This window comes from Pyrus communis, chromosome 8, assembly GCF_041283825.1.
Source record: "Pyrus communis isolate YQ-2024b chromosome 8, ASM4128382v1, whole genome shotgun sequence".
Lineage (NCBI taxonomy): Eukaryota > Viridiplantae > Streptophyta > Magnoliopsida > Rosales > Rosaceae > Pyrus > Pyrus communis.
The window spans coordinates 16574933-16634505 of record NC_142572.1 but is presented as its reverse complement, the minus strand read 5'-3'; the positions used below and the strand labels follow the sequence as shown (position 1 = coordinate 16634505).

General features: G+C 35.8%; 2 protein-coding genes and 3 long non-coding RNA genes across 5 annotated transcripts; 3 read left to right on the top strand and 2 right to left on the bottom strand.

Annotated features, from left to right (window-relative positions):
* The first annotated feature begins 4879 nt into the window (after nt 1-4879).
* On the top strand, nt 4880-6002 carry LOC148695208 (uncharacterized). Its single transcript, XR_015965241.1, has 3 exons — nt 4880-4955; nt 5775-5859; nt 5962-6002. It is a non-coding gene; the product is annotated as an uncharacterized LOC148695208 (long non-coding RNA).
* Nucleotides 6003-21170: 15168 nt separating this feature from the next.
* On the top strand, nt 21171-23428 carry LOC137716966 (uncharacterized). The gene is made up of 6 exons (XM_088698328.1): nt 21171-21233; nt 21619-21875; nt 21979-22237; nt 22328-22507; nt 22823-22978; nt 23169-23428. The coding sequence occupies exons 1-6, from the start codon at nt 21171-21173 to the stop codon at nt 23364-23366; spliced, it is 1113 nt and encodes a 370-aa protein (XP_088554454.1). The 3' UTR covers nt 23367-23428.
* A 1202-nt stretch (nt 23429-24630) lies between these two features.
* LOC137717671 (uncharacterized) lies at nt 24631-32006 on the bottom strand. The gene is made up of 16 exons (XM_068457108.2): nt 31567-32006; nt 30598-30986; nt 30243-30468; nt 29857-30099; nt 29620-29735; nt 29366-29464; nt 29170-29257; nt 28693-28922; nt 27522-27706; nt 27231-27430; nt 26320-26652; nt 26118-26219; nt 25682-25979; nt 25390-25538; nt 25033-25317; nt 24631-24946 (listed from the first exon to the last, which is right to left on the bottom strand). Exons 2-16 carry the CDS (start codon nt 30894-30896, stop codon nt 24737-24739), a joined length of 3063 nt encoding a protein of 1020 aa, XP_068313209.1. The 5' UTR covers nt 30897-30986; nt 31567-32006; the 3' UTR covers nt 24631-24736.
* A 10448-nt stretch (nt 32007-42454) lies between these two features.
* On the top strand, nt 42455-50572 carry LOC148695206 (uncharacterized). The gene is made up of 3 exons (XR_015965172.1): nt 42455-42683; nt 45284-45367; nt 50410-50572. It is a non-coding gene; the product is annotated as an uncharacterized LOC148695206 (long non-coding RNA).
* On the bottom strand, nt 43299-44714 carry LOC148695207 (uncharacterized). Its single transcript, XR_015965171.1, has 4 exons — nt 44407-44714; nt 44222-44327; nt 43885-44121; nt 43299-43802 (listed from the first exon to the last, which is right to left on the bottom strand). It is a non-coding gene; the product is annotated as an uncharacterized LOC148695207 (long non-coding RNA).
* Nucleotides 50573-59573: the final 9001 nt, after the last annotated feature.

Below are 59573 nucleotides of genomic sequence, written 5' to 3'. Positions count from 1 at the left end.
GCATTATGATTTTTACTTGTGTTTCAGTGCAGTTAAGCTTTTTTTTTTTTTTTTGTTATATTAAAATTTTTTTATTTTTTTATTTTTTTTAACCTTTATAACAAGAGTGAAGCGTGAGGGTTAAAAAGTCAGAACATTGGTACTTTTCAGGTTATTGGTTTTCAATTTCTGGATTTAAAGCGCACCGACTTTTATATTTTTAGGTTTACTTTATGAAGAAAATAAAAATGAACGTTGCCTTTTCAAGTATTTCATCAGAACTAACTTGATATGTTTGCATGTGATTAAATATTCTAGCGAGTAAGTTTTTTTTTCTTTCAATAGTGAGTAGGTGTTTCACTTATGTGGCCTCTATTTGAAACTTCTCATCTCTTAAGTTATTGTAATAGTTTCGAACTCTCTCATTTTTTTCTAACAATAGGAAAATGTTAAAAATAAATAAATAACCTGATGCGCCTGCTATGAGGTGTAAATATAGTTCCTTGAGAAACTTTGCTTATTTTTTCAAATATTTAACTGATCATGGATGTATATGTGGCTGCAACAAGATTTTGTCTCGACCGCTGCCAAGGTCTATTAATTATCAAAAGGTTTATGGTGTCGCGTCAAACAATCTTGTTCGTTTTCAACTCGTTATGCTGATCATAGATTTTTAGTTGGTAGAGTTTTATTTTGACTGATGCAAAGGTCTTTTCATTTGCGTGCTTAATCACGCCTTTCGGATTATGGTCCATATTTTGATCTTTATCTCTATCTGTTGGGTGATACAACATTGCAGAATTCTTCAAGTTTTGACAGAATTTTATGAGTTTTTCTCATAATTATATATTGGATTTATTCAATGTCATGCTGCCGTACTTTATTAATTCAGTTCAAAAAACAGAAAAATCGATCGAATTTATTCGATGTCAACCAATTGGTCTTATATATGGCAGTAGCCAATTCAACAATATGAGGTTGACAGATAGGATAATATGTAACTTTATCCAATCGTACTTCAAATTCTTCTTTTTAAAAACTGAGATGAATAGTCATCTCTTAGTTTGCAAATAATTAGACTCTTAAAACGTGCCTTGAAAAAACAAACCAAAACAGCCAGATGTTGGATTAAATCAAATTGTTGAAATAATCCAAACCCTAAGGAATAATCAACCTTTCAATTTGGGGTTTGGAATAAAAGGAACAAACGAATTAATCTGTCGCAGTTGAAGGATACTTTCATCCTTATTTAATTGTTTGGGTTTGATTATTCAAAAAGACAGGTCAAAACTTAGTTTTGGTCTAAATCAATTAGGGTAGACATGAAGGTGCTTCTTAGGGTGGGGACAAATTCTTTCTTCCACACAAGAAGAACTTCGAGTTGCGTCATCTGTCTAAAAATGGTGCGTTTGTTACACCGGATAATTTCAGACTGGATTAACTTCAAAAACTAAGCTAGACTGATTTAGACTAAACTAAATTAGATTGACATAGTAAAGTGTTTGATATAGTATCAAACTAAAAGGCAGGGCAATAAAAATCAATGAAAAAAGGACCCAATTTGAACAATCACAACAAATTAATTCCATACAACATCATAAATTATCTAGCCCACAGTGAAATCCTAAATTGAAAAATACCAGAAGGGGAAATCACTAAGTAGAATATATCAATGAAAATCAAAATCGCGTTTTACTGGGATGCAAATTAGCCGTACCTAGTGCGTGGTTAGGCGCCTCCTGATTAGGAATGGACAAAGGTTATGACAAGTAGGTAACTGTAGTTGTTCACCTATAACTGTTTATGCTCATACCTGCATAACCGTTTACCCGTTGGGTAATTGCCTAAACGGTTATACTCATACCCATAACCGTTTATGAACGGTTAACCATACCCATAACCGCATATCTATTTAACCCTAACCGTTTATCCGTTTACCCATTTGTTAACCCATTTACCCCATTTTCTCCTATTTACATGTTTTTTTGAACCGTAACCATATACAACTCCAATAATTGAAATAATAATTCACGAACGATATTTTTAACTGTTATCAATCAAGGTAATATGATATATTTGCTAAGAATTAATTTGTTACTAACAAAATACCTCTCATTACTTGAGCAAGCATATTGGAAAGAAAATTCATGTATTTCAGACATATTTTTCTTCTATACCCAAGCAAGTCTTCAATTATAACATCCATACGATTACAAAGTAAAGCTTCTAAAACTCAAGGTAGTCATTATCTTAGGTTGAGGATATTATAATCAATATGCACTAGGACTGGATGTTATAAGCACCAACACTAGAATCAATAAGCATTAGCACTGGATGTTATAATTGAAATGGATGTTATAATCAACATGCAATTTCTATAGAAAGTGAATGTTGTGATTTAGATTCGCTTATGTTTTTTGTTTTTTAATTTTATGTATATATTAAAATAAACGGTAAATGGGTACTCGTTTATAACTGTAGTTAATACCCATAACCGCCCATATAAATTTCACGGGTAAACGGTTGCCTGTAACCATAACCAAGAAATTCGGACGGGTAACTACGGTTACCCATTGTTAACAGAAATGCAAACAAACACAGAAATGCAGAAAGAGCATGTATCGAATAAGAAAAGAGAGAAAAGAATGAGAGAGAGAGAGAGAGAGAAAGTAATTGATTCCATTGATACTGAATTGATGTATACAACTATGAGAATACAGTTTATATATCCATCATGACTAGCTTGCAGCCTAAGCTGTTTAACTAACTAATTTGATAACAACTCTAACAACCTTTCGGCACGTGGATATTGTCAACATCCCCCTCAATCTCAACTAGGATTTCCCAATTTGAGATTGAAGCAGACCATTCATCAATCAACTACCCAAAGAATTTCAGCCCCTCAAACTGATTTCTACACCGCTGTAGCTACTGTTTTCTTTGTGATAAGGTTTCCAATATTTTACAATCAACATTCCTATAAGATCTTCAATTTTCACATATTCCACTTTGTTTTCAGACATTTTGATTACTCTGACCAAATCATTCTTCATTCACAATTGAGAATGATCAAACAACAAGCTTTACAATCAAAGAAATCAAGAAACACAACCTTCTTCGGCAATTGGCCTTCAATGAAGAAAGGGAACAAGAACTGCACTCCTGCAATCAGCCTTAATGGAGTTGCACACAATGACAACAAACAAAACTTGTCAAGAATGTTACTCTGGCTATCGGCCTTTAAGGAGTAACACACAATTTCTGAGACAGAACTTTTCACTCCGGCTATCGGCCTTATGGAGGAAACAAATTGCATTCAACACTCTTGGCAATCGGCCTTACGGAGTGCAAAAATCTCAAACAACCAAGAACTAATCACGCAACAGAAAGGAATGGTTATCGTCCTTTGTATTCCTTCAACAATCTCGCAGAAAATGGCTATCGGCCTTAATAGCTAAACTTGCATACAAGAAACCGTATTGAAGAAAACAAATTTTCACTGCGGCATTTAAGCAAACATATAGAGTGCAGAATTTAGTAGCAAAACCTAAGACTCGAGCTCGTGATCGGAAAACCCAATGGGAGAACCTCCACCAAACCACCAGCTACCAAAAAACCCCGACGAACAAAAAGAAATCCTCAACGATCACAGCGGAAGAACAGCCCTGAAGATCGGAACAATTATTCAAACCCAGAAAACATTATCAAAAGTGAAGATTTCGTGCCTTCTTCATTGAGACAATCAAACAAACAGATGGAGTGCATAAAGAAAGATGAAACCTAAAACTGCAGTACGTCATTTGAGCAGCAATCCAAACTGAACAAATTGAATCCCCAAGACCATCTTCAAGAATCAGAATTACCAACTAAGTAATTAAACCCAATTCACAACCCACTGTGTACAAAGAAACAAATCGAGTACAAAGCAAGTAATTGAACCCAATTCACAGTCCACTGTGCTGATCAAAGATCTCTAAGAACCCTCCAACAATCAACAAATCGAGTTACCCAGTAATGAAATTAAGCAATTGAATTGGAAAAGCAACATTACCAGGCAAGTAATGCAAAAGCCAAGAGTTGCCCAACCACCATGATCAAACAAAGAATGGCAATCGGCCTTAGAAATAAGCAATACATCTAATCAGAAAGAAATACTCACTGAGACAACCCATCAAATAGCTGGAGTGCACATATCTTTTCCCTGTTGAAATACCCAGATTCGAGCACCAAGAACCTTCACCAAGAATAGCAAATCGTCCCACATAAACAAAGCAACAACAAACTATGCGACGGAAGAACGAAGACGGAAAAATCACCAAGGATCGACCTTCGGTGATGATACCATGTTAATAGAAATGCAGACAAACACATAAATGCAGAAAGAGCATGTATTGAAGAAGAAAAGAGAAAAGAGAATAAGAGAGAGAGAGAGAGAGAGAGAGAAAGTAATTGATTACATTGATACTGAATTGATGTATACAACTATGAGAATACAGATTATATAGCCATCATGACTAACTTGCAGCCTAAGCTATTTAACTAACTAATTTGATAACAACTCTAACAACCTTTCAGCACGTGGATATTGTCAACACCCATAACCAATGAGTATTTGCCCATCCCTGCTCCTGTTGTCCCTGGTCTTCTTGGGGAGTCGCCTCCTGACGGCCCTAGTCTTCTTGGTGAGTTGCCTTATGCCTTTGGCACATCACTGTCAACACAACATCTCAATGAAAAGCCTCCAGACTGACCCAAAGAGATTCAGAAGAAATTAGATCGACCCAAAGAGATTTTAGAAGAAATTAGACCGACAACTCATGTTTGTGCCTGTAACTGATCCAGATGTTTTTTAGCTCCTTGTAGTTTCCAATTGTCTTCCTTTGTTTTTGGATCGTGCAGGAAGTTAGCTCGATGCTGTTAGAGAAGCTTCTTTCTGCAGGTATTGGGAATCGACCTGTTGTTTTCGTGACTCACAGGTCTGTACAGTGTTGCTTGTGTGTTCAAATCTATCCCACTGGTGTGCCATTTTCTGTTTAATCATACAATAGCCATAACATATATATATTTTTTTCAGTCATCACATACACATACACACACACACACATATATAAAATGCACTCTTTCTCTTAATTTTTTTCAATTTCGAGTTCTAACTTTGACGGATTTAAGGATGTCCTTGAGGTCTCGTGTGTTGTCAGAGTTTTTTGTATCCCCGTTAAAAACAAAACAGAAGTAAAATAAGCAGGTGCTGCAGACGTTTTTATTCTCAATGAACTTTCTGGTAAACACCAAATGTGGTACACAGTCTCACAACCAAAGGATATAGTCTTTTATTGTGTCTTCCTTTTCTCACCCTCAATTTTAGTGCAGTAAATAATGTAACCAATCTTTCTCTTTATTTTGGTTCACAGCATCCTTTGTTTTCTGGGAGAACTAATAAAAAGTCCCTCACAAAACTCTTTTTATCGAAAAACACTTAGCCAACTTTTCTTATTATTAAGAACATGTATTGTATTATAAGGATGAAAAACATAATGAGTCGCACTTCATGAAATCCTTAATAATAAAGAAAGTGTGCTTAATAATACAAAAAGGTATCCTTAATGATAAAGAAAGTTGTCTAAGAGTTTTTTTTTTAATAAAAAAAGGTTTTGCTAGGGGCATTTTATTGATTTTCTAATTTTTTTTTGGTAAACAGTTCATAGCATCCTTTTATTACTAAGTTTTTATACAATATAATTTATAGATGATTATATTTTTAATGCAATAATTTACTGGCTTTCTCTTGTTTGCAGCATGGGAGGTCTGGTTGTCAAGCAGATACTGCATAAAGCAAGAGCAGATAATATCAATAACCTCGTGAAAAACACCATTGGAGTTGTACGCACCTTTCCATAATTGACCAATTCACTTATAATGCTGTTCTTCACTGTTTATTATCGTTTTCTATATGAGAACTCTGGTGTTTTATGCTCGCTTCAGGTTTTCTATAGCTGCCCGCATTTTGGAAGCAAACTTGCTGATGTTGTAAGATTATGAGTATGAAACATATACAAGAACTAGTTATAGTGCTTGAGATTGATACGGAAAAGTCTTGGTTAAAACTGTTTAGGTTGTCCTTATTGTTTTAGGATAATAGAGTTGAGAGAAGTTCCAATTGGTTTTGGAAAAGAACTTAGTGTTGGAACTTCATGAGGTCTCGTAATTCTTTATGGTTTGTATGAACTTGAATCTCAGTCCAATTCTGATAGGGAATGGATAGAGGAGCACTATATATTTATGGTTCAAACCACTGCTCTTGCGATACCAGCTTATGTTATTCTAAGTCTTATTGATTAGAGAAGCTATTGTGATTGTAAAAGAGGATAAGGTTTCGAACACAGAGGCTACAATGGCTTCTTCATCAGGATCGAACAATGCAGGTATGTTATAAAAGGTTTTGGTTCTTAAGTCTGTTAAATGAAAAATTTAGACTAGTTGTGATTCAATTGGATGAATTCTTGTTTCTTGGATAAGTTGCTGCAATTTAATTCTTACAGACTGTTAGACCAAGTAAGTGTTTGCTTCCTGTGTTGGAATTAACCCTAAAACTAATAGTAAACTCTAGAATACAACGCAGCAAGATTAGTGAAACCTTACCTGCAGAATACAAAAGATCACCAATTCGTTCCTGCAGAGGTCATGAACATGATGCAAAAGGCTCTTCTACTCACTTGGAGACCTGTATGTCCTTATGGTGATAGTCCCAAAAACGAAGAACATTTTCTCTGTGAGCAGGGAATCCTTTTTAAATAAAGCAAGGTTACCCAACTTCCATCTATCGTGGAGGTTGGTTATAGAGCCGTTGCTTTCAGTTCCAGTAGTGGAGGAAGTAGTTCTAGTACGTGCTTCAAAATGCAAAGCATGATGGATGTAACTCCTCAATTATAGGACATGGTTTTACACGTATATAAAACCCTAACTGATTTATAATTTCAAACATGTTGACACACCTTTATCACTACTAGTTGAGTCCAATTAGGATTCTTACATTCTCCCACTTGGATGTTAACTAGTTGTGGTTTGAAACAACATGTTCATTATAAATCATTCCTTAGTGATCACCGTGAGTTTCATTCAATCCATATCCTATGCATATCTACCAGTAACCATTTGAAAATCGAACTCCAGAAAACAATGCATGTATCAATACTGCATGCACCCTGAAATCACGATATTCAAAATCGCACTGTATGATGTCAATGACATATGCATATATGTGCAATCCATACTTCAGTAATCACTACAATTCTCACACCTTTTCCTTCCACACTCACCTGTCCAGTGCACTTTAATCAGACTTATCCTTAGAGCTTTTCATCCTTAAACACTGGACTTCGAGTTGATTTCTAGCTTCCTGCACAAAACAAACTTATCCAATATGTTCTTTGGAACAATCATTGGCCACATTAAGTGCTTTAAATAAGTCTGAATCAATAACCATAGTGTCAATTGAATATAAGCTTGAATGAAACAACAAAACACAAACTTGCAGCAACACTAGTAAATAGTTAAAATTCATGCGGTAGCATGTTTTACTCCCACATTCCTACAGAATCAAAACTATCATGCACACCCATGTTTGCTACATGTTTATTGAACACTCCCACTAATCTCGCATATCGAAACTAATAATAAAGCTTCACAATAGTGGTACGTTTCTAGAAAACTGTATGCAACAAATCTTTTCAGAGACATATCAACTATTCCTTATGTGAATATGCAATAGCCGTATGGATCCTTATTTGAATAGTCATAATCTCCATCCTTATATTCACAAGTTGATCTCCTGTATCACCGTATAACAGTCTTCCTTTTTACTTCAAAAATTGAAGTCACAAGTCCAAAATACTTGCACAAAGTAGTACAATTAACCATTATTCTAACTAGTTGGCCACCAAGTTTATTTATTGCACATAATCTTTTAATCAAACTAGAAAGAACCCTTATGGCGAAAGAGTACAATACATAATAATTTGCAAGATGTAAGGCATAACAAATATAAAGTCATCACTCCCACTAATTTAATTAATCATAACTTAATTACAGAACAACACTTTTGATAAAGTTCTGAAATATGCATGCTTTGGGAGCAATCTTACTACGATAATTAGTTAACAAAAAGCATCTTACCACATAATTTTATTTATTTTTTTATTTTCTTTTATGTTTCTTTAACATGCAAGAAATCACATTATCAATGAAAAAGTCACAAAAGTATCACAATCTTTCATGCACAAGATATTCCAATCTTTCCTTGATATTCATATAAGCATGTATGATGGATACACAAAACCATACCACAGACAATCAAACGGTATGAAACAACTGGACCACAATTGTATCGATATCAAACATTAGTTCGTATTAGCTTCACACTCCTTATAACGACCAACACGTAACCATCCAATGTAACCATATGCAATAGAAAAAGACGATAGACAACGCATATAAACATCTTATATACATTATATATAGTCACGCAATTTAACCATGTTGTCATCTTTAAGATTATAATTCAACTTGAGTCATGCTAGCTTGAATCAGGGTGAGCTTCCTTACACTACATTTTAGCAAATTCTGGTGCAAAATTATGAAACCCTTGCTCTACAGCATGAAACTGCTGAAACTTGCTTTACAGCCTGAAACTGATTGCGTTGGAAATAATGACTTTCCATTTGATTCATGTTGTGGTGGTATATGCCATATGCCATATGCATGCGTACACTAGTTATTGTTCCAAGACTTGGATGGTAGAGCATGCTAATAGTACGGTTGGCATCATTGATTTGTTCTCTCACATATGGATGTTGAATATTAAACATGCATTCATCATACAAGGAAACTTAATACGTATGTTTTCAAAAACTTTACCTTACTTTCAATTTGATTTGGACAACACAAAGAACAACTCTCATAATCTTTTAGAACTCAATAACTTTAGAATGAGTTAATGAGTGTGAATCTCACGATTTCGTCACTTATGCTCTCACTTGAGCAAAACACTCATTAATTTATTGCTTCACCAAAATTCGGCATATTAGTTGCTTAAAATTTTAAACACAATAGAATAGAAATCCAAAACAAGATTCCATGAGTGAGTTCCAATTACTCTAGGATTTACTATAATTAATTTACACACACACACACATAAAATGACTAATCCTCAAGTTATGTAAAATAAACCAGAGACACTTATTATTCATATAACAAGTTAAGAAGTCATGTTTGTCCTATTAATAACCAAGAGACAAGCAAAGTGGACTAATCAGAACCTGCCAGCATAGATTTCTTTATGAGCATAGATTACTTATAAATTTATAACAAACAAAATACATAATCAATGACCACGAAAATGTGAATTGTAGGAGAAGACACATATACGTACAACATATCAAAATGTCAAGCATTTTCATGGTCCATATATGTGCCATTGATTAAGCTTTATTCAAGACATAATTTGCCAAGCAATTTCTGTGCATCAACATCTCTCATGAAGAGAAATATATATAACAATATTTTCTATCTCATGCTTTCATTAAAATTGGTCCTTACATACCTATAATGAGGCTCATAGCAGAAGCATTCGTAAATAAAAAATAAAGAACTTTATCTCTTGATCACACATTACATGGGTTACCTCATGAAAACTTTCAACACCTTTGGGCAAGGCTTTCACAAACTTTTATGAAATAAATTCATACTATGCCACCTAATTGAACAAAAAATAATGATCTACACCTTTGGGGTAAGAAGATCATCAATCCATTTGTTATAATTAAGATGCAAGTTTGATCAAAGAACCTTAAAATCACTGGTCCTAATGTCAACTAAGCCGTTGCGTTTTGCTTAGTTGATGCAAGTATGTGATAACTTTGTCGTTGTTATATATAGTTGATATGTTTCATTACTTTGCTTTCTAAGTTCATCAATAATTGTTTATGCAAAACCTATTATCAATTGGAACCCGACTCAAAGCAAAAGGAGTGTTACAATTAAACAAATGGGAAAGCAGAGACCCACTTTGAAATTGATCGAATAAAATATCATGTGGGCAACGATTCAATTATTAAGCTACAATTGCATTACACCAATGTCTATGTGCCAATATATATATATTTATATATCAATATGTATTATAGTGTAATTAAGAAGACATTACCTATATGCAAAAAGTGCAGCAGCGAACAACATATTGGAAGTGTAAAGAGATGAATGATTACCTACCTGAAGAAGTCATGGATGAAACCAAAGAATAGCTTCTACTCTGCAACCTCGGATGAGAAACAACTTTAAATATTAAACACAGATTTATGTTACACCTTTGGGCAAGAAACATAAACTGCCAAATATGCATTACGCATCCTTATTTGTATAGCTATTTCACAAAATTCACATTCCAACTTGAATCACATCTTTGGACAGGAGACTAAAGTTGCCTTACGGAATCATGAAATACTATACACTGAGTCACAGTTTGAACCAATCATTATTTCTTTCTTTGGAAAGATTAGTATCATGTTATAAACTGTTAGTCACAATTTCATGTAAAAATTACCTTGAACAGAACTTCCTAATAATTCTCACTTTGGTGAAAAATTATATAACCATTTGTTCAAGAATACTTTATCATGGTTGTTGCTCCTGCAAAAGCCGTTAGTTTCAATAACCTTTGAGATGAGTTATCTTTATCATCATGCCTTCCAACATGTGTCTGAAAAACTTTATACACATGAACCATTAATAATGACAACCATAAACCACAATTAAGTTTTTGTCAAATACTGATAATCCCACTTTTTCGTGAAGATTATTTTAATTGGAGTCTTTAACAAGATGAATCATTAGATGCCCAAAAAAATAGCTGTTAGCGACATAACACTATATACATAGCTCTGCAATTGTCTAAATCATTAGCAAGCCATTAATTACCGATATATATACGTATATGTCGTTTTGGAGTGAGACTTTAATAACAAGATTACTTGTATATGAAACCTGTCAGCAACACCACAAGATAAAAGTGTAATACTACCTGTAGAACCTAAGGATGACTGCACAAGAGAGAACTTGTACTCCCACTAATTAACCCAGTTTACTTTTATTGATCAAGATTGAATGATCTATTTTCAGTCACGGAACTCCAATATTTCAAGCTACCTACATGTCAGACTTAACCAATATATTCTTAGAAGACAAGAATTAATCAGTCATTTAAATCAATCAAATGCATATAACAAGTCTGAACAAGTTTTAATGCTACCAGTTAACAACCTCAAATGGCAAGAAACGCAGGCTTGAAATAGCGTACATGTATATAAATATACACACCAGTTTCGTTAAGTTAGGAAAATAAAGAATTATATATATCAAGTTTTCTCAACAAATATGAATCTAATCATTCTCAGAGTGATTGGAAATAATTCATTGGATCTAGGGCCTGTTAGATGACTCTGATACGAAATGTTGGAATTAACCCTAAAACTAACAGTAAACTCTAGAACACAACGCAGCAAGATTAGTGAAACCTTACCTGCATAATACAAAAGATCACCAATTCGTTCCTGTAGAGGCCATGAACACGATGCAAAAGGCTCTTTTACTCACTTGGAGACCTGTATGTCCTTATGGTGATAGTCCCAAAAACGAAGAACATTTTCTCTGTGAGCAGGGAATCCTTTTTAAATAAAGCAAGGTTACCCAACTTCCATCTATTGTGGAGGTTGGTTATAGAGCTGTTGCTTTCAGTTCCAGTAGTGGAGGAAGTAGTTCTAGTACGTGCTTCAAAATGCAAAGCATGATGAATGTAACTCCTCAATTATAGGACATGGTTTTACACGTATATAAAACCCTAACTGATTTATAATTTCAAACATGTTGACACACCTTTATCACTACTAGTTGAGTCCAATTAGGATTCTTACATCCTACTCCCTCGTCTTCAAGAGGTTGTGATCAACCTAAATTCTTATCCTTGAAGAGTTAGCTTAGGTTACAACTCTTTTAAATGTTTGTTGTTTCTCTGATATGTTTCTTTTGTATAGGTTGTTGTATTATTTGAATTTTCCTCTCATGATACATGGGAGGCTCTCGAGCAACAATATGCTTCCTCGTCCCAAAATCGCATTTTGTTTCTTCGGAATGAACTGATGCAAACGAAGAAAGGAGATATGTCTATTGCTGATTATCTTGATCGAATGAACTCGATTTCTGACAACCTTGCCCTAGCTAGGCAACCAATGAATGATGATGAGCTTTTCCAAATTATTTTGAACAATCTGGGTCCTGCCTATGAAATGACTGTGAGTTATACACAGGAACGTGACACTCTAATCATGTACCCTACACTTGAAGCTCTCCTACTGACAACGAAAAGGAGGATGGCTGAGCAAACTGCTTCTATTATAGAGGTTGCTCCTATGTGACTGCAAGAGATCGTGGTGGACAACTTCGAGGCAATAGACGCAGTGTGTCTCCGTCTGCACATGGTGGTGGTGCTACCAACCAGCGAGGGTTTCTTCCTTGCAGCAATAATCAGAGGCTCAACTTTGCCTGCAATGGTGAGAAGTTCACGTCTACAAGTGAACGACTCACTTGTTAAATTTGTGGAAAACAAGGGCACCCTGCCTTAGATTGTTTCCAAAGAATAAATGTAGCATATGAAGGGCGAATTCCAGCAAAGAGACTTACTGTTATGGCCACATCACCCGTCACAATCAACAAGCAACCTAATAGACAGTGGTTGCTTGACACGGGTGCTAATGCACATGTGACTCCAGATCTTCAGAATTTGATCAACCCAAAATAGCATAATGGTAATGAGAATGTTGGTGGTGTAGGTAATGATATTGGTTTCTCTATATCTCATCTCGGTTCAAATAAAATTCAAACGAAGTCGTGCTCATTTGAATTGAAAAACATTCAAAGATGTCCCACTGCCTCAACCAATATTATTTCTGCCTACAGGTTTACCCTAGATAACAATTGTTATTTACTTATCTTTCCTCATTTTTTTTCTTGTTAAGGACCTCAAGATCCAGAAGACGCTTTTCCAGGGAGATGTGAGAATGGCTTATACCCATTTTTTGGTGGCGGTGGACAATTCAATTACCCTATTTCAGTGTGTGTAGGCATTCGAGTCTTGGCTCAAAAATGGCATTCACATTTTGGTATCCTGCGTCATTTATTATCAAGTTTTTAATTTCAAATAAACGAGTACCAATTCATGGTACTTCTGATGTACTGTTATGTTTGTCGTGTCCATTAAGAAAGAGTACGAAACTACCATTTAGTGCTTCCGAGTTTGTTTCCCAATTTCCTTTGCAAATTTTACATTTGGATGTTTGGTGTTCTCTAGTTGTTTCAATTGAAGGTTTTAAATATTATGTCTTGTTTGTGGATGATTATTCTAGATATTCTTGGATTTTTCCAATGAAAAATATGTCTAAAGTGTTTCAAATATTTATTACATTTAAATCTAAAGTGGAAAATATGTTCAATACTTAAAATGGTATTGCAGAAAGAAAACATCGACATATTGTCGAAACTGGTATTGTCATGATTTCCCATTCTCAAATTCCAAACAAATACTGGTTTGATGCTTGTTTAACGGCAACTTATTTAATCAATAGACTGCCAACTCGGGTTTTGTCATATAAGTCACCATATGAAAAATTGTTTGCCAAAATTCCAAAATATAAGACGTTGAAGGTATTTGGTTGTAGGTGTTTTCCATGGCTTGTGCCTTATGCACAAAATAAACTTCAACCCAAGTTATAACCGTGTGTGCTTTTAGGTTACACACTAAATCATCAAGGGTACTAATGTCTGGACTTGTACACGAGACGAATTTATTTGTCTCACCATGCCCTATTCGATGAGGACTCATTTCCATTTAAGGAACTCACATCTCCACTGGAAAACGTTGATCCAACAGGTAGTGCTACATCTCCTGATCTTTTGTTTACTTTTCCTATATTAATGTCAACCTCATCCACCAACTCCCTAACTTCACCTCAACCCTTAGTGTCTTTGCCTCCTTCAAATCCCACTCCTTCATATTTGATAAATCCTCCCTCAAATCCCATCGTACCACAACCCTTAAATCAACCACCCACTATATCTTTACCTAACCCTATCTCCACCGATCTCAATTTAAATGAGCAAGCAGTACCTCATAAGTCAGATATAGATCAGCCTATGTCATCATCAGATCATGCCAATACATAGATGAGTCAGCCCTCGGTGCCCTCTGTACCACTGCAGCGAATGACAACTCGTTTGCTGTTTGGAATACTCAAACCTAACCCTAAATATGAGTTGCATGTTTCTACTGATCTTTCTTCTGTTGAACCAACGTGTTCTAGTCAGGCAATTAAAAATCAAGCATGGAGGGATGCCATGGTTCAAGAATTCAATGCTTTGCAACGTTGTGGTACTTGGAAACTTGTTCCTTATCATCCTAAAATGAATTTGTTGCCAAACAAATGGGTATTCAAGATCAGAAAATGGGCAGATGGCTCGATGGAGAGGCACAAGGCCAGGTTGGTCACCAATTGGTTTTATCAACAACCTGGAATTGATTACACAAAGACCTTCAATCCTATGATCAAGCACAGCACCATCATACTTGTCCTCAGTTTAGCAGTTTCAAAAAGATGGCATGTAAGGCAACTGGATGTATAGAACGCATTCTCAATTTAGCAGTTTCAAAAAGATGGCATGTAAGGCAACTAGATGTACAGAACGCATTATTGCATGGATTTCTAAAAGAGGATGTATATATACGACAACCTGCTGGCTTTGTTGATCAGCAATATCCAAATCATGTGTGTAAATTGCAATGAAGCATATATGGCTTGAAATAAGCCCCTTGAGCGTGGTTCCAACGTTTTTCAGAGTTTCTTCTTTAACTAGGGTTTCACGCTTCGACTTGTGATTAAACTTTATTCGTTTTCAATCACAGTGTGATCTATTTGGTTTTATTGATTTATATGGATGACATCATGTTGATAGGAAATAGTCCTCGTCAAATGTTGAGCTTAATCAAGAAATTGGGTACTTTATTCTCGATGAAGGACTTGGGTCATCTACATTACTTTCTGGGGGTTGAAGTTAAGTATTTTCAGCAACAAATGCATCTTAATCAAGCCAAGTATGCTTGGATTTGTTGAAACGTACAAAGTTTTTGGATGCCAAACCTATTTTTACTCATGTTCCTAGCGGTCACAAGCTTAGTGCTTATGATGGTGAACCACACGACAATCCAGAGATGTACTGTAGTGTTGTGGGTGCATTACAGTATTTGACAATAACGAGACCGAATCTTTCCTATGCTGTGAACCAGGTGTATCAGTTCATGCATTCTCCAAAAAGTGCACATTGGCAGGCAGTCAAGAGAATTCTTCGTTATGTGAAGGCCACATACAATCATGGCCTTGTCTATAAATCTGGTACTACACATTTCACGACTTATTCTGATGCTGACTATGTTGGCAATCTTGATACAAGACATTCAATTGGTGGTTTCTGTGTTTATTTTGGGTCCAATCTCGTGTCATGGAGTTCTAAGAAGCAAAAGACAGTTAGTAGGTCAAGTTCAGAAGCTGAATATAGGCAACTTGCTTATACAGTTGTAGAACTTTCATGGCTCAGGTCTCTTTTTCGAGACTTACACTTGCACCTTGACGGTGCAACAATATTTCCTCCATTGCCCTTGCTTCTAATCCCATGTTTCACTCACGGACAAAGCACTTGGAGGTTGATTATCATTATGTTCGAGATAAGGTGGTTCGACGTGAATTACTTGTCAATTTCATCTGTGCTCAAGATCAGGTTGCTAATTTGTTCACAAAAGGTTTGTCATCGACAAGGTTCAAGCTTCTTGTTTCCAAGCTTCCTGTTGTTCCTCCATTTGTCAGCTTGCGAGGGGATGTTAGACCAAGTTAGTGTTTGTTTCCTGCTCCCGCAACTTTAGGAGGTTGTGATCAACCTAAATTCTTATCCTTGAAGAGTTAGCTTAGGTTACAACTCTTTTAAATGTTTGTTGTTTCTCTGATATGTTTCTTTTGTATAGGTTGTTGTAATATTTGAATTTTGAATAGCCTTGTAAATAGGGATTTCTTTCCGTGACGTAATCTAAAATGGAATATAAATACATGCAGCCTCTCTTTGAAAAGGCATGCAATTGAAGTGAACTCTTGAGCAATCCTACGTTTTACACAGACATGCCTTGGAGAATGGGATTGTGTTTCGCCCAGCACCGACAGTACAACCTAAACGTTTTCCTCCCTTTAGTATCAGATTGCTGGTTCTGAATGTTCGGACCAGCAAATCTTGTTGTATTGATGTTGATAGAATTACTTTTTGATGTTTCATAGATAGGAGAGCTAAGAACTAGATCTCCAAGCTTGGAAGGGTTTATCAAGTACTTGGTGGACAGCAAGCTCGTATTAGACACCGTCGAGCGCATTGTCAATGAATCAAATGACGTCGCTTGAGAGTTTATGGCTGATTTCATTTCATCAATTCTTTAATCTTGCCTATAGCATGTCATTGCAAGACATGTACTTTTTGAGTTTTCAGGATTCTTTAATCTTACCTAAATGATTCAAAGTCTTGAAATTTAAGTTAATTATTCTGAATTCTGAGGCGGTGTTGCTGAAGTTGCGTAAATTCTAGAGTACATCAACGTACGGCATACATGTTAGAGTTCATAGCTTCTGGTATTTAGTTTTATGAAGGTTTTGAGTGTTTGGGTAGAAGGAAAGTTGCAGAGAAAATGCAGTTATGGTGTTGCGAGAGTGATGAAGGTTCTAATTGTATTTCACACTCCACTAACCAATATAACTGTTAGAGGAGACAGAGAAGTGAGATTCTTCTCTAACAAAGTTACACCAAGATTAAATCCTAACCTTCTATCACCCTATGTTACACTTGTCATAATCTATCACTTTGATCTCTATCACTTAGATCTTAGGTTAGAGAAGGGACCACTTGGACTATGATCCAATGGCTCAAATTACATTAGAAAATAAACATATAAAAATGAAATTCAAAACTTGTGACTTTGCCTCCAAGATATCAGCTCAAGGGTTATTTTCTGAGGTGATTACATCAGAAAAAAAATTATTCAAAGTCTTGAAATTTATGTTAATTGTTCTGAATTCTGAGGCGGTGTTGCTGAAGTTGCGTAAATTCTACGTATGACATACATTGCTGAATTTGCGAGGAGAAATGTAATGGAATTTAGTGCTAAGCCACTTAAAATACAATGCATTGATGTAGAGTAGAAGGTCTCCAACTTTCAGCCCGTTTCGTTGAAGCATGAAAGTTTTGATCTTTGTGTGGAAAGATGAGGTTCTTTCCAGTGCTTTTTTACAGGACGGGATCAACTGACTAGTAGCTACTTTTGCATTCTGCAAACTGGGATTGGTGAATTTCAGGTATCTAGGAAGTTGCTGGAAGGAAGGGAGTTGGGGTTTTACACATGGGAAGGGGACGTGCAGGAGTTGTTGAAAGGTGTTCGTGAGAAGGTCAACAAGCTCGGAGAGGTTAATGCCTGAAAAACTATTTGTATTTGGTTGCATTTGGTTGAGTTTCTAATTGTGTTTACTTCTTAGTACTTAGAAGTTGGAAATTTTTGTTTTGTGAGTGCAGCATTGGACTCAAGATGACAAAAACAAATGCTTAAAAGAAACAACAAAATCATTTCGGTATTTGGGGCTGATAGTTCGTTTGATCATCCTAGAGCCCAAGTAATCTGATTCAAACTGCTCGGGAGATGACTTATCGGTAAGGCTGTCTAAATTTATATTCTCCCTTCGTTTTTTGAATTTCTCAGATATTAATAGCTCTGCTTTCAAACATTGGTTGCTAAATTCATCCTTGCATTTTCTGGTGCATTTCTGTCACAGCAGCGATCGCTAACAATGGTTCTCTGTTCTGTTATCAGGTAGCACTGGTCTAGGGTGGACTCATTTTTGTGTAGAAGGTGATTTTTCAACAGGCTTAACTCTACGAGCTGGAGATGAACACCATTGCATCACTTATCTAGAGAGAAGACGAGGATGTCTTGTATACTTTTCTGCCGTAAGGCTGCGCTGAGCACAAGAAGCAGCTTCTTTTGCTGAGCCTTGCGGCGCAAGAATCGTTGATTTTCATACTCTTTCAGATTTGGGAAGCCCTTGTAGTAGTATCGTAGCCTTAGGATGATGTATAAGGGGATTGAGAAAGCACCCAACTGCAACTAGATAGTTTTAAGGGAAGAATATTGCTACTGAATTATTACCGAGTTAACTCAGAGATGGCAACTTTAAAACTTTTGATTTGTATGGGTGGATGACACTTTATGGATTTAAACATAGTATCGATACATACATAAATACATTGTGTTATGTTACGAGTAGAATAATAATGCCACATAAGAATTTGATGATTACACAGAAAAAAAATCACTCCAAATTATTCCAATTGCATTACTGTATCTGTATTATCGTTTTTTTTTTTTTTTTCATTTGATATAATTGTTTAGATAAATGCTCTGGTATGTGGTTCAATATTTTAGTGGATATAGTGTTAGGTTTTTACATATGCGTCTAGTTTGAAATTTCCTCTTTCTCCTAAATTATTTTGATTGCTTTGAACTCTCTCCATTCCCGTCAATAAGAATGAGGATCCTTTCCAGATCCTCTTTGTGAGGATCCTGGAGATCCTCTAATCACATCCGTTCATTGTACATCGTGCGGTTAGAAATCATTGTAAATTTTTTTATTTAAAATTGAATATAAATAGTACCTAACGAAAACTGACCGTACAATGTACGATAAACGGACATGATTGGAGGATTCCCAGGATCTTCATAAATAGGATTCAGAGACGATCCTCATTCCCTTAATAATAGTAATAGTAAATTAAAAAAACAAACAAAAAGATAAAACCCTTTATGGGGTGGCTCAGTAAGTAGGAATGAATTTCAAATTCGTATTCCCTACGACACCTTCTGGATTCGATTTTCTGGCACTCCTGAATCATACTATGATCTAGTGACTAGAGAGATGCTAAAATGACTCTGTAAGTATTTTCGACTTCCAAAAAGATGAACTATTATGGCAAAATAACCAGCTCCTCTCCTTTAATGAAAAAACAATAAGATATATAAATGCTCTACTACGACGGTGAGTTTAGGAGCACGTGCTGCTTAAGGCCAATTCAGATTCCCAGTCGGATCAAGTGGGGAAGTCAAACATGGTAATGCAAAATATAAATTAGACTAATTAGTATGATAATCCAACAAAAGATAAGGAGAGATTTAGTTTATAATTGGATATGCTATTCATACATACTTTTTAATTTTTACATATATTTTGTTAATTTATATATTTTGATATTCTTTAATTCATCTAATCGGCGATTGAAAATTAAAAAAAATCTGTGAAAAGGAAAAAAAGAATGTATGATGCGTAACAGCGAAATTGAAAGCCTTCGTAAAAGAAGCGATGCAACGTGGGAGGTCAACTTATCAAAGAATATGAATCCCTTGCTTCTTTGACCTCCTGCCCCCCTTATATTATTATCATATAACATCTGCATTAATTGTAATAATTAAGTAACAAATGGGTTCAAAAATTCATGAGCCACACATGCCACGATAAACATTGCAACCGGTCGATAAATTTGCGTTCCTTAAAAACCAGAGATTTTTCAATGGGATCATCACACGAGATGGAAAATTTCGTGTTATTATATAAAGAGAGATGTGTTATCCACACACTTCAAATTACTCCTCACACACCTCTTGTTAATTTATGTATGTTGATCTTCTTCAATTCATCCGATCCGACTGTCGAAAATTAGAAGGGTATGTGAAAAGTAAAATAGGATGTGTGGATATCACACCCCTATAAATAGTGGGTTACGTGTGTTAAAAAATTAATAACTTAAAAATTAAAATTTTTCACCACTTGCATAAAAACATATAGTGTATCATCTATGTTCCCGTTACAACTAAAAAATTCTCCTAAAAAACGCGAACCGACAACTGAAAAAACTCTTGTTAATTTAGATACAATTCTTAAGTACTGATCGATGAATACTTCTTATACTAGATCACTGATCATAAGACGTAGTAAACTTTTGGCCGAAACCTTAATAATTTGTGGTCAAGTTATGGAGCAAGTTGTACATATCGATTAGGGGCTTCCTGTCCTTTCGTGGCTTATGGTTTGGTTATGGCAGCTCACTTCAAGTCTTGAGGTCTGTGCTTTTGAAACTTCCAGCAATGGCTTCAAGTCTAAACCAAATATATAACAAATAATATTTTTAAGAAATTATAATAGTATTATTATCAAAGTAATATTTTTCTTTTGAAAATTTTACTCGTAAATAGTTGAAAAAATTCTATAAATTATTTTGTTACAGTAATCGAACCTAGTTTTGATTTCGATCCATGAAGTCAGTAAACATTTGAGTATTAGAATCATTTCAATTCCTAACTTTTATGTGTTTACTAACACATAAACATGAGCATTTCTAATTTATGACTTCTCTTTGTGTTTGCAAACACATCAAAATTAACGAGTTATATAAATTTCATGTTATACTTTGTACTTGTAGTTCAATACATGAAAAATTAAGAATTAAATTGATTAGAAAAATAGTTTATAACATTTTATTTATTCTCTCCATATTGCCCTAGGCAACGTTTCTAAATTCAGCCTGTCCAAAACCCTAGGCAACATTTCTAAATTACAAAGTCTAGATCCAAGTAATAAATTTAGTGTGGCCGCGAGTCAGCTGTCTCTGATTTTATGTCTCTTTTGTATTTCCTTTCTAATTTTTTTTACATTCACCCTTCAACTTAAATTCACAATTAACAATATATAACATAATATTATAATGACACTATAATAAAATACATACAGAATCTAAAACAGTAAAACTTGCTTAGAAGCCAAAGAAGGAGAAGAAATGGTATCGTTTTTCACGAGGTGAAGCAGCAGCTTAATTAAAAACAGGACATAACGTAACAGCCACTGCTCTCTTTCTGTTCTTCTATTGTCACCACCTCAATCCCGACTCCCAACTCACTCATAAAGTTGAAACAAAAACACAGTGTTGGAGGGAAGGGAGAAGACGACGACGAAGACGAAGAAATGCCGATTTATCTTTCTTCTGCTCACAGAATGGACGATGAAGAAATCATTTTATTCGATAAGGTTGGTTTTCAGTAATTTAGCGCTCGTTCGATAACCATTTTGTTTTTAGTTATTATTTTTGTCGTTTTGATCACCTTAGTTAGTGCAAGTACTGTATAACCTGATTATGCTTTAGTAATAATTCGATCTGATTTTTTCAAGCTCTGACCACTTCATTCGCCTTTTTTTTCTCAATATGTTCCAATCAGAAAAAATAATAAATAAAAATAAAACAGCAAAATCCTATTTAAGCAGCTTTTTGTTCTTCTGTTATTTTTCTTCTTTAATGGAGGATCTTAGATGGAAGCCACAGTATGCTCAGCTCTTTCTGTCACTCTTAATTTCGTCAACTAATGTACATTCTAACTTTTAAGTTTCATCCGTTTCGGGCTACTTTTAATTGCAGGATACAATCGTTACTAAAGCTCCCAAGAAATCTCCATTAATACTGAGGATGGTGGTGCTGCTTTTTGCAATGGTTTGTGGAGTTTTTATTTGCTTAGTCTGTTTGAAGCAAATAAACACTCAGACTAAGACCAAATTATTGAACATCGTAGCGATTAATCACCGCGACCAAATTAATCAACCGTGCCAAGTTCCCGATGATCATGAGCAATCGGAAATCAGCTATCTGCATTACCCTAAACCTCAAACCTTCAAAAGGTACCTGTGAAGTCAAGATTCCATTTTGTTAATCAACTTTATTTGATATATGCATGCATGTTTTTTTAGTTTGATTAACGGGAAGTGATTTTCACACTCTCAGGAGGGAATGCGTCTGCAATCCCGTCCGCTACTTTGCCATATTGTCAAAGCAAAGATCTGGGAGTGGATGGTTTGAAACATTGTTGAATAGTCACATTAATGTAAGCTCAAATGGGGAGATATTTTCGGTTCAAGATCGGAGGGTTAATGTTTCTTCGATTTTGAAGAACATGGATAAAGTATATAATCTTGACTGGTTTAGTAGTGCCTCCAAGAATGAGTGTTCAGCTGCCGTTGGATTCAAGTGGATGCTTAACCAGGTTAGTAGTTAAAATGTTTAATTGATTAATCAGGAGTTCAAGATGATTAATGTGGTTAATTAATTAAATATGTAAATGGTAATGGTTCAGGGTTTGATGGAGAATCACCAAGAGATAGTGAAGTACTTCAAGGAAAAAGGAGTGTCTGCAATATTCCTCTTCAGAAAAAACTTACTCCGCAGAAAGATTTCTGTACTTGCAAATTCATATGATAAAGATGCTAAGCAACTCAATGGCACCCACAAGTCACATACCCATTCTCCATTGGAGGTAATTATAAAAATCTCTCGTCTTATAACTCAAAGCGTTTAAAATTTCTAACCCTGCATCGAGATTCTATGTTCGACTTCTTATTCTCACTATCGCTAGTATAAAAGAGAAAGTTGTAACAGTTAAATTAGACCCCTATATTGAAATTCTAGGTTCGAACCCTGTCGGTTTCCTAATCTAACATCTAATCTAACAAATCTATCATTTGATCAAAAAATAATTAATACAAAAAACAAAAATTCTGTGTTCGATTTCCAGTCTCGCTATTGCTTGTATAAAAGAGATCATTGTTACAGTTTATGAAATTAATTGCAGGCTCAAATACTTGCAAAGTACAAGCCCAAGATTAATGCCACATTGCTAATTCCCGATCTTAAACAAGATGAGGAGGAAGCTGCCAAAGCCATTGAATATTTCAAGACTACTCGCCATATTGTTGTTTACTACGAGGAGGTTATCAACAACCGTACTGTAAGTCAGTCCGAAAAAATCATTATGCACTCGTCTTTTATCAAACAAATGAGAGATTTGCACATAAGAAAGTGCGAGATGAGATCCTTAGAGAGCAATAACAGTTTCCGTTTATCATATAATGATATAAGTAGTTCTAACTAATTCTTTATTATTCGACATCTTATGAACTACAAATTTGGTTTTGCAGAAACTTGATGAGGTTCAAGATTTCCTAAGGTTGCCACACAGGGAGCTCAAGAGCCGTCAGGTTAAGATACATACGACGTCATTGTCGAAACAAGTCGAGAACTGGGAAGATGTAGAGAAAGCACTCAGAGGGACGTCGTACGAGAGTTTCATGCATGCAGACTATCAACAGCATTCTTCAGTTCACCCACTAATTTGAGTTGATCAGACTCTCATCAGATTGAAATGTACATAATTAACCACTTCAGTTCAGAAAATCAATTTTTTCGATTGAAATTTTGTAGGTTTATATTTTTTTTTTTTTTTTTTATCGTCCATCTTTTTAGTAAGTTTATTAGAGCTTGTTTGGTATCCTTTTTGAAATTTTTTATAATTTCTATAAACATTTCTTAAGAAGTTTTCTTAAAAACAATTTTCTTTAAAACTCAAAAACTTGTTTGGTATGTGATTTAAAAAATTTAAATTTTACAACTTAAACTGGACAAAGAGATCTAAAAAAAGAGGGTTGAGAGAGAAAGAGGGGAGAGGAGGAAAGAAAGTAAAAGATGATTGAAGAAAAGAGAAAGAAGTGAGAGGATCGGAGGAGATATAGAGGAAGAGGAATAGAAGTGATAGAAAAAAAAACCGAGAAAATAATGAGAGGATTGGAGGAGAAATGAAAAAAGTAAAAAATAAATAAATAAATAAAGAGAATGGGGAGAGAGAGAGAGAGAGAGAGAGAGAGAGAGCTTTGGAGTGAGAGGGGAGGAGGGAGAGAAAAAAAATGGAATTTTAACGAAAGTTCACGATACTGTTCACTTTAACGAAAAACCACATTTTTACACTAAAAAGTCAATTCTGGTACTATTCACTTTACCCTTTATTTTGTCCTTATCATTAAAACTCAAAGTTTTCAAGTCATTTTCATTAGTTTTCCTAATAAAAATGAGTGAGTTTAAGTTTAAAAACTCTAAAAACTCATTTTTTATGTTTTTAGAGAATATACTATATTTTTGAGTTAGTCTTGAATTCAGTTTTTAAAAATAGTTATACCAAACAAGTTTTTAAAGCCTAAAACTTAAAAATTATTTTTGAATTTAAAAAGTTAAATTCAAGTAAAATACCATACATGCTCTTAAGTTTTTTTCTGTGTATTTTTCAGCTGAATTTTTTTGTTACTAAATTCCATTGTATCTAATTGATTGGATCTTGGAAATGCACTTCCTTTGCCGTGCCTGGCCTTCAAAAGAGGAGAATTTGAACCCTAACTCTCCATTGTAGACGAGATACTTTGTTGTATAACTGGTAATATATCTTTTTGCATCCATATCTCTCATCTCGTGTACATAAAGGGGATGTATTGCCGTTCGTTTTACCTAAGAATCTGTGTTCACGGTGCGGACGACAAGATTCAATCCGGAACCGATGCGCACGACCAAGTTTCTGTACAAATCGGGCGGGTAAAAAGTTCAGGATGCAAAATATTATAACACAAGCTTCTTTTTCTTTTTTTTTTTCGTATTGCTTTTCCGTCATTGCTATCTAAACGAAGGGAGCTACAATAATATTACAACTAGAGCAAAGCGCATATCAGCTAATTACTGATCCATCACTTGCTCCAACATCAGTTTTATCTGTTTGTCGAATAACAAACTGATCAACGATTTTAACGGTATGTAACGGATCTTGTTGACCGGCTGCTGCACTCCATTTACTGGGAAATTTTCTAAGGTGGCTCATTTGTTCCGGCTGTTTTGGCTCCCGATCCCATTCAGGGTCTAGCTTCCATGCTTTCGGGACCTGCACGTTTTAGTTCAGATGTTAATTTTCGAAAGGCCTGAATATGTTATCGGAAAGTGAACCAGCATTGAACATTGCTTTCTTACCCTATCAACTGCGAGAGTGTAAACTTCAAGATCACCGTCACTGTTGATGTGAAATCGGGTGAAAGACTTGTAATTAGCAATTCGGAGAGAGGAGAAGGCTTCATCGAAGTGTATGTGAAGCCAATTAATGCAGATGTATAAGTAACTTCCGAACACCAAAGAAACCACTGGGGTCGAGAAGACCCAGAAATAAAGGAAGACGGAAGCATAATATATAACAGCACCCGCTCTAGATAGCGATTCCATCCCATTCTTGCATATATTGTTTCGGGTGACAGCCATAACCTGATGATGTTACTCCATCGTCAATATGTAACAAAGAAAAGGACTAACGAGTTTGGAAAGAGTTTTCCATACCTCTGGAACATCAAATGCAGACATGAAATACTTGATGCATGCTGGATAAAGGCCAAAAGTCCATTGTTCTATACGAGCTCGAAGGCCAGTTGGATCTGGAAAGTGCTCACTCTCCACCGATCGGTACCACTGATATAAAGTATGATAGCCTGAAAAGTAAAAATTACATCATATAACACAAAATCAAGAACATAATTTCCGTAATGGTAAAAATTATCGGATAATCAATATGATCAGACGAACAAATACAACAGAGAATGACAGAAACCCATAACAGATAATAAAAACTCACCTGAAGTTCCCAGTAGTTTATGCTGGACACACATCTCAACACCCAGTTCCAACAGTAGCATAAGTATTAGAGCTGCAGCCAGGTGCGCAGACACATGAAGAACTCCAATCATCAATCGTTTCTTCCGAGACACTTTAGAGGGGACAAATATAACTGCCACAATTAACAGCAGAACAGCACCTGCTAAAGACACATAAGAGCGTCCCAGCATGTACATAAAAGCATTCCACACTGTTTGAAAGAAAGACCCCACGTGACCAGAAAATGAATCTTCTCGTAGGATATGACCAAGCTTACACTACAAAACAAAAACAGGAAAAATTAGAATTTTCAAAATAACAGAGTATAATCGCATCACTGGATAAGCAAATATGAAACAATTTTGCAAGTTCTCTAAGGAAGCAAAAACACAGCAACGAAGTAATCAAAGACTCACCTGTGGGAACATAGAAAAGACCAATATGAAGTATATAATGCCACCGATAAAATCAAATTGCCAGTTCTTCTTTCGAAATTTTAGAATATTTCCCAGAGCAATCTGGAAAAAGAAAAACTACTAGTTAGCACCAATAAATAAATAAATGTGAATTTAGTATTGACAGCCTTGGTCTCATAAAAAGTTAAAAACCGATACTAACCCTGCTTGAATCTTCAAATGAAGGATAAGCAGCCTTGGTCTCATATGAAACTCCACAAAATTTCTTAAAATTACTAAAGGTGTGAGTGGGATGTAGAAAAGCCCCACCACACCCATTTACGATTAAATGTTGCACGGGAACTGGACCATCTGTTTTAATAAATGAATGACGCATATAATGATGCAAATCTCCAGCCACTCGAAGCTTACATCTCCCTTTTAAATAATCGCATATCAGGTGCGCAACATTCTTTCCAGAAACATCGTTCCAGTACCAATCAAGAAGCCAATTTGGTTCATGTGTCATAATGATTACAGAGTCACCATCTCCGACCTGGAAGAAACATGAAGAGATGAGAACGTTAACTGCAGTAAAAATCAAAATTCGAAACTTGGAAAATCAGAAGTAAGCAAAGTAAAAAGCTCAATGGTGTCCCTGGCAAGCATATACATAGTTTATGTAGGTTTAACATGCATCAAGAACAGAAACAATTAAGAGATGAAGAGATGTGATAGTTTATGTAGCTATCACATTGGTGAAACCCTCAATTCTAGAGACATAATATACGACATTTCTACATTTATAAATGGGGGGAAAATATATATGAATTCATAACAAGTCTAGTGTCAATCCTCCCCAGTTCACTATTAGATAAAGAAAAAAAAAAAAAAAAAAAAACCGCCTGTTTCATCCCCTACCAATACTTTGCTTGTGTAATGTGAACCACAGAAACAATTAAAAGGACCGTATTTGCAAAAACTGGACCCTGTTATGCGTATCTCCAAAAAGTTAAAAGAAAAAGCGAAGGACAAAAGTAACAACTCACAAAATGTAAAAACAACTTGATAAACCATGGGTACCACTTTAAGTGGACCATATTGAAATTAAAAAGAAAAAGAAAAAAGAAATACCTTGTTCTTAATAAGTTCTGTAAAGAATTTGAATTGGTACACATCAATATCACCGTGGAGTGCGAGATCAAAACCAAATACCCACCATCTTTTAGGGAGTTGCAGAGCGAAATAACTCTTCTTTTGAGGCATAAACCACCCACCCAACCAGCTCTTATGGCATATATACCTCATGAATGTATGAAGTCCATCAAACCAATCTGTAATTGCAAAAAGAAACAAAGAATATTTACTACACCATATTAACATTATAGCTTTTATGAAGATGTTCAGGCTAAGAGTAAGGCGAACCATGGTTTCCAGGAATGACAAAACACTGAGGTCCATCATAGTTCTTCAGCTCAGACACACCACGAGGTAGTTCAGGCTTATCTACAGCTATATGCTCTTGTTTAGACCATGGAGGAGGCTGGAGAGCATACTCAAAAGGACAAAAAAGGCGCCTTTCATAGGTGAACGCTGATGGATTAGGATACCTAAACATATCAAATTAGCAGATTAATAGATATTTAACATGATAAACTATCATTATCAGAGATATACATGCCTAAACAAAACAAAAAAAAAAAAAAAAAAAAAAAAAAAACAATGAAATGAATTAGAGGTTGAAGTGCTCATGACAAACAAAGGTCAGAAAGGATGAAAAACATCGACAAAAACTTTACTGGAATCTTCAAATCAAACATCATGGGCATATTCAGGTATTTAGCCAATTAACATTATCTTAACCAAGGTTCCAACACGGTCTTTCTTTCAACTAGGGAATAAAGTAGACAGCACCAGCTGAGCAGCTAACCAATGTCCAACTGGTCAGAGAAATGGTGTAAGCAGAGAAAATGGTGGCAAAGAAAAGTCAAATTGGACCAGGACAGAGCAATACGGTTGGTGGTGGTGGTTTCGTCATAGTGCTTACTTATTAAAGTTTCTGATGAAATTTACATTACCCACCTCAAACATCAGTTTACATAGTCCACAAAACTCTACTTACACAGGAATATTCAATCTCAGATCAATCCGGTTCCAGGAGTAGTCATTATGGAATCCAAATTACGACTATTCTAATTTAAGGAGTAGTCATTATGGAATCCAAATTACGACTATTCTAATTTAAGTACTCCTTGTCATGCTTAGCATTGAAGAGAACTACTTCCTGCAAAAATCTATAACAAAAACAAATAGCCACCAAATGTGAAATCTGAACTATTACTATCACTAAATTACAGTCAAACAAAATTTGGAATTTTTCTACCCTTCAAGTGTAAACAGAAATTTGCGACTCAAAGTTTAATTTATTTCGTTTCATACCATGTCTACACAACTGATGAACTACTTTAGAGTAATAATTTAAATCAGAGAAGGGACCATAAAAATCATCACTTATAATTTAGGATGAAACAAAAATGTACATAATATTAATCACTGATCACCCATGCCATATGCTCAAATAAGAATGTCAACTTACGCAAGATCCCCTCCAATAAGTAGCAAGTCTCCACGTGGTAACTTCAGCATGGAACCATCTCTGTTAATATTAATGGAAGGTTGTGCAAGAAGCCGAGCCACGGAATAAGAGGAGTTTCCACCATCGCCTGTATCAGCCATGAAGTCAAACCATAGATCATCCTTCTCAACAAAGTTATCATATAAAAGATCCTTTTGTTCAGCTCCATCATGGACCTTGTCCATTGCTGCCTGATCAGTGGAGAGGGAAACATAAATATGTCAATATATCATGGCATAAAAATTTCAGTAGTAAATGGTAAAAGTGGTTTCTTTGGAAAAACAAATTAATGAAAAAAAAAAAACTTGAATGGTAACATGTATATTGGAAAAGGAGAAATGATTCAAGTGCATATTTGATAGGCTTTGAAAATTTTGAGAGAATAATCTCAAGGCAAAGGGAGAATACAGTTTACACAGCATGAAGCTATGAGATTACCTGCATCATACGCATGTCAAAGCGGCCAACAAAGACAGTTACTGATACCAAGAGGTCAAAGACAGTCTTGAATAAATCAGCTGATGTTCTGCAATACAAACATCAACAAAGTGAGTACAGCTCCCCGGCGCACAAGAACAGAAAGAAAGGGAAGGAGGAGAGAGAAGAGACAAAGAGACATAGATAGAGCTTATACCCCGAATACCAAGGAACCATATCCAAAAAATGTGGCTTCATTTGCTTCTCCTTTGACTTCTGATGTTCTTCAACAGACAGAGGGTGAGTAAGAGCCCACCTATTTATTTGAGAAGCAAATGAGCATGAGGCAATTATAAGAAGAATTGAAAAGGCATAAGGCGATAAATCCTTCACCTAACAAAATTTGTTACATATTTTCCTTAATCTCCATTAGTTTCATTTTTTAAATCTGTTTTACAATTCACCACTTACCCTGTTGATCTCTCCACTACATAATTAGCAATGTAGAGGCCTATGAATGTGGCCCATAATGAATACAATGGGGAGATTTCATCAGATGGACCAGCACAAGCACCATTGCATGCTAACTGAGAAATTAAAACATTAATAAGTATATAATCATAATAATAAATAAATAAATCAAATACGAAGGAAACAGTAAAAGTTTAGGGGGAAGGAAAGAGGATCTGTTTTTTGTTCTGCCTGTACCTCACCATAAATGACCCATTTGGACAAAAGTGGATAATCACTTGCAGACCCAACTGGAGCAAACCAAGATGAGCAGACCTGATCTTTCAACTCATTCATTCGGAGGAATTTTGAAAGCCATGTGTTCCTCTCATCTTTCTTCCAAAAATTAAACCAAGAGTTTCTTCGTACCAGTTGTCTATCTCTAAGAATAGCACGGTTGCCACAATGACTATAAAACACACAGCAGGCTACACTAAGAACCTACATGAACAAAAAATGCATGAATAAAAAATCAATATATTATATATTGATGCATAAGAATTTTAGGTTCTTCTGTACTACATCCCGTAATAATATAAAAACTAGAAACATTATGAGGTAGACAAAGTGTTACTACAACTTACAGCACAATTTTGAAGAATGGTCAAAATTGCTGGCCTCCTTCCAGCAACACGTGACACGAGACCAATGTACCAAAGGCCAATGAATATAATGTGGAAGAAAAGAAGAAACAGAACAGAAGTGACAAATACATTAAAACCCAAAGACAGATTCATCCTCATATCAACTCCCATTGATTGAAAACTAGGAAGATGATAGACAGCCGCCACTAAAATCCAGACTATATACCTACAAATAGTAATTCCCAAACTTAGAACTCTTTCATGCAAACTTAGGAACAATATATGAGTACATGTGTGTGAATGTGAGATAGTGCAAATGCACTCACGTTTATAGGATTCGGAGAAATGTACTTACCACCGACTGAAATTTGAATAACTCGGTTTGATAGTCTTCCCTATAAATGGGGACGAAAAGAAATAGAAGAAACCGAACAAGCATGCATACATAGACCACCACTTAATATTGTTGTCTAACTTTTCTATAAGGGTGTTGATGTTGTCAGAAGAGATAAAAAAGAGGCAGCCCACAACAACAGCAATTACGGCATGACGGGAATGTTCATGCGGATAAGGATATGTATGGGTTAAAATTGTCCTAACCCTCTCCATTTTTAAAGTATCTAGAAAACCAACAGACTGCATATCCGACCCCATCGAATGAACATGCACTCCTTTAAGTTACTACAAATAAACCAAACTACGGTCGTGGTTGCCAGAATCGCCACATAGACCACCTCCGGTATCCTGAGCACAAAGACAGATTATAACAAAAAGTCAGTAAGTAGATCAAAATAAGCAAATTACTAATGTTTCATATTGTTTGAAGTAGAACAAAAAGAAACCCAGATAAGAAACATGTGAAGTGATCTGGGCAAAACAACTTATCCTCGTTTCTACTCAAACATGTTCCGCCCTCACAGCTCATACCAAACCAAGCGAAAAGAACTAGTTCCGAGCTAATAATATCGCCAGCATTGCAAGTTAAAGTCGATACAATAGTATCCCAATACTTGGTCACAAAATTCTATCAACCATACCACCAAATTTAAACTAAAAATCAAAACTTGTGAGAAATGAGAAGTAACCCAACTCGTTAAACCTCCCTACAAAACTAATCACACCGCCCAAAACGCAAAAGAGCTCAAACGACACCAATATGCAAGCAACCCAATTTTGGAGCAGAAAACAGAAATTTTACAGAGTATTCGGCACCAGGGTTTGATTCCGAAATTCCAGAAAACCCAAAACGAAAACCAAACCATTCAAAACGCAGCAGAAAGCACAGAAGCAGACGACAATCAAACTAAATTAATCAGAAATTTACCAGAAACCACCGTGGGACGCCGAAACCACCGAGCAGAAATTGATCCAATAACGCTCGGGGACCTCTCAAGATTGAAAATTTTTTAGAGAGAGAGAAAGAGGAGGAGGTGGAGAGGGAAAAAGGGTACGCAAGTAGTTGGAAATTCCGGGTATCTTTTTCTTTGCGTTCTGTGAGACTCAACCGACTTGGCATTTAAGAATGTCTGCGAGGAGAGAGGAGGACATTACGAAACCAAACCGAACCCAAAAAAGGCATTATATTTACCATCAACGGCATATTCTTTTATTTTTTTTGCGCCGTACAGCACCGGCCACTCTTACGCCAACGACCATTGAATTGAATCCTTGAAAACTTGAAACATTTGGGCTCTCTCTCTCTCCTCTCTCTCTCTCTCTCTCTCTCTCTCTGCGTTTTAAGTTTTCTTTCCACATTTCCCTCGTGCTTTTGCTTTGCTTTTTCAGGGTGGTTTTTCGGACTGTTTTGGGTTTTGGACTGAGTTTATGATAGTGGGTTGGGCTTGTGTTTTTGTTGTTTGGTTTATTATGGACCTTTGAGAATGATGGGCCCTACTTTGGACTGAGCCCAACTTGAACTCTTGTAGTCTTGACCCAATTGGCACTACACCCGTTTCAGATCCCAACCGGCATAAATAAGAAAGGGAGAAGGCAGATTTTCTAACTTGATTAGAAAATAAGTTGATGAATTGTTCTATCATCCAGTTTTTCCACACCTACTAGAGATTTTTGGTCTCAGCATGGAAGATTTATTAACGCATGTCTCAAAATTATAATTGTTGGAAGGTCAGGATTCTGCCATGTGGCAGCTGACCACAAAAAGACAATTTTTTTTTTTTTTTCTGTTGAATACTAACGGTCCAGAATCCAAATTAAAAGACTGTTGAAAATCCAACGGTGCCATTCCACTAGGAAAAACAGTGTATGGCTCATTTGTTCATCACGTCGGTGGAACCCACGGGTATTTGCTGGTGCAATTCTGCCAATTGCCCTCTCATTTTTTCACTGCTGGAGCAAGTTTTTGTGGACAACAAGGCACTTTCACCCAATTGCAAGGGCAGTTGGGAACTGTTGGAGATACATATTCATTTGTAGTAAAGAAAATTGACAAATACAATTTTAAAGTAACATTAATTTTAATACAAATGTCATATAGTTTCAGATATGGTGATTTTTTTGTACACACATAATCTAAAGGAATGCTTAAAAGATAGACGATTTGAATCGTTAAATACATTACGAAGTGACTCCTACAAAGACATGTATAAAAAATAGTGTAAAATACGTAGTAACACCAATCCGGCTTAGCCGTAAAAGCGAATGGATCTCTTAAGCTTCCATATAGTGCTCAATTGCCCTTTATTTAGACAGATTCCTTATCTCGGATACATATCTATTGTTTTCAACGACTTATTGAGGACTTACAATTTGACACCCTCTTATATGCTCTCTGTATTTCAACAAAAGTTATATACTGTTGAATGAAAGCTTACTCCATTTAATTGAAGTAGGCATTTAATCACTCACAGTAATTCTCTCCGACCGAAAGCTTACTCCATTTTCTAGGGTCCAAACATATCGGATGGTGGGACTTCCATGACTTTAGGAACCAACCAAATATGGGTACCATGATCCCAAAAATTTTGGACAACCCTTTTAATTATCTCTTCTGTGGTGGAGAGGAGCTTTTCCTTTCCCATTTAACTCTCGGTTCTCTTTTTAGGTTCAATATGATTCACTACCAACATCATCGTTATTGTTTAAATTTAATCACTTATTAATAAGTAACGTTGTATCTAATAAACTTTTAAGTTGGATATTGTTTTTGTATATTATTTTTCTGATGTGGGACTCTATTCCCCAACAAACTCCCTCACGAGTCACCACACATAGGATCACACGAGAAAGAATTCTCCATCAGGAACTAGCAATTCAGTGTGCCAGATCTTAGGCAACTTTTCTAGAGTCCAGTCAGATATCATTTATTCATCAAATGCAACGCAACTTTTTAAAGACTCAATGGTACCCAAAAGCTGAAGTTAGGGCAAATTTTGAAAGCCCAGCTTAAGGATTTGATCCCATTATTAAATAAGGCTAGAGAAGCATCGGAAGAATAACATGCTCTAATACAATTATGAACTTTTTAGGCTCAGTGTGGTTCACCACCAATAACATCAATATTATCTCATCTTAACTACATATTGATCGATGTTGAATTTTATAACAAAAGACCTTGATGATATTAGATGTAGATCCTACATGTAATTAAATTGTGTATTTTATTTTTTATTATTTCCCCAATATGGAACTCTATTCTCTACCAATATGTTTCACTGCCACCGCCTTCTGATTCTCTTTCCACATTGTCATAAGGGGAGAGATAGAAAGGAGGGACATTACTAAGAGGCCTAAGAACATGACAGATGTCAATTAATTTGGATCCTTGGGGTTGAAAGTCAATAGGACATTATTCCTATACACTATAAGGGGCTGCCGTGGATCTTTGTGGGGTTTCAAACCTTGATGACCTTTCTTTTCCTAGCAAGTAGCAAGACTAGTTTTTGAAAAATGTTAGTGCGCACTGCGCACATGGCATCAATATTGAACACTTGCAGTCGTGCACTTTTAGTTTTGCCTTATGCTTGAACCAAATCTCGATTAATTTTGTATTTGCTAGACTTAAATCATTGATCACCATTAATTTTTTGTTAGCAAAACGACGATTAGAATGACGTTTATACATTTGTATTTGTTTAACTCGTATATTTTATATCTAGTGGCTTCCCATGTTGTTCATCATTTGTAAGTTGCTTCACACCCATGCAAAATCTCTTGTCCATTAATTGAAAGGTGCAACCAGACCACTAAGCACATATGACATTAATGTTAATTATGTGTTCTTATTTGTCACTCACTCGCTAAGTAATGCTCTCATGTTAAATATAACATGTGTATCTATTTGTTAATGATTGAAAATTAACTATTGATGTTGTAACAAAGTCACGACACTTTGGTTCCTAGTGAAAAAGACAAGAGAATTGAGGAGAGTAGAATCATATATAAAGCTACATCTTCTATCTTCACTTGAATAAAAAAAGATAACTTTTTTTTAGAATTTCTCCACTCCTACCTTCACTTCAACAAAATACGTAAATCAGCACTGATATTTTCATTTGCATCAAACTTAATGAGTTATTCAAACTAAGTCAATCCTAGATAATAAACGTAATATAATGTACTTATTTAGATCAACTTGACCAAAGTTGATCTCATAATATTGGATACTCGGAGGGCTTGGAGTTGGCGAGAGAATCATGGCCAGATGCATCAGTGCTTAACTGAAAAAAAATCGCATTACGTGCGTGCAGTTTGAAATATATACTCGATCGTGGAATATTAAAGATTCAAAAAGTGATTTAGTTATAGCCCGTATCCCCACACAATATCCAAGGTTGATACTTATCATGATTCATGATAACCAGCGCACAAAACGGCCCTTTAACTTTCACCCCATTTGTCTGCACACTTTTAAAACTTGGCAAACTCAAATAGTATAGAAAATTCAATTGCGATCCTTAATTTAGATGACTTATTTTTCTTAAACCCTAGTGTTGGATTTGATTTTAATTTTTCTGATGAATTTGATTTTAATTCATTTGTATCCGTTCTGCTTAACAATTGTATTATTCGTAACGGGAGGAAATTTTTTGTAGTACATCGACATCTCTATACTAAGGGGAGGGAGAGTTTGGCTAAACCATATAATGGGCATCCTAATTTAGTGTCGAATTCGTCATTCACGAAATTCGAACCTAAGACCTTTCACTTCTATACAAAGAGGAATACCACCAAATCATAGTACTGAGTGACAATAACCGGTTGGAATTAAGACATATATTGTAGACCTTTTCCTAGATGATAGCAAAAATTGGTTTCTCTTTGGCGCATGTGTAATACTATTTTTTCCTTCAACTAGATTAAAAGATAATAAGGCATACATATATGTATTCGTTCCATCTTTAATGAATACGTTATTTCGAAAAACATACATTTACGAATAAAAAAAAGGTAAAACATATTTAATGTTTGCATCACATTGACAACATGAGATATGAAATGTTCTTTTCGTTATGTTGGCCACATAAAATAGTTGAATATGCATGAATGGTTACAGCAAATTCTAGCTGCGCACGCAACTTTAATTTCCAGCAAGGAAAGATTAGAATCAAGAGGCAACCCAAGCACTACTGGTAGGTCAAAATTCAAATGCTGGATTCATACCAGAAACGTCTCATCAGGCCCCGGCTTGTGGGTCTGGATTGTATGGCACCATTTAAATTATTCCTTAATTTGTTGAAGCATTAGACAGATTTTAATCCCTACAGCTAACCTTAATTAGTCAGGCTATAAAACACATTTGAAAAGCACTGTGCGGCAAGTTGGCAACAGACTATATGGTAATGGATATGCATGGGACGTGCAAACTAAGGGAATTTTGAGGAGGGAAACATGTAATCATTTGACCGTTTAATTTTTAATTAATTTTTAGCACCTCCTTTAATTTGCTCAAATTTCATTTTTCAAGTATTTCACTCCGCTACTCCAACTCCCCAGCTCAAACTCTATAAATACCCTCCATTGCATTCAGTTGGAACCACAGCACACCTCTCTCTCTCTCTCTTCCATCAGTTGTTTTCTATACTAATCTTATTATCATGGCCAATGGCAAGCTCATCGTTCTTCTTCTTTTTCTAATTTTCTCTTATGGGATCATTTCAACTGAAGAAAGGTCGCTAAAAACAGATCATACTAAAGGGGGATCGACATCAATCAGCAGCAACAATTATCTCAACTCGCGCCGAAACATGTTGGAAAGTGAATTATCAGACTCTGTGACACCGGTTCTTGGCTATGAGAGTGCTCCTACTGACAATTTCCGGCCCACGACGCCAGGGTACAGTCCCGGTGCTGGTCATTCTACTGGACCTCAAGTAGCAGAGCCAAACCAGTAAATTAAATAATTGTTAACTTCTTTATTTGTATATGGGTCCAATTAAGTTCATGACTGTCATGAAGTGCAATTGATCATATTATATTAAGAATATTAGTTAATGAAGGGTTTATTAGAATGTACTATATGAATAATTTGGTTGTAAAATATGATTCTGGCTTTCATCTGTAGTTAGACTGTAAAGTATATTATTCTTATCTATGTTCTTACTTGGTGAGATTAACATCCGACTCTTAGTTCTTCTTTTTGTCATAGAGACCGGTTACGCATGCCCAACTACCGTTTCATATAGGTTTTTACAACCTTGTTTGTATTTTTCCTTCGAGGTTTTGGCTACTTTTTTTCCTCGTACGTTTTACTTTTCTATTAAATGTTGGTAGCTTTGGGTGTTTGATGGTCGTCCCCTAGCCCGCGCCTATGCCAGAATAAAATACATAAATTTGGATTTGATTAATTTGTCATGTATTACTTGATTTTAAAGCTTGATCATTTGCATATTTGCAACAATATTTAGATTGTGTGAACGATAATATGATCATGCAACACCATAACTTACGACATGCATGAGCCACCACTTTACGGTCTGATTTAATATTGGAACTTTTGAACCTGTATCTTTTAAAAACTTTTGTCCCAATATTAAAAAATAACATAATAATTGACATCTGCCGCCACACTATGATTTAGTATCACTAAGATTTAGTATTAATTTGTTATCATTTGTAAGTAACAATTCTTGTGTTCGATTCTCACAAATAACAAGTTTGATAACTAATTATTATGTTTATACCTATTGAAGAATGCAATCTCATGTGGAAACTTGACAAAATATATTACCACTTATACATATGTGCATGCGATAATCAATATAAATGTGAGTAGTAGTGGGCTACTAATGGCTAGTTTGGTATTGTTGTGTTTTTTTTTATTTAAAAAAAAAAAAAAAAAAAAAAAAAAAAAAAAACTGTTTCTGTTGTGTTATGAGAATAAATAGCTGTAAAATAAAGTTGTTGAATGATTGACAAACTTTTTTTTTTTTGTAATAGTGTTTTTAATATTAAAAAAAGTGTATGAGTGTTTGGTAAACTTTTATATAAATTACTTTGAATATGATAAATGATTAAAAATGATATGGCATTTAATGTGATCTAATAATTGTCAAAAACAATAATGTAGGGGTAAAGATTGTAATTTTGTGAAACATGTGGGCGTAAATGAGCATTAATTACTATACTTTGAAGAAAAAAACACTTTTTTTAGAAGCATAGTTGACCGTGCTTCTGCTTTTCTACTTTCATTGACTGCAGTTTTTTAAAAAAAATAACATTTTTTTTTGTTTTACCAAACACATTTAATGCTTTAGATTTTTTTAATAAATTTTTTTTTTTTCAAAGCACCACAATCTCAAATCAACCCTAAATCTACTATGAAATCTTAATAGCACCATTATATAACTTAGCTCAATTCCCTATTTGGTTCAACCCGTGGTTTTCGAATTGAAAGGCCTTCGGCCTCTGCCCAGTGCACAATGTGCCAAAAAGAAAGCTACTTGAATCATTTTCTGAGACCATGCACATTCTAAACCACATATTGATTTATTAAACTGAGACTTATGTATATCCATGAGTTTCACTTTTATTAATTAGATATATGATTCAGTATGTGATTCATGTAAATTTAGGACTACTAGTCAATCAGACAGAATCTTTTGCTTCGGACTACTAGTGAAATTTATGCCATGAACGGAACATAACGTATAATCGCACGAGGCAAGAAAAATGTTTAATTTAAATGAAAATAAGTCATTTAGAACCAAGTGGTAATTCTTTTAATTTGTAAGTGAGAGTTTTAGGTTAAATTCTCACCAAAGCAAATTTGAACCATATTATTAGTAGCCAATTATGAAGTTTAGCTCATTACTCATGTCTTAGGGTAGATAATATCGTTTATTAAACAAAAAAAAAAAAAAAAAAAAACAAAAACAAAGAGGCATGTAACTGCTTTGCCAAACCTGAAATTCTGACAGGGCTTTTTCCGGAACCAAGCAATTCTTACCTTATCCATCCATGCAGCGGCAGTTCTGAGTTGCTCTTCCTCGTGAGTCTTAAATATCCATGCATATAACGTTGTGTGAGAGCAGTAAATGTTGCTCGTCTATCCTATATATACCCTTCATAACATTCAGTTGAAAGCACACCTCTCCCTCTCCCTCTCCCTCTCTCTCTCTCTCTCTCTCTCTCTCTCTCTCTCTCTCTCTCATGGCGCTGGTATCCAAAAGATCCAAGCTTCTGTGTGCACATGTGTTTCTTCTTGCATTGATTCTCTCTTATGGAATCATTGCAGCTGAAGCAAGATTGTTGAACACAGCAGAAACAAATTCAGCTGTTCAAGAACCTATGCCGCCGCCCATCCTGCCACCAGAAGTTGAACCTATACCGCCCGCTTTATCCGAACCTATGCCGCCCGCTTTATCCGAACCTACACCGCCCGTTTTATCCGACGCTGATGCTTTATCCGAACCTACACCGCCCGTTTTATCCGAACCTACACCGCCCGTTTTATCCGAACCTATACCGCCCGCTTTATCCGACGCTGATGCTTTATCCGAACCTACACCGCCCGTTTTATCCGAACCTACACCGCCCGTTTTATCCGAACCTATACCGCCCGCTTTATCCGACGCTGATTATGAGGAACCTCCGCCGGATGTAACTATCTTCTAAGTACAACACCAGGATCATGTTAAATGTAATACCCCATGGTGTATCAATAATAAAAAATAATAATAATTCCCTTCTCCCATTATATTTTTCTGCATGGTTATATTTTGCTTAGTTTGAATTTAATTAGGCAGTTCTATTCGTACACTTATTATAACCTCCTGCACACTCCTCTCAATTTTCAGTCATCAAATTATATGATTTGAATAAGATCAAAGGACCAAAAGTATCAAGGAGTGTGCGGAAGCTAAAAATGAGTGTATGGATAATAAGGTTTTAAAAGACAGTAGACACTAGTTGAGCGGCAGGTAGGAGGTTAGCGCTTAGGTTGGGCCTAGATAGTATTTTTAAGTTTAATTAAATTTATTATATGTCATATAAACAAATGTCTACTATGCTAAAAAAAATACATAATTGTATTAAAATACATAAATCGTAAAATAGAATAACATAGTTTATGAAATATTACAACATATTGAAGTCATGGGAAACAAATAAAAAATGGTTGTTTATCCAAGTATTTAACAAGTCTCTTACAATTTATTGAAAAAATAAAATGCAAAATGAAATTTATCTATTTTCTATCTAAGTGGGAATTGTGACCTAGGGGGTGCCTATATAGGTTTAGGCATCATTTCTTAATTTTAAATGCTTAAAAATTAATCAGGACGGTGACCAGATGCCTAGCGTCTACACAGAACCTAGACAAGGCTAGACATAAAATTTTAGAACAGTGATGGTTACACCACTCTTTAATTGTTGTATTTGTTTTTGCCAAGGATGTATGTGTGTGTGTGTGTGTGTGTGTGTGTATTGCATCTTCCGATTAAAAGAGGAATGCACTTATATCACCTTTCCGAATAGTGTTTGTTTATCGTATAAATTTTTTATAATCATTTTAGTAATTTAAATACTATTTTTAAAGAAAAGTGAAGAAAAAATACCACATTTTTAGTTTAGGTAGTAAATAAAAAGTCAACAAAATCATTTAATTAAAAAAATTTACAATTCAGAACAATTACATAATTACCATTTAATCCTACTACCTTTTGCGACGAACGGTCTACAAGATTTTCCTGCGACGATGATCTGCCAATAAGTTGGAGCGGTCTAAATTATCCAAACCCTTGTTATTTTAGTTGAGGTTAAGTCTGATGAGAGTAATATTCTACAACTAGCAATTTATTTATTTTCAAGCTGACCCATTTGCTATTTATTATTTCAATGACGAATCCTTCGTATTGGAATGGGAAAAGAGTTAAATGTTTACGCAACTGATCCTTGCGGCGATATTTTCCGATGAAGGTGACCTACTGACGAGATTTTTCGACGAAGGTGGTCCGGCTGACAAGATTTTTCTGCGACCAATCACTTCATCCTCATATAAATAAAATTACCTTCAGAAATATCTTCTTTCCGGTTGGAACCCCAAAAACTCATGGTGAAGAACAACTTGTACCACTACACACAAAACCATTTGTTAATGATTGAATTATTATTTAAGTATTGATTATGTTCTTATCTTTATGAAAAATTGCCAAAAATGACACATTTTCTTAATCTTAGAACTAAAATAAGACAAACCAGTCATGCACAAGTTATGTACATCATGCACAAAACTGAAATGACGAAAATACCGACATATAAATTGTACAAACTCACAAGTGATGACATCATTTTTCTGATTTAGAAGAGAGAGCTATGAGCTCAGGGTGTTTGGGTTGAATTCTGATATGTGAGCATATCATGTGCATATCGTGTACATACAATGAACGTATCTTGAAAATTCATCAAAAAAAAAAACATCATTTTGTGCCAATTATTAGTAAACACACAAAGAAATATAATATGTTACAAGTCTTGGCGTTGAAAGCCGGGTTCGACACGCTGCAGTACCGGCACGCATGGAACTGCGGACGCACTGGACTGGCTGTCCGACCAGACCCCTCCACTGCCACTCCCGGTTTGCAGGTTCCGATAAGGAATCTGAAGGGGTGGGCCAGGCAACAGGAGAGTGAATTGGGTCGCGGAACTTCGGGTAGTCAAAGTCCTCACCCTGGGTGTTGAATTCGAGGAAGGTGTATGCGTCGTTAGCGGTGTCGGGCCAAAGAGGTTGTTTGGCTGCGTATCCATGTAAGGGTGTGGAATTGAAATCTTTTTAGGGTGGAAAGGATTTTGATGAGATTAGAGAGATACAAGGAGAGTGAAAGGGGGGTTAGGGTTAAAGTTAGGGTTAGTGTTTGGTGAAGGAAATTAATGCGAAGGGAGAAGAAAGAGGTTTGGGAAGAAGAGCGTGTGGGAGGTGCATGGAGAGATAAATAGTAGAGAGGGAGATCAGAAAATGAGAAATTAACTCACTTATATGAAGGGTAATTAGGTCATTTTAAGTTGTAAAAAAATCATATTTCTATCATATTGTTGTGCATGGTGCGTACAATGCTTGTTCATTATCGGTTTGTTCTATTTCAGTATTAGAATTAAGAAAATGAGTTGATTTTTGCAATTTCTCTATTTTTTATTGGTGACATATAATTTGATTTGCAAATTTGTTTTAAAAATTTAATCTCCCTAGCATTATCCTATTAATATATATCACACACATATGATGCATTTTATTTGTTAAATATTATCTACTATTAGATTACTCTCCAACAGTAACTTCTAAAAACACATGTAATATTACTATCTACTAAGACTCATAAGAAAAGCACTGTTCAACATGTGAGAAATACAACTGTTCATTAACAGTGAAATGACAAAAATGCCCTCCAATTCCTTTGATATCAGCCTTGTGTTATCTATTTTTATTGCATGTGGATATGAAAAATCAAGGCTTAATGTTTAATAAGAACAGCTAAAACACTCAGGGTCACGTTTGGTACGTGGGATGGGACGGAACATAGTGGGACGAGACATTCTGTCCCACGTTTGGTGCACCTAAAATGAGTGGAACGCGATGTTCCACGGGACAAGTTTTGGATGATTTTTCATTCCGCATCCCCCCTGGAGCGACTTGTTCCACGTCTGTGGGACACAAATTTATAACATTTTAAGACAAAAATGCCCTTTGCCTTTTTCAAAATTTACATCATCAAAATCATACGACAAACCCTAAAACTATCTCTCTTCTTCTCAACCGCTGAACCTCTTCACCTCTGCATTTCCCCTTCATAACCTTCATCGCCATCTTCTTCCGTGTAGCCTCTTCAGCTCTGCACCTCCCATTCACAACCTTCCTCCTCATCCTTTTCCGCGTAGCAGCTCTGCATCTCTCATTCGCAACCTTCCTCCTCATCCTCTTCCGTGTAGCATCTTGAGCTCTGCATCTCCATTCTAGGTTCGATCTGTTTTTGCAGCTTCTGAAAATTTTCTGTGAGTTTTGTTTTGTCTGTTATGCAAGTTTAGTAAATTACTGATTTTTTTGAGTTATTTAGTTGTTTGTTGATTCTGTGTAAGTGTTTAAGTTGCAAGTAGATCTGTTGTGCGAGCTTGTGGTAGTGAGCAATTTGGGATCAAAACTTTTTGTTTGGTTCCCGAGAAAATTGGAGAAAGAAAGCAAAAGGGAAAATTTGAATGTTGTTGCTATTATTTTGGGTTCTGGGTTTTGAAATTTGAGGCAGTATGTCCGTTGTGCATGTTGAAGTCAGAGTCTTTGTGTTGCTTTTACATGACCCAATTTATCAAGGTTTGGATTCAAAATTATGGGTTTCATTTTGCTCTTTGCTGCGTTTTCTCGGGAACCAAACAAAGGTTAAAGTTTGGGGATTGGAAAGAGGTGGGTGAGAGCTAATTTAACTTGGTTTTGGATATTATGTTGCACTGTAAAATCTAATGATTCACATGTGTTGAGTACACTAAATCCATTGTAGATTTGTAGGAAACAGAGCTTTAGATTGAAACTTATACCAAATATAAAATGGGGACCCAAAACTGAAGATGCAGAACTTGCTGTTATTTGGCAGCTCTGTGACTCAACTTTGGACATGATTTTTATCAATCAAAACTCAACGGAATTTAGTGAAATCAGATGGGTTTAATCATGGACATGCCTACACTACTACAATATAGGCTATCACCAGCGGACCAAAAATGGACAAGAAATCCGATTTCTGTCGGAAATTTGGCAAAAATCCAACATAAAACAACGTAATGTTGAATTGGAATAACGACACCATTGCTAGTGTCACTAAAGGGCTTCAGTGTCGGTTTGTTCGCTTAATCCGCCACTAATTAGTGTCAGTTAAAAGCAACACTGATGTTGATGTCAGTTTAAAGCGACGTATACTTCAACATTACATCGGTTTAAAGCGACATTAGATAACAATTAAATAAATAAAATATGCAAACTAGTGACGGTCTTAACCGACACCACCTTTGTTAATAATAATAAAAATATTTCAAAATCTGTCTCTGAATTCGTTTTCAATGAATTGCCAATTGACATCTCTTCCATGAAGTACTGCACTGGCGACTTGTCCACTAAAAATACATCTGAGAGAAGAAGCCAAAATAAATATCAAAATTGAAGAATTTGTACACAGAAATTGCACGAGGGAAAAGCAAAATGACTCACAATTTGGATCTTCGGCCATAAGCCGCTTCTAATCCAATGACTTGATGGTCTACAATTTTGGGATCGTGTTCCCATTGGGCTCGCTCCTTTGCTTACTCTCCGAACCGCCCTTCGCCACACTTTCCTCCTTGACCTAGCCTTCAATACGAGACAACGCCGTTTCCGTCTCTTCCATGACTCCCCCGGCAAACGTACTGGCTTCTTCTTCTTCTTTTTCAAGCCAGCAAACGTACTCTCCTGCCCCTCAGAAATTGCAATGACAAAACATACAAGTCTCAACAAATGTACTTGTAAAATAATACAGCACAAATAAAAAATGGTTGTTCAATTGAACCACCTGTCAAGCTTTCGGCTTTCTCAGCCAACTTTTCCACAGAATCATCAGTAGCATCCTGAATAACAACCTTCTTTTTCTTCTTCATGGTAGGATCAAAGGGGGCAATCTGCAAAAATAAAAAAGGATGAAGACCACAATAATTAGTTCTACCATTCTGAACCACTGAATTCTAGATGAAACAACACCTTTTCCTTTCCATTGGATTCTTATACTAGAGGCACCCTTCGTGGAAGACCAGCGCTCCCAATGACAGTCATCTGCCTCAACTAGGCGGCCCAGCGCAAATTCTGAAACTCGGGATCGACGACCTCCGTCGTGACGGGCAGGAGCATGGTCTGGGCTCTGTTGAATTTGAAACGGCGATTGCTGCTGCTGCTGTTGTGGTTGTGAAGAATGAGCCACTTTGTGCAGGAGTCTACCGGAGTGGTGTGAAAATTTCAAATTTCAAAATATTTGAAATTTTGCAAAAGTTTAGTGACCCACCTTTTAAAATTTTTTTAACTTAAGTATATATGAATTTGGTAGATAACAAAACGACATCGGGTTTCAAAATATTAAAAGAAACTAAAATCTATGTCACTCAGAACCGACGATGGCTTTAACAATACTTTATGTCACTTAAAAGCGACACCCAAAATTTATGTCACTTAAAAGCGACGCCAGTATTTAAAAGTTATTAAAATATATGTCGGTTATAAGCGACATTACATGTTTACGTCGGTTTAAAAGTGACGTAGACATTTTATGACATTTATAAGCGACAATGAATCTGATGTCATGTTCAGTTAGTGTCGCAACTATCTTGTCCGCCACTATATTATATTAAACCGACACCAACTACTGACACTATAAAGCCCTTTTGTAGTAGTGCTAGTTTCCAAATACATAATATTGGACCAAAACGAAATCACAAGGACCGGGAAATCAAGAGCTATAGTAAGCCACTTATAATAGTTTTTCTGCAGTAAAATAAGTTTTCTGAAATTTTTGTTGTTATTGAATTTTATTCTTTTGAAATTTCCGTTGTCTTTGACGAGTTCTATTTTCTTTTGAATTTCTCAGCACTTGCTGCGGAAGTTACTGTGGTGCCACCATCAAGATTGACAACTTTAATTGGTCAGGCTCTAAAGTGGTAGCAGCACCAAGGTGAACTTTTGCATCTGTTATTTTGTTTTGTTGGTTATTTGGTATGAGGTTCTCTTTGAAAATTATCCTCTTGTGGATATGTTGCTTACCATTCATTTGTCCTCAACTATTTTTCCCTCCCTCCCTTCTATTTTCTTCCTTTCCATAGATGGGTACTTTTTATTTGTTATAGATACCCTTTATGGCTATAAAATTCATATTCACTTTTATGCATGGTGAATTTTTAGTGCCACTGAAACCAAGTTTTATCTGTCCACAAGAAGTTTTCTCCATATATGTTAAGATAGGAAACAGAGATTTTTGTTGTTGATCTAGGTTCGGCATTTTAACATTCCATGGAATAGAAATCCCAGCTGCATGAATCAGATGGAATCCCACGTATATATCCATGTAATATACACATGTGGAAATAATTTTGGGGGTTGGTTTGGGGTTTGATGTAAAGAGAAGATTCGTTCACAATTCCAAAATAAAGTATTTGCACTTGAGTTTCTATTTCAATTCAACCAAAAAACAAAATAAATTTGGAGTAAAACTCTTATCATTAATTTTACCAAGTCCAAGTATCATTAATTTACCAAGTCCAAGTATCTAAAATGAATTTAGCGTATGTTGATGGTCCACTCATTCATGTGTTGTTTTTTTTTTTTTTTGCATGTGAAGGTATGGATGAATATGAGACTTAATTCTTTGTTCTTTTGAACGTTTGGATTATAATGGCACAAGTCTTTACTATGAATGCACAATTGTTGAGGTATACACAACAACAAAGGAGACAACGGGAGATAGCTAGTTTAGAGTAGAGGACACTTGTTAAACTTCATGTTAGGAGAGAGGAAATAAATCGTATCAAACGATTGAGTGATACTAACTGTTTGTTGGAGCTACGAATGGATAGGAATGCATTTGCAATTTTGTGTGATTTACTACAAACTCGTGGTGGATTGGTAGATGATGATCATGTTACAATAGAGAAGCAAGTAGCTATTTTTGTTAACTTATTAGCCCACCACAATAAAAATAGGTCAATGCAAGTTAGATTCATTAGGTCTGGTGAAACTATTAGTCGGTATGTCCACAGAGTATTGCATGCATTACTCAGTTTGCAAGATGTGTTGTTTGCAAAACCAACCCCTATCCCAGAGGATTGCACGGAATCAAGATGGAAATGCTTTAAGGTAATCATCGTAGTAAAATCATTAATAACATAATTATTTGTAGTTGCTAATTAATATAAGTTTTTCTTTTGTCTACGGTTGCTTACGAGTGCTAGATGGAACATACATAAGGGTCACTATGCCTGATGTAGATAGAGCAAAATATAGAACAAGGAAGGGTCATATAGCAACTAATGTGTTAGACGTATGCACACCCGACCTCAAATTCGTATATGTGTTATCCGATTGGAAGGGATCAGTTATTGATTCAAGAGTTCTTGGTGACGCTGTTACTAGAGCTAATGGCCTCAAGGTCCAAACTGGAAAGATAGACAAGTACCTAGTATTTTTCCTTACCTTTGTTGGCCAACAACTAAAATTTATTATCAATTAATATAGGTACATACTATTTGGTTGATTCCGGATATACGAATGGTGAGGGTTTTCTAGCACCGTATATAGGCACTAGATACCATTTGCAAGAGTGGGAAGACTATTCACGTGCACCTAGGAATCATGAACAATATTTTAATATGAAACACTCACGTTCTAGGAATGTCATTAAGAGATGTTTTGGCCTCTTCAAACGACGTTGGGCTATCTTATGAAGTCCTTCCCACTATCCAATCAAGATTCAGGGACGAATAATCACTGCATGTAGTTTACTTCATAATTTTGTCAGAATATATATGGCGGTTGATCCGGAGGAAAATGCAAGGCTTGCATTTGATGAATTACCTATACGGGAAGATTTACCATAAGTATTTATGACAACCTGTTCCAAATTTTACGTTTTTATTTTATTTTAAAAGTGTGAATTTACGAAAATGCCCTAGAGGCAAAGATTTTGACTTCCGTTGACCATCGTCTAGAGGACGTATGACTTATTCTTTTAACATATCCTCGTAATACTTGTTGGTGTGAACGTATAGGCGAAAGCCGTTTGCGAGTCCGGATTATAACGGTATAGTTATAGACGTTTGAAAATGGTTACTTAAAGTTTAATTATAAATTATTTGAATTCCCACCTTGTGGGAATGTGCCCAATCAGATTTTAGGCACAAATAAGAAGGACCAATCAAGTATAAGGTCAAGGAACCAATTGGAATTAGAGGGAGAGGGTGAGAGCCAATCAGAAAAGAAAAAAAAAGAAAAAAGGGAAAGCTTCCCATGCAACCGTGCCCAACCATGTGTGACCACCCATTTTCCAAGGCCGATTCCGGCCAACTCCGGTGGAGTTTTTTGACGCCACCACCTCCAACTTGAAGCTCTCGTTCCCCTCTACAAAACTAACCCAAGAACTACCTTGATTAACCATGGTATATGGCGGTTGGAGGCCACAAAAGTTGATTAACCATGGTATATGGCGGTTGGAGGCCACGAAAGTCGACGAAAATCAACAGTGCTCCGGCCACCCTTTTCAATTTTCTGGCGAATCGGTAAAGCAATGGCAGATGCCACCACTTGGGCTTTGTAGCCCATCATCCCAGGAGAAAATCCCAGCCAACCTTGACCCCATTGGACCACCGTAGACGACGAATCGACGTCGGGAAGCTTTAGGCACCCACTGGCTTTGTGGGAAAAATTAACTATCTTCCGTCCACTTTTGGACTTCATGGCAGGTATGAAAGTTGTTCCTCTCTTTGAGATCTTCATTCCTGTAAATTTTGGTAATTTGTGGAAATAGTTGAATTTTCCGGTTAGTCGGGGCGGCCGACCGCCACTGGCGGCAGTGTGTGGTCAGTGGACCGCCAATGCTATTTTTAGGCTATATTAAATGTCTTGAATTCAGTTTTGATATTTGAATGACGTAGGTTGATCTTTGGAACCTAAATTCTCTACAATATGTTATTAGGTATTTATGTGAATCGACGATCCGACCGTTGGGTCGTCACCAACCTTTGTTATATTGTAGTACGTAATATTTGAAGAATTTAGGAACTTACCAATTGGGAATCTGACATACGGATCTTTCTGAATTGGATTTGTAAGTTAATAAAATAAAACGTTAACCACTAATCAGTTTTGGAAATTGGCGGAGATCTGATCGTTGGATCGAAATGAAATTTTAGTATGTTATTCTAAAAACATAATGTGGATCTTTGGAAGTTACAGATTGGAAATTTGACATGCGGATGTTCCTGATCGAGTTATACCAGGTTGTGGACCCTATCGTCGATCTTTGATCGACGGTTGACTTGTGGTCAATGAGTCTCAAACTATTTTAGAATATCCTTGAGGGTGTGCCTTATGTGAATTATGTATTCTATTGATAAGAGTTCTGAGATGTGATTCGATAATTGTTATAGGCGCTAATCGTTTGGGACGCTTCGATGTGCGTGCTAGTGAATCATAGTGTGGACTCCAGGTGAGTGGATCTTTTCCTTCTTATCATATATATATATATATATATATATATATAATTGATAGTTGCGCAAACATTTCTAAATTGATTTATTCATGTCGCATGCAAATAATCAATGTAAACTACGAATGGCTTGATCCCTATTTAGGGTACATAGGACGAGACGTTGGATGCAGCCATATAATAAATGAGACTAAATAATTGGGACAATAGCCTTGTTGGGGAATTGAGCAATGTGAGGGAGATTGGTGAAAAATGTGAGATTTAACCTTATGTTTTGGTGGTGAAATGTTGGTTATAAATCAATGTATGAAGAATCGAGAAATTGAAGTAAGGAAACGTAAGTAATGATAGTTAATTAAACTAGTGTCTAGTTGAGCTTATCACCGATAATTATTCCCAAAACTAAGTAGTTTAGAAGTGGGGCGTTACATATTAAGCATTTCACGCTATGTTATATTATATATATTTGGAAGCACTATGAAATGTTTAGGTTTAGATTGTATCATGGCATATTCATACGTATATTACCTGAATCTAATTATTATGAATGCTTTGAAGTGCCAAATGACGCTGCGGACGCTCAGGTAAGATTCAGGTAAGTACACTTTGATGATAATGATGGTAGTGAATACGATTGTATTGAGATATGTTAAAGGTCATAAACCTGCACCACGGTGTTTGTGCTCCCGCTCATGGCTAGGGCTTAGCTTTCATGTGATCGTTCACCTCCCGCACCACACGCTCACCTTGGATCCAAGATAGGTACCAGCTTGTTGTATATACCACATTAGGTGGTTCCGACTCATAGGTGACTTGCGATACTTCGCACAACCTTCACGTGATCGTAGCACTTGAGCGTATTTATTTACACTCAGCCTGTCGTACAGACCACTTTAGGTGGTTCCGACTCGTGTGCAGGAATTGATTGATGAGCTATATGTGTTTGCAATGGTTGATGAGATATGTGATGAGATATGGATAAGTTATATAGGTTACTATAGGTGACTCTGACTTATATGTGCTAGCAATGATTGATGAGATATGGATAAGTCGTACAAGTCACTATAGGTGACTCCGACTTATATGTGTTAGCAATGATTGATGAGATATGTGAGGAGATATGAATAAGTCGTACAGGTCACTATAGGTGACTCCGACTTATATGCTAGCAATGATTGATGAGATATGTGATGAAATATGGATAAGTCGTATAGGCCATCATAGGTGATTCTAACTTATATGTTAGCATTGATTGATGAGATATTGATTTAGCTGTACAAGTCACGTGAGGTGACTCCGGCTAAAATGTCGTTAAGATATATATGTTTATTGAGATCTATGGCATAATATTCATATGGACTTTGTTATGCCATGTATAGGATTGAGATAGATATGTATTCTATTTTCTGGGAAATTATACAGGTGTTACGACGAGAGGCTACTGTCTTTGGTAATTGAAATTGGTTTGAAAAGTTTTGTTTCACCCACTCGCATTTTCTATTTTTGTACCCCTCTAGGTTCTAACAGCAGAGTTCCGTATCGATGAGGATTCGTGGCACTTTTCAGTACAAATGTCTTTTTATGATGGTATAATAATTATCTTACCTTACTGTACTATACTTATACTCTGTATCACGCGTGAAATGGGTCCAGACCCGCTCACCGCACACTCGTGTACTTAACCACTTTTACATTTTAATTTATTCACATTTATTACATTATTACACTCATGGCTTCATCACCTTCCAGGTGTCAGCCAGCACGGCTCGATTCGGGGTCCTAGCGGACATTCTGGGTCGGGGTGTGTCATTGAAACCATTGAGTCAAGCCAGATATGGACTCAATGGAGGGATGATCTTGCAAGGGAAATATATGATGAGTGGAGAGGAATGAGGGCTTGAAAATTGGTTGACATGGTAGTTGTTGTAATTGTCTTTTAATGAGATGTGGACTCAATGTAGTTGTTGTAATTGGGTTGAAAATTCGTAACATCAAGACTATTGAGATGTTTGTTATTATAATGTGGTAATTGGGAGTTATTTGGATGTTATGGCTTCTTTGATATGCTTATTTATGTTACTTATGTAATATATGTTTATTTGTGTTACTTATGTAATTGGGAGTTCTCTAATATGTTTATTTGTGTTACTTATGTAATACATGGCTTCTTTGATAGATTATATGGCCACCTCACGTTATTGGATTGATCATGAGAAAGATGTACAACTTACCATCCTTAAGGAGATGGTTGATGATGGTGTTAGGTGTGAGACCGGCAGTTTTAAGGCTAGTACTTTTGTAATGGTTGCCTCCAAGATGAGGGAACAGATTCTTGACATTGATATAGAGCCGAAGCATATACAATATAAATTGAAGTATCTGAAAGAAAAGTATTCATCTGCATATGACATGATGAATACATCTGGATTTGGTTGGGATGATGAGAAAAAATGTTTTGTTGTGAATAGTTACGAAACACTACACGAGTGGGTAAAGGTAAATTTTGTTTCTTATTCTTTATCAATTAGTTGCTTTGAAAGTCTAAACCTTGATTTCTTTGGGTTCTTATTGTAGAAACATCCCAATGCATCTTGCAAACCAAATAAGTTATTCCCATTGTATCCATGGCTATGTACGATGTTTGGGAGAGACCGAGCCACGGGTAGTCTGGCTGAATCAGCAGCAAATGTAATCAAAATTATAGGTTTGGAAAGTGAAACTTGTGAGACTTCCGAGATGCCTCCTTCACCTACCCCATCTCCTTATGTTGCTACATCTAGTGCATCTCAACTTGTTAGAAAGAGGAAAATGAGTAGGAATGATGGTGATGCAAATATTGTATCTGTTATCAGTGAAGGTTGGAATAAAGCTGTTGCTGGAATGAAGAAATTAGGTGAAAGTTTTACTTTCAGAGAAGTGAAAGCTAGACTACCCTCTGAGCTTCAGGCCATGGGTCTCCCATACGATCAGGTGCTAAGAATTTCAATGAAGTTGGTGAAAGATACCGATCTGATGGGTATTTGGTCTACTTTGGATGAGTCACAGAAGCCAGATTTCATTAAAGTGTTTATGGAGAGCCTTTGAGCATTTGGGGTTTAAGTATTTATGGTTTTAGTATGATGAACTTTATCAACTTCTAGTGTTTTCATTATTACTTTAGCAAGACATTATTTTTTTTAAGTCAAGATGAATGTTTGATTTCGGATATTTCATGTTTATGTTCTGCATATTTCATTTTCTTTGTTTAAGTTCTGAATGTTTAAACCCTAAAACGTTTACGACATGCATGATCATTAAACTTATATATTTTTCAAAACCATGAACAAAACCATCTCAGCCATCTCATTCATGCTAACGATCTCATTACTTCTGATATTCACTGGCTTGAGGAAGTCTGACTTCATCAACAAATCATAGAAGACATATACTCACCATATCATAAGCCTTTTGGCGATCCATGTACTGTGTAGTCATAACTTGAGTATTGAGCAACTGAACCCAAAACCAAATAAATTAAAAACACCAACAATCAACCACAACCAACCAAACCACACGAAACAACAAATACAACGTAAAGTTTACAGAACAACATGAAACCTGGTCTTGAACATTTCTCCTGTGCTCTTGTGTGGTTTGCCACGCAATGCAATAGGGAATATTTAGAGGGGTGTCCTTCGAAACAAGGCCAATTCTAATGTTTGCAAAACATGAACTCCCAGAACAACAACAACCCACAGTTGAAAGGACCAAAATTAGGGACTAAAAATTGAATTGGGGTGTGGATTTTGCAATTTGCATAATAAAATTTGATGAGTTTTTGCTGAAAATTCGAATGGAGCTGTAGAAAATTAGGAGATTAAAAATTACAAATTTGAAAAGGATTTGCACGTGGAACACAACATATACCTATTAAAATTTGGACCAAGATAAACAAATAATGGATAATAGTGTTCAAATTTGAACAACTTAAAAAAAAAAAAAAAAAAAAAAAAAGTCTTGTCCCGTTCCACGCATAAAATTGTGCCAAACAACAAACGAAACATGGGTATTTTAGTCATTTTAATCTTTTGGTTCTGTTTCGTCCATGCACTACCAAATGCAGGACAAAACAACCGTTCTGTTCTGTCCTACACGTACCAAACATAATACAGAACATCCGTTCCATCCCGTCCCGTCCCGTCTGTGTACCAAACGGTAACTCAATGAACAAGAAAACACCTTTGTATTAGAGCCTTCAATTTACATGCACCGGCTAATTTGTTGAGACCGCACCAGAGTGACTTTTAGAAAATTAACATAAATTGAATTATTTTTAACAATCTCTAAAAGTCAATACTCTCACAAAAATAATGATTGAGGAGAAAAATTTACGTTTTATACTACTATTTTGATGTCATTGTTGATTGTCACTTGAAGTTATTCATCATTTAAAAAAAATATAATTGATAAAAAAAAAACATTTAATGCTATTGTTTTGATGTCACTATCATCAGTGACTTGAAGATATCAATAGTTTTTAACAAAGGTGACGGATCCATCCACCACTTTTTATTACAGAACTTTTGATATACCTTTTTGCGATGCTCAATCATAATCATAATGTACTTTAATGATTCAAACCGTTTATTTTTTAGGTCTTCTCCCAAAGATCATATTTACCCAAAATCAAATAAATATGAATATTTTTCTGTAGAACCGTATTTGTCTTTTTTTTCGCTACAGAATAATGTCTTAATGATATTGATTTTGTCAAATTTTTTGGTAAGGGTGATCCATGAATGATGTTCTAAAAGATAGATGGTTCAAATCATTAAGGGTAAATTACACTTTACCACCCCAAGTTTGTGATCTATTTCAATCCCTTACAACATCTTCAATATATTTCAATTTCATACCTTAAGTACTATTTTACTTCAAAATAATACATCCGTTACATTTTCCATCCATTGATCCGTTAAGTGCTAACGTGGCTGCCACATTTGTATCACGTGGCTGCCAAATGTGTGCCACGTGGCAAAAAGAATAATTTTTTATTTTTTTTAAAACCTAGAGAAGAAAAAAAACCTGATTAAAAAAAAAAAAAAAGAAAAGAAAAGAAAGAAAGAGAAGCAATGATCCCCGCACCCCCGCCCCCGCATACAAACCCAATACCCCCCCCCCCCCCAAACAAACCCAGAAACCTTCCCTCCTCCCCCCCCACCCCAAAATAAACCTGCAACCAAACCTAGAAAACTCCCCCCTCCCCCCCAAAAACCCAACCCAGTGCTCCCCGACGCATCGCCAAGTGGGCTCGTCCCACCCTCGCACCTACCCAAAAAAAAACCTGCAACCAAACCTAGAAAACTCCCTCTCCAAACATACCTAGATCCGAACCCTTCCCCCCAAAAAACCCAGACCCAGTGCTCCCCGAAACATCGCCAAGTGGGCTCGTCCCACCCTCACACCCACCCTCGCATCTCCTCTACACACCCCACTCCTCTCCTTAAATGCACACTCATTAGGAAGACAGGATCTAGATTGCAGGGAAAAGGATATGGGTTTTTTTTGTTTTTTTTTCCCTTCTTTTTCCTGGTTCCCCTTCTTTTCTGGGTTGCAGATGGGATGGGTTTTATTTTTTATTTTTTGTTCCCCTTCTTTTCTAGGTTGTAGATGGGATGGGATGGGGCTTCGACGTCGGGGGGGGGGGGGGGGGGGAGGGTGTGGTTCTGGGTTTTGTAAGTTTTTTTTTTTTTTTTTTTGTTCTTTCCTGGATGAAGATTCAAATAGGGTTTCAGCCGGGGGTGGGTGATGGGATCTGTGTTTCCTAGGTTTTTTTTTTTTTTTTTTTTTCCTTCTTCCTTCTTGTTCTTGTTGCAGGTTTAGGGATGTCGGGGTGTGGGGAGATGGGACGGGTTTGATTTTTTTTTTTTTTTGAGAAAAGTCAGATTTAAAAAAAAAATTAAATTTTTTTTTGCCACATGACACACATTTGGCAGCCACGTGGCATATATGTGGCAGTCACGTCAACATTTAACGGATTCATGGATGGAAAATGTAACGGATATATTATTTTGAAATAAAATGGTACTTAAGGTATGAAAGTGAAATGTTTTGAAGATGTTGCAAGGAATTGAAATAGGCCCCAAATCTAAGGTATGAAAATGTAATTTACCCAATCATTAAAATACATTATAAAGTGGGCTGGCCCTACAAAAACGTGTGTCATAAGCTTTGTAAAAAAAAGTGATGTCATGAATTTGCCAAATATGGGATGTCCTGGTACTTTTCCTCAAAGCCATTATCCGACTTGATATTTAACCATAATTTACCTTAAATTTCATAACCGTAATCATTCCATTTCTTAATATTTATTTGAAAATTATCCCGAAGAAAAACATTCGAATTAGAAATTGTTTATTACCTATATATGTTAAGTTAGAATTGGCGGAGTTATAGGTTAGAATTTGGCGAAGAGGCCTCTGATGTCGTTTTGCCATTCTTCCATGTGACCTTTTCATTCCACATAACAAGTTTATAGTTACCTAACAACAATAGGATGAAATCTTTCAATTAGACTCATCCTACTTTGTCAACTCTATGTTTACTTTGTTACATACAAAGTGGTATTGAGAGGAGGGAGTTGAATAGATCACATCCAGAGAGAATTCAGATGTAAATCCTCTTATTCGTTTTTTTACAAGAAGCGATCGCGATTTCATTATGAACTAAGAATCATTACAATGGATGCCACCTAGGTACACTTCTCTAGTGACCAGTATATTGATCTTGAGGTAATTTGCACATACAAATAAAATGATCAAACCCTTATACAACTACCACAAACACAAGATCACTAGTACAAATTTGCTGCAATGGTGATAGACGTAACAAACCTATACCAAATCTTCTATAACGTCGTCGGCACAAAGGAAACTACATAAGTCATCGCTAACAGTCAAGATCACATCACTCACTAAGTGAGACAAACAAAACAAACAAAATCTACACTAATTCGAGAAGGAATCCATCATGGCTCGTCTCCACAACGAAGGATTAGATACCTAGCCAAGACCACCTACAACCATATAGCTTCTAGTGAGATTCTCAACTACCACAAATCCATGATGGAAATAAGTTGTAGGAGGTGGATTCAAGTGATCCAACGAACAACCACATATCCAACATAAATACATGAATTTAGCCCTAAATTAAGGAAATTTTCCTTTGTATGAGAGAAAAACCCAGTTTGGAAGAGAGGCCTCCATCGAAGCTATGAAAATTGGTTGCCAACAAAATGAAGGGGGAGAAGAGGTGTTGAGTAACAACACCTATGAGGGAGAACGAGAAAAAGGTAATGGGAAATGGAGCAATTGAGAGGGGAAGGAGGCAGATGGGCTAGGAGAAAAAGGTCAAGATGATGGGAATAGTAGTGGAGAAAGTGTGATGAGGGAGGGAGAAGCTGTCAATGGCCTCAAGCCCAAGGGCATGCAACTGAGGTGAGGTGCTGATCTAGGCTTTCTCTTTAATGAGGGTTCGAAAAAGAGGCTGAGGCTCGTGTGGGCCTTTAAAGGAAACATATGCATAAACTCATATATCTTTTAAAAATTAAATGGCGGAAGCTAAAGCATATGCACTCAAAAACTAAATTTTACCCATTAAATTCAAAGTCAAGTAGTTGTGAACCAAGAGTCAACTCTAATTCAAAGAGAAAGAGTTGAGATTTCTTTATACCTTTAAAGTTCCTCTTTGCATTATGGCTAATCACCCATGAGAGGGTTTTCATTTCTCTCCTTTAGTTGAACTTCGTCTCCATCACATTGCCTCCTTGCATTCTTGGATTTGGATTCTTGAATGATTCTCCAAAAGCCACTGAAGTTGGAGGTCTCTAAGTTTCGACACCAATGATGATTAAAGAAGAAGATGAGTGGCTTAGGAGATGAAGAATGCTTGTAATTCGTCTCCTAGAGGGTCGGCATCCTAGAGAGAAAAGATAGAGAGAGAGAGAGAGAGAGAGAGAGAGAGAGAGAGATAAAGCTCTATTTTGTCTTTCGAAACCCTAATGAGCCTTTGGGCTATAAAGCCCTTAATATAAAAATTACAATTAAGTGGCTAAAAGATAGGCCTTGTTTTATTTCCTTATGCCGGTTCGTGATTGGGCCATTTGGGCCCTCTTTAATTTAAGTTGTCATACAACTTAAGTAATCCAAAACTAACTACATGTATAAAACGAACTTATTTTTTAAAAGAATTAACATATTAATTAATCATAGCTATAACCAATTAAATTATTTAATTTTCCTTCCTTAAGTTTGTAATATTCTTCAAATCATTACTTACACGATATGCGATCTATTAGGTTCCTTTTAGCGAGGTAGTGGGTGATTAAAATTCTTACTAATTGATTATGAATTGAAACTTATTTTCAATTCTCCTTTAGTGATTATTAATCAACAGGGCTTCTACATACCATGAATGACACCTAGCATAAACCATGAGTGACACCTAGCAGTATGTCATGGCTGCCTAAGCTAATCAGAATAGGAACCTATTCAGCTTGAAATTACAATGTAATACGGTCATTCTCTAAATCAATACTCTTGATCATATTATTTGGATGATAGTTTATTGATGTCACCATCCATTGTGATCCTCTCGTTTATATGATTACTTTGAATGTGAATTGGAACAACTTTCTAAATTTTATTCATACTTTGGCCAAAGATTCTTAATCATATAATGGAGTATTCTCACCAATAGTTTCAAGTTTAGAGATCCCTTGTTGTACATTCACATGCCCTAATGATTAAGTAACTTAACCCCAACTATACCATGGACACCCTCAAATGAGATTCCTTTAACATAGCCAAGACTAAAGACCTATATATAACTATGATGTTCTAAGTCAAAGAACTACTTTGCATTAATTGAACTATGAGTTCTATATGACATGAGTATGAGAACTCATGGTTGATCATGTTCAGTGGACTCACTCTCTATTAAGCACATACATACTTGTTTTGGTGTCATTCACACTAATAACTAGAGATTAGTCACTCTTCAAGGGAAAGGGAAGATAGAGTATGTACTGGTCTATCCGGAATGTCAATACCCAATTGACAATCTTATGATCAAGAACAATTAGGATATATGTATGAAAGAGAAAAATCTCATGAATCTAACTTCTTTCGGTTACATTATCTTGGTTACATATTCCTTGAACTTGTTGTTTAAGTGTATAATTAACATTTAATGAAATAACTTTAAACAATAATCTATGCCCTTATTAGTTTAACATTTGAAATATCCATAAAGTACCACCAATGATTGACTTTAAGGCACATTTCCAATAACCTTACTTCCAAGTCTTCTTTAATCTTCTTACTCAAACTACAGACTCCTTACGATTTTGTCATCTACAAAATACAAATATTATATGAAATATTTCAATAATTTTTTTAGCGAGCTCGATTTATTAAGTGATTTTATTTTATTTAGTACAATTTCTACACCAATTTATACTAAGAGAGATGACTTGAACTCAGTATATAAGAAAATGTTTTAATTATCATGGTGATAATCTTCATCAAATTAAACTTAGAAGAAGAAAGTGTTGGTTATTTTAATAATATTTTATTTTAAAGATTCAAAACTTATTATTATTATTATTATTATTATTTTTAATATTTAAGAGTTGTGTTTTATTTGAAGAGTTATAATCCTTCTCTAAAAGGGTATGAGAAGTTCTTTAAATAAGAAATCTCAGACAAAAAACAAATACGCTAAAACTTTTTTGTTTCCCTCAGTTCTCACATCTCTGTCAGTTTACATTCAGACTTTATAATTCTTGAGCAATTGATCACTACTTGGCAATCTCGTATGTTGTTGATATGCATAACGGATCAGACATCCTGTGAGGCTTTGGGTTGTATCTTGGAGTTGTAGGCACTGCCATAACCTGTACGTAGGGAGGCGTCTACGACTTTAGGGCAGCGACATCGCTCCTCTCTTTGGTTTACAGGCCAGATATTCTTATTCCTTTTTCCTAATTTAATTTTCATGAGTCTGATAGTGATTATGCTTTTGTTTTGTTATATTTGATCTTCCTAATTTAAAATATTGATCTTCCTAACATTATCCTTTTAAAAATGGGAGGTTTAACAAAACACTCCCGGTACTGTTCACTTTTAACGAAAAACCACATTTATATCTTTTCTTGGTACTATTCACTATACCTTTAAAAAGGACTTTTCATTAAAAATGAAGTTTTTTATGGACTTTTTGTTAGTTTTCTTTTAAAAATTTGGTTAAATTCATTCTCCGCTCCTCACTACACTTCATTCCTCGTTCCCCATATGCGTTATACGTTCCATGTTCTTCAGCCAATTTTGACTGCTTTTCAGCCTCTTTTCCGGAACACCAAACAACTATTTCTTCTCCTTGCAATGAAAGCAGGAATTCATTTTTTTCTCCTTCCCGAGTTCTTGAAAAGGAGTTAGGGCATTAAAAAGACCAACAAACTTTTAAATGCGCCTGTGGATTTGTAGTAACCGCTTGGAAATAAGCCCTTTCCTAAGTCTTTCTAGGGAAACAAAAGGCAGAAAATATAAATTAAGCCAAGTACTCCCTAGCTATCTTAGTATCTATGGTTCTATATAAACCCTATCTCACATTCAGTTGGACGCACACCTCTCCTCACTAGCTA

Bases quoted from the DNA above. Each gene is read 5' to 3' on its own strand.
- LOC137716966 (XM_088698328.1), top strand. From the start codon at position 21,171: ATGCCGATTTATCTTTCTTCTGCTCACAGAATGGACGATGAAGAAATC. The intron at 21,876-21,978 runs GTACCTGTGAAG...TCACACTCTCAG, and splicing joins AAACCTCAAACCTTCAAAAG to GAGGGAATGCGTCTGCAATC. The intron at 22,238-22,327 runs GTTAGTAGTTAA...GTAATGGTTCAG, and splicing joins TCAAGTGGATGCTTAACCAG to GGTTTGATGGAGAATCACCA.
- LOC137717671 (XM_068457108.2), bottom strand. From the start codon at position 30,896: ATGGGGTCGGATATGCAGTCTGTTGGTTTTCTAGATACTTTAAAAATG. The intron at 30,469-30,597 runs GTAAGTACATTT...TACTATTTGTAG, and splicing joins TATTCAAATTTCAGTCGGTG to GTATATAGTCTGGATTTTAG. The intron at 28,923-29,169 runs GTAATCTCATAG...TCCACTGATCAG, and splicing joins TTGACATGCGTATGATGCAG to GCAGCAATGGACAAGGTCCA.